We start from the raw sequence: 58,923 nt of genomic DNA on the forward strand, positions 1-58,923 counted from the left end.
GCTTCGGGTCTCATGACTTCCAACATTTGAAGGTTCGATTCTCTTCTAAGTTGTAGATGAACCTCCTTGTGGAGAGAACTGGAACAATGGAAGTACGTCATTAATATCAATCGCAGATAAGTGCGGGCGGCCTGAAGATGTTCCTGCACTCATTGGCGCCTGCAGGGTTTCAGTGTGAGGACCACCAGGCCCCCTAACCGGCTCCGGGCTGCGGGTACTCGGTGTTCCGGTGTCTGCTGTCGTCAGGGATATTTTCATTCCCATCAATTTTACAGCACTGGAAGTAAAACGTGCATGCGCGCGGCCGGGGCTGGGAGTCGGGAGCGCGCAACTGCAGCAGATCAGAGAGGAGGAGGAGGAGGGTGATGAAAGGGGGAGTGAGAGGCTCCGAGTCACTTAGCGCTGGTCTAATTTGTCAGGACGGAGGAGCGGAGGGAGGCGGTCGGACTGACGGAGGCGCTGCGGTACTAGACCTCAAAACAACCGACGACCCGCGAACGCACCTCGCCGTCGGCGGCTTCTCCTCCTCCAGGTGAGCGAGCGACGCGGACGACGAACCCGCCCGTTTATCCCGGAGATATCCCGGTGACATAACACGCAGTCCCGGTTCACTCGGCGGGGACTGCGGAGAACCAGCAGCTCCGCTCCGTGATTACGCGGCGGAGGAGGTCGCGGTGACGCCGGGGAGGAGTAGCCGAGAGGCGGCCACGCAGAGCAGCGAGAGCCGGGGACGGAGCCTCCGCCTCCGCCACCACAAATGGGTTAAAAAAATCGCGGTTTTGCTACCGAGCAGCAGCCGCCCAGACTCCCGCTCACACCTGCGCACCGACCCGCGGGTCGGTATGATGTAGGAGCCACCTGCCCCGCTTCTGTTCCGCCTCCGCATCCGTCCCCCCTCCACCCACCACCGCCGCAGCCCCCCAGACGCCCACCATGCCGGCGGGGATGAAACCGCTGGAGAAGTTCCTGAAGAAGCAGACCACGGCGCTGACCCGGGCCGGGGGCTTCGTCGGCGGGGTGGCGGACAAGGCCAGCGGCGGGAGCGGGGCGTCCCGGCGGAGGGCCAGCCTGTCCCGGGTCGTACCGTTCTTCAGGGAGACGTCGCCGGAGAGCGGCCAGGCTCGCGAGGTGTTCAGGTGAGACCAAGGTTGCAGTGCCGGTTAACCTGCAGGGGAGGCCCCCGGGCACTGAGGCCCCCGTGGACCCCAACACATTCACCCAGCTGAAGAGATTCATTGGAGGAGCTGGAGGTGAAATACTGAACATGTTTAAAGTAAATCTGATAACAAATGGAGGAGCCACTAAAATAAGAGATTACGTCATGTTCTTAAAATAGAAGTAAGACTGGAAATGGAACAAGGTTTGGATCCTCAATTATTAAGAACTAATAATCAGAACCATTCTCACAACTCAAAATGTTTTTCCCAAACTGATTTTTGTTGCTTTCTGTTTCTTAAATTTAATAATTTGCTTCCTTTCTTGGTCGATAAAAGACACAAGAATGTTTTTTTTATTTTGTTCATGTTTGCCAGACATAAACCTCTAATCAGCCTCTGCCTCAGGAGCTTTCGCCTCTCTTTTAGCCATTAAACTGAAACGAGAAATAATTTGCGGCCTTTTCAGTTGTGAAAATCATCTGTTTAAACCCCCAAATCAACCCTCAGATTAAGGAATTATATTTGCAAACTTTACTTTTAATGTAGACAAATCGCACTTCATTTTGTTTTCAGGCCAAAGTACATTTTTGTAATCTCCTTTTACTCACACAAGTTTTGCCTGGTAACAAACAGCTCAAAGTGAGCCTGATGGACGTGTCGCACTCGATGAAGCTGAGTTTGAGAAGACGACGGATCCGTCTGGTGATGGAGGCGCTCGGTTCTCTGTCAGACACGCTTCAATCTGTTGGTTTACGACGGCGCCTCGTCCGGATACGAGCTCTTAACTTTTAGCGTTCTTTTAATTTTGTAATTGTTTACTAGAATATTAAAGTATGATTCATTAAAACATCAGATGCCTCATTTAATTGACAGACTTTAATGTTTACATGGATGAAAAGAAAGAAGCATCGCTGAATGTGCTAATGTGTTAGCCACCAAAAGGCTAATTAATCGAGTAAAATAATCACCATCTTGATTGATAATGTCCTGGCGAGATAAATGACCCGACCTTTGACCCCCCCTTGCAGCCCCGACAGTGAAGACCCCCCCTCTTGGCCCTCAGCTGCTGGCACTGGTCTGGTTCCGGTGCCCAGCAGTGCCAACGGTTCTGGTTCTGGAGACGTTCGTAGTCCTTCTCTGTCCAGTGATGAGCAGAGCTCTGAGGCCAGCCTGATCACCGAGAGCAGTGGTGGCAGCGGCGGCGGCGGGACGCCTATCCACGCTGACACACCAGACAACCTGACCCTCATCATGCTGGACAGCGTGGCCGGCAAACGCTATGGACACTGCACAGGTGAGCTGCGTCACATGACCCCAGCAGCTGGCAGATGGTTTGTCAGTTGGTTAAAACAGTGAGGAGGATTTTCACTGAGCTTGGCAGAACCAGAACCAAAGTAGAACCTCTTACTGAGTTTGGCGAAGGTTCAAAACATCAGTTAACGGGAGTTGAAACCGCACTGCACCACGGTAGAGGAAGGACTGCTAAATGGTAGATGCCTCCGCAGCGTCTTTGTGATGGACGGCAGACGTTTGGAGACCTGGACGTTTTATGACTTTCTGACATTTAATAGAGGAAATCCAATCAGAGGCTCAGGAGCTGAACGTCAGTCCTGTGGCAGAATTCGTGCAGGCGAGTTAAAACCACAACGACTCACTTTTCATTTTGCCCTCTGTTTGACTTCCTGGTTCTGTGTTTCATCACCCCCTGATGTCACAAACCCTCCTGAACCGGGGCGTTAGTTCTGTAATGGTGGCTAGTAGCTAGTTAGCATGCAGAGGTAGCACAAGCGTGTGGTGATGTGTGTGGCCTGTTGGCGTGCCCTTGGGTGTTTGTGTGCAGGCAACATATGTCATGATGTCACGCCGGACAGGGTGAAGTTGGCGCCTCAACTCACGATGGCGTCATGTTGCCGTCATGGCGGATTTGAGCTGATAAATAATGTGACTCCTGCAGGTCATGTGACCAGAGAATGACCCGAAAGAAGATGAGTGTTAAAGATGTGTGTCATCGCTTCCGATTTCACTTTAACGGCGTGAAAGCTGTCGAAACTTCCTGAAGAAGAGCGGCGAGGGTCGTAGCGGCAGAGAAGACCGAAGGTGACGTGTCGTGATTCGTCCTCGCGTTTTCTCTCAGGAAACATCATCAGATTCAGAGGAGAAACGAGCCGAGACGCCGTCAGATTCCTGCAGCAGGATTTTCATTGTACAGACGGTTCACGCCGCCTGCCCGCGCACGTGTGTGTGAGTGTGTGTTTGTGTATTGTGAGAGTGTGTTAGTGTGTGTGTGGTTACATAATCACAGCCGTCCTTTCAGAAGGCTGCTTATTACAGCTGAAGTGGGTGTGTGTGTGCATGCATGCATGTACGTGTGTTTGTGCAGGAATGTTGTTCTGAATGCCTCTGTGTGTGTGTGTGTGGGGGGGGGTTGATGGCTATGATTTTTTCCCTCAAACCAAATGAGTTTTTTTTTCTTTAATTTCTGATCAAAAATGTGAGTATATTAAATGTTTACAGATGATGATGTCATCCCGGCGTTTTCGTGTCTGGAGAACATTCTGTTCATTTGCTCCAAAGTTGTCGGAGGATTTTAACGTCAGAGCTTCAGCTCGATCTCGCGCTGCCTTCTCACCTGCACTATCATGCAGTATGACACATTTCGTGACAGACAGTTTAAGGGCGGAGCCTTACCACAAGCAGTCATCACAGACTTTGAGGTCGTTTTTGTTTTCTTCTTCGTTTCACACTGAGCTCATGAACGAGGAAACAATTGATTGACGCTGATTGCTGGCGTGCAGCGTCTCGCCATCCAAGTCAGGTTCCACGGGCAAGATGGAGGTTCTTCCATTTGTTTGAAGGGGGCAGGGTTAGTTGGATCCTGTTGTCCCAGAGTGGCGGTGGGCCACGTTAGTTAGAAGTCAGGCCTGCTGTTTATCCACCAAGATCATGGCAGAGACACAGATGGCTGCCATGACGCCATTTCCCCTGCTGAACTCGCCGTGAAGGGAGGACGACAACAACAGGAATCTGTGTCTTGCTAAGAATTAGGAACTTCAGCCACATCTGGATTTTGGAGGCTACAGTTGACACGGTTCATAGCGTAGCGGCACGTCCAGGTCTGAATGCACCCTACCAGAGGATCATGTCACACCTGTCGGGCTTGTAACCGTCATGGTAGCTGTCATGGAAGCAGCGTGGAGGACGGTGACGTGTTTCTGACATATTTGTGGCTTCAACTGATTCATGTCGCAGCGCCGCTGCTTGAGCGCAGACGGTTGAGACGACCAATCAGGCGACAAGCTTCCACTCCTCCGATGGTTGACAGTGGAGCTGCTGCTGCCCGTCACGTGTGTGCGTGTCTATGTGTGTCTGAGACGTTCTGATCAACGCCGATCCAAGCCGTCTGATTAACGCCGGCGTCCCCTGCTTGGTCATGTGAACCGTGAGTGAGGAAATCTAAATGTGTTTGCAGGTTTTCCGGGGGCTCTCTCAGGTTTGCTTGCTCCTCCCTGAATCTGTTGCTCCGCCCTCAACAAGCGTCATCCAGTTTTCTGCTAGAAGACAAATCACACTGAGCTTATCAGCGGATTCTGACCAGAGCAAACAGTTGAGTGGTGCGAACGCGCCCTAAATACCAGAACCCTTTTAGCTGGTCTGCGTAGCGGACCGTTTACATATCCTTAATGATGGCGTCATCACCCTGTAGGCTGTTTCTGAGTGTGATGTCATAGATTGTAATCTGATGAACGTAGTTTTCCACTGAATGTCTCTTTCTCTAACACGTTGTTACTTCAGACTCAGTTGCAGAATCACTGAACGCAGCAGCTGTGACTCAATCAGACTAAGTCTGTTTGTTTGATCTGAGCACGCCGGCGTCCACGCCAGCGCGGCGCGCCGGTCCAAAGGTCTGAGATTAGCAGCTTCCGGGTTTCTGACTAACAAACAGCCTGTTTGTTCTGACAGCAGATTAGTTTTCTGTCAGCGAGGAAACAAACATCTTATTTCAAAGGTCGTTTCTCCTCTAGAAGGGAGACCAGCGGTGACTCTCGGTGACCCGCCGAGCGAGTCAGCGTCGTCCGAGGTGATGTCACTTCTGTCTCCAGATTTTGACCTTACGGGAGCATTTAAAGACAAGAACGCTGACCCAGCATCAGTCTTCTGACACGAGCGCTGCACGATCTGGTGAAGAAGAATATTGTGACATGATAAACTGCGTCATGAGTTGACTTGCTTGGTTTTTCAAGAAAAACACGTATTAATAACAACAATAATAACGATCATAATAATTATAAAAATAATGAAAAGTGCATTTCTCAACACAGACCAATTTCAGATAACATAAAAGTATGTATTTGTCCAGGGTAGTTTAAAATAACAGAATCGAACAGAATCAGTACTCAAATGTAGGCACACAAAAAATACGGTGGGCTGCTGGTTAGCTAACTTGCTAATTCAATATTTAACATATTATCTTTATTGTTGTTGAACAAGATGAGTGAAATTAGGATTCTGACTCAGGGCGCCGAGCCGCTGCTAGGATGCGCCGCCATCTTGGAACCTAGACGTGATCTCAGCTCGTCGCTTCGTTTGAAACAGCTTTGACGACCAATTGTGAGTAAGTGATATTTAAATGGAACATTGGGGTGCTGCGGAGGTGACGGTGGGATGGAAGTAAGGAAATTAGCATCCTTTAATATTTCAATTCACAGAAATGACAGTCAAAATCAGATACTCATTAAAATCATGCGGCCCTCCTCCACCATGTTGTAAAATGCTGATTTGTTTGTTTGCTCCTCACGCCATCACACCTGTGACACCTGGCATACATCAGCTAGCCAGCTAACGTTCGCTAGCTGTCTAAGACGCCCCACAAACTAGATAATGTGGGGTTTTTTTGGCTACAATTCTGGAGTCATGAGATTGTAGAATGGTTATTTCGCTGTAACTTTTCAGGGAATGTTTGTTCTGTAAAACATTTCAGTCCGGCATCTTTGTTCTAATCTCCCCAGACGCTCAGAGCGCCGAGACGTTTGAGTAACTGGCGTCACGTCGATGTTGCCTTCAAAGTGGTTCAACAGACAGAAAGCAGAAGTTCAGTCAGTTTGTAACTCCCTCAATGGTTTCTGAGGTATTTTTGGTGTCTCTAGAAGTGATGTTTCTGTCTCGGCGGCTTGAAAATGTCACTGCTTCACACTTAATTACCACACACACTCACACACACATACGCACTCACACACACTCTCTCAGTTGTCAGGTGTGTATCTGGTCTCCGTGATTGTGATTGTCACTTGTCAGGTTTCATCTTCTTGTGAGGAGCATCTCTCGCTCTCTCTCTCTCTCTCTCTCTCTCTCTCTCTCTCTCTCTCTCACACACACACACACACACACACACACCTTTGTAAAGGGTTAACGTGAGATGAGGTTTGCGTCTGCAGTGACGTTCTCTCACATCGGTGGGAGGAGTCAAACAGAGCGTGCTCTCCAGGCAGCGCACTGGAGACTTTCTCTGGCTACTTCCTGTTAGCCCTCTGCTAGCTTGTGGTGGAAGACGTAACTCCTCCAAACTCACTCACAACTGTTCATCACCCTTTCACAGCCACAACAGTTATGAGGGAGCAGGCGAGGGCGGAGCCTGTGACATCATCATCCGCTTCGTAGCATTAATTGATCAACCAATATGGAACGATGATGTGAGGAATTGATTAGTCAACTGCCAGAAAGTATAATAGAAAGAAGACCAGAACAAGCTGAAGAGTCTTAAATACACACACACACACACACACACACACACACACACACACACACACACACACACACACACACACATCCTGTTGGTTTTAAATCAAAACTGTTTTTTTCAAGACACTGATGATGTCATTGTTTTATTGCAGTTATGATATAAAAGTGTCATGATCCTTCATGTCCTCATTTTACAGGACTCCAAGAAGGTTATCACAAAAACACTGTCGTAATGAGTTTGACCTCCTTTTCAGTGCAGTTGGGTAGCACTCCTGGCTAGCTACTGGTTAGCATTCCTGGCCAGCTACTGGTTAGCATTCCTGGCCAGCTACTGGTTAGCATTCCTGGCCAGCTACTGGTTAGCATTCCTGGCCAGCTACTGGTTAGCATTCCTGGCCAGCTACTGGTTAGCATTCCTGGCCAGCTACTGGTTAGCATTCCTGGCCAGCTACTGGTTAGCATTCCTGGCCAGCTACTGGTTAGCATTCCTGGCCAGCTACTGGTTAGCATTCCTGGCCAGCTACTGGTTAGCATTCCTGGCTAGCTACTGGTTAGCATTCCTGGCCAGCTACTGGTTAGCATTCGTGGCCAGCTACTGGTTAGCATTCCTGGCTAGCTACTGGTTAGCATTCCTGGCTAGCTACTGGGTAGCAGCTCAGTATCAAAGTCACAACATTCAAATGAACAGTTTTCCGACTATTTAGAGAAGCCACTTGTCCTCCCTGACAACTCTAAATGTTTGATGTCATTTGAATATTCAGCATAAATATTTCCTCTTCACTCTGATGTGTGACTTTGGCTTCTGATCCTTCAGAGAAGTGTTCACACAGACGTGTTCAGTGATGTCGTCTCTTAAGAGGCGGGGCTCGCCATTGCTGAGGTCATTTTCCCCTGATTGTGACATGCCGCTGTCAAACTCTCATATTTGTTCTTCAGATAATATTAGTACACTGCTAAGCAACAACTGTGGCCCCCCAGCAAGAAGGTTGTGGGTGGAGCCCCGGCTGCAGCACGGGGTCTTTCTGGGTGAGTCTCCATGTTCTCCCTGTTCCTGCTGGGTTCTCTCTGGTACTCCAGCTTCCTCCACAGTCCAAAGACATCAAGAGGGACCAGGTTAATCCAGACTCTAAATTGACCGTAGGCGTGGCTGGGAGAGCCAATGGTTGTCTGTCTCTATGTGTTGGTCCTGCCATGGACTGGTGACCTGTCCAGGGGGAAGGCTGCTGGGATAGGCTCCACCCCCACCACCCTCAACAGGAGGAGAGGGAGAACATGGAGGGAGGAATGGAGGGATGTCAAGCAACAGGCTTTCAATAAAGCTTCTACAACACACAAACAACCAGTTGCTCCGGGCAACTGCTGCCTCCTACATCACCATGTGACTGTGTAAACAGCTGCCTGGCAGGTCTGATGGCTCGACTTACACAAAACACACACACACAGACGTGTTGAGGCTGGTGTTCAGGTGTGACGCTATCGAGCAGCTTTCTTCTTCCAGCATGGCTGCAAGGTGTGTGTGTGTGTGTGTGTGTGTGTGTGTGTGTGTGTGTGTGTGTGTGTGTGTGTGTGTGAGAGAAAGAGAGAATTTTTTCTGTTTATCAAGAAACATCAACTCATCCTTGTTGACATCATTTATATCTCTTGACTCGTCAAATGCAGCTCCAATGACGAGTGATGGCGGCGACGCACTGCTCGTCACGTGTCACCAATCCATCGCCATGATGCTGAAGCTTTCAGCAGATTTTTACTTTCTTTGATATGGGTGCCGTCACTCACTGCGGAAGGAAGAATCCTTCCCTGCAAAGCTGTGACACGCGGTCTCCTTGCAGCATCACGACAGTATGTTGGATTCACGTTGATGTGATTCTGCAGAAGAGGAAGCGAGCAAGGCGGCGATGGCGGCGGCATGTTGGGGCTGGTCGATGTGTGGGAGGATTATTGTGATTCTTCTCTTCAAGACAAAGATGAAGCTGCCCACTCACTCGCCCGCCTGCCCACTCACTCTCTCTCTCCTCAGGTTGATCTCGACCTCTCGTACTGCTTCCTGTTTTTGAGGATGCAGGAGTGTGTGTGTGTGTGTGTGTGTGTGTGTGTGTGTGTGTGCGCGCACATGTGGATACATAAGAGGCTCTTTAGCACCTGTTCGCATAGCAACCAGCCTTCAACGAGACATTTGTAGGGGAGGAGGGAGGATGAGCCGGAGATTTTAGGTCGCCGACGGAGACGAACAAACACAAGAAAACTTGACTCTTCTAGCGTCCTCAGAACGTGATGTCGCTGTTCTCTCATGATCGTTATTTCTCAGCACTGTTTGTTGCTAAGCATCTGGTCCCGCCCAGTACTGGTTTGGTTCTTTGTTAGCAGGTTACGTCAGGGATGTACGCCAGCGTATCGGCGATGTCAGCCTTTCACAGGTCGACTGGTGCGTATGTTCACTTGCATCGTAGGTTTTCACAGTCAGACTAGCATGACGACGATGCTGCTGGGAATCGAACCGGTCCTGCATCTTTACGCTTCTGTCGGCCCGAGCTGGCCTGGTGCTCTGAGCATGCTCTGTCAGTCCTGCTGTGCTGTTTCACCTGGAAGTTGAACAAAATGGTGTCGTCCGTTTTTCTGTCATAGTCTTTGAATTTAAGCCTGCTGCTCGATGTTCGACAGACAAACGTCAATAAGTGGATCCTTCCTGGTTCTTGTGTTCTAGGATGAGTCGTCCAATCAAACGACCTCGTGGAGCTGTAGCTATGGCAACGACAGCAGCTGGGCCCGGACAGGTCTGCAATAGGAGATGGCGTCAGTTGTGGGTTTGCAGTGGTTGTGGTCTAGTTTTCATGACTGAAGATGAAAATGACCTTCAGCTGCAGCGTTCACACAGGAACATGAATGTTTCATAACAAACGTGACGCAGCGTGATACTTCTTCAGTGCTTCTTCCTGCTGGATGGGCATAGTAGTTTTACACTTGGGCCTTCACAGGGAGCTGCAGCCACTTCCTGTCACATTGTTCACATCAATCTAAAGTGTTGCGTCTCCACGGAAACAACACCGTCCCGACGAGATCTCCACACGAGGCGTTAGGCTTCCTGCAGTCTGAATGTTGGTCATGTGACTGCTGCCTTTGTCATGATTCTCAAACGGTTTCCATGAGTTTAATCGAGTATCAATTTAGAATTTTTCCTGATGGAAGTGACTGTCACACGTGAATCGTTCGAGGACTGTTCTGGATTCAAGAGTCTCCTGGCTGCTTGATGGGCTCGTTTTCCTTTCACCTGCGTTCTGCTCGTTCTCCCTCACAGAAGATGAGCTGACGAAGGCCATCGCTGCAGCTCCTCATCTTCCTCTCTGGTCTACAGCAGAAGTCTAAAACCTCCTCGTCTCTCTGAGCTCGTGGGCGTTTTTTTTTTTTCCATCCCATTTGGATTCTGCTGGCTGCTCTCAGGCCGCCTCCCACGTTCACACTTCTTCACTCTCCTCTTCCTCCATCTTCCTCTCTCAGCCTCTCTGCTGTTCTTCCTCTGAAGATTCTGCTGCACATGTGACTGCATGAGAACGGTTCTGAAGCTGCAGTCCTGAGTTTAAATGACAAACCCGAAGAAAACCGCTCCGACGTTCCCGTTCAGCCTTCGCTCGCACGCTGATGTCACCGCTGAACTACAGCAGGAGCTGAATCCCTGATCAGCTTGTGTTTTATAATTCATGTGATAGAGCAGAGCTCCTCCTCCTCCTTCCTGTTCTGGACCATCAGCAGTGATGTCACTACCACTGACATATCTGATACCAAACGCCTGATCAGCATCGGTCAGCTGCTCCCATCATCAAACACCAAGTATATTTGAAGATTTAAGTTTCAGATGTCACGTCATTCACAGACTTGAATATTCTTAGCAACGCAGTATCAAGTATTACAATTAAGAGATGAGGAAGTATCACTGACTGACAGGTTTTTGTTTCATCACAGACCCTGCAGCGGCGGCGGCGCCTGTCCGACCAGCCAATTAGTGGTTCTGATTTGAGAACAGGGTAGAGCTCCTGAGGTTGGTTTTCTTGAGGAATGAAATCAATAAAATCTTGAAAAGTTAAAGAGAGGAAAAATGCTGAATGTGCAGTTTGAATGAATGAACACTGAGGATCGAAATGAACAGAAATGAGCAACGACAAACGTGCGAAGGAAGGAGTAGAAGAAGCTGCCGTCGCAGGATCAGGTCTTAACCAGGATCGGGTCTAAGCCAGGACCAGGTCTTAACCAGGGGAAAGAGCCAAACTCAGGATGCTAATGTAACAAGTAGCGTTGTTGTTAGCACGTCTGTGTGGACGCTTCGGTCAGGTGACAGGTGTCAGATATTTGTTGCAGGCCATCTTTGGTCAGGAGACCAGGATTGAACCGCGTGACCAAAGATCATCACCATGGTTGACCAAGTCGTGTGTCCTCAGCACAGTGGGGCAAACGTGGCGCAAGAAGAGCTGCGTCCTTCTTCTCTCGTCCCTCAGCACAGCACCACCAGCAGTCGCCCCCTGCTGGCCATTACACAACTTCACTTTTCAGACTCTGAGGCTCCGTCCACTTCTTTCTCACTGAGCTGGTAAATCAGTTTGAATTTTAGTGTCATGTCTGTCAAACAGCTTAAAACCGGTGTGATATTGGCAGTGGGACTGGTCAATAACGACGTGATCAATAGCCTGATCACCAGTACAGCACAGATTCATGTCTCACATCAGCATCTTCTCTCACATTTCCCTCTGCATCCTCTCACTGTCGGCAACGTGTTGTCTCTATGGCAACCGCCTGCAGAGAGGCGGGCTCTGGCAGGACACGCCCACTGCAGCATGTAACACATACACACACACACACACACATACACACACACACACACACAGAGCAGCAGTATATTTTAGTAAACGTGGTCTCAGTTCTTGTCTGAGTCGTTTCGTCTCAGCATCTTAAATCATGGCAGTCGTTCGTAGTTGCCTTTCTGCTCTCAGAAAAACGTTTGTCACGGCGGCTGTTTGAGCTCCGTGAACGATGCATTCTGGGAAAAAAGAAGCAGCAGTGTTGAGGAAACATCCTCCCTGTCCTCCTTCCACTCTCATCAACACATCAGCTCCTGTTTTACATATTTAAAAACAGCCACCTCTTCAAGGCTAAATGTGTCTGCATGGCCTACATTCTGAGTGTGTGTGTGTGTGTGTGTGTGTGTGTTTGTGTGTTAGATACTGCGAGTAAGATGGAGATAGAGAGAGACGGAAGGAGACCGTGTTTCAGGGTATCTGGAGATCTTAAGACTCGTAAATGTAGAATTCTTTCTTCCCTCAGTTTTCTCAACTCCAGTTTCACTGATTCACGTTACCCACTGTTGTAAGTATCGTCACATATGAATCATATAAACCGGGACAAACGTGATTAAATTATTCTCCTGTCTGGTCTTCCAATGTGAAGTCTGTTAAATTTAGTTTTGTTTGATATTAAAAAGTATTGAAGTTCTAAAGATGAGCTTGCATCAACCTTGTGCTAATATATTAGCGCTCTGACTTTTTGTATATGTATTTTTTTGCATATTGTACCTTGTTTGGTAGAAATATTCAGGAGCTTTTGAGGTCCTGGAAGACTAGTCTTGCAGTTTCATGCTGTCCTCAGCATTTATGCTAAGCTTGGCTAGCAGCTTCTCTGTCTTCATGTCTTCATGTTTAGCAAGGCTAACAGTCTGGCTCTGATTCTAGTCTGTTATACTAAGCTTAGCAAAGTGTTTGTGTCTTCCTCCAGTTGTTGCAGTTTCCCTGTGCTTCCTGTTATTGTGCTAAGCTAGGCTAGTAGTTTCTGTCTGCTTCCATTAATTATGCTAAGCTAGGCTAGTAGTTTCTGTCTGCTTCCACTCATCATGCTAAGCTAGGCTAGTATTTCCTTCTGCTTCCAGTTATTGCACTAAGCTAGGCTAGTCGTTTCTGTCTGCTTCCATTAATTATGCTAAGCTAGGCTAGGAGTTCTGTCTGCTTCCACTCATCATGCTAAGCTAGGCTAGTATTTCCTTCTGCTTCCAGTTATTGCACTAAGCTAGGCTAGTCGTTTTTGTCTGCTTCCACTCATCATGCTAAGCTAGGCTAGTATTTCCTTCTGCTTCCAGTTATTGCACTAAGCTAGGCTAGTCGTTTCTGTCTGCTTCCATTAATTATGCTAAGCTAGGCTAGGAGTTCTGTCTGCTCTTAGTCTGATTTTGAATCAGAGTTGAGTTGGTTTTGAAAATGAGCGTGTCGACTGTTTGAGTTCTCTTGGTTCAATCACGTGTGTGCAGGAGGTTTGTAGGCGTGTGTTCAGTGTGAATTCAAAGGGACGTGAATTCTTAATGATGTCAAAGACATCGTCATGTGACAGTCAAAATATTAGGAACAGCCTAAGTGAGACTCAGCTGACCCCAAACTGAGCCAGTGACCCAATAAGCAGCGGGTTTATTGCCCCTGGCAGTTCTTGCCGTGTTGCATTCATGTTCCGTCTGTGAATCTCAACTTTGTTTGTGTGTGTTCTCTTCAGAGACGCTGCTGGACGACTTCATGCTGACACATCCCATCTTCCTGGCGGCCGACAGGTTCCAGCAGGTTCTGCTGCAGCAGTATCCTTCACGTGTGTGCCGGGTCGTGTCGCTGCATGTGACTCTAGTGGACGCCTGAGCGTTCACATGAGTTTGTAGGAGCCGCTTTGATCAGGTGGTTTGAGGCGTTTTATTAACTTCTAATTGAATCTGCCAGGACGCTCGACTGGGTGTTTCAGTCTTGTAGCGGCGTGTTCTCGTTCCGCCTGCAGGCCGACTCCTCTGCACCGCCCTTCAATCTGTCCGACACTAATGAAGGAAAGGAGCCTTGCCGCTGATAAACATGGAGGTTTGAGATTCTCCTCATGTTTCTGGTGACACACCCATGATTCCGCCACCAGAACAGGTGGGGTTGGGCGGAGCACATGACCCCCTTCAGGTTCCTGTCAATCAGATCGCGGCGCTGGGTCACGCTAGAAGTTAAAGCTGCCGCTTTGCTTCTAATAGTTTGCTGAGCTGAGACTGAGTCTGATTTGTGCTGAAGCAGAACACGCCGCATGTGTCTGCTCGCCACTGAGCTGCTGCCACTGAGCTGCTGCCACTGAGCTGCTGCCACTGAGCTGCTGCCACTGAGCTGCTGCCACTGAGCTGCTGCCACTGGCTGCTGCCACTGAGCTGCTGCCACTGAGCTGCTGCCACTGAGCTGCTGCCACTGGCTGCTGCCACTGAGCTGCTGCCACTGAGCTGCTGCCACTGAGCTGCTGCCACTGGCTGCGCTACGTTCGCTTGATTAGATGGTTTTCCTCAAATATTTTAAAAGACAAATGTTTCCCAGTGATGCCGTTGCTATGACGACTTCAATTCATAATTGACATAAATTAACATTAACAACTGACATTAAAGGGGGGGAGGGGCTTGACTCAGACTCATTAGCATCAAGGACACAAGCTGCGAATGGAAGACACGACATGAGAGCGTATCAGCTGTCAGAGCCCGAGTGGCGCTGGTTAAACTCAGGTGATCATCACGCCGAGGTCATCTGCAGTACTTTCGTTCTCTGTAAATGCTACATCTGGACCGGAAGTACTACGGGTCTGCGGGTTCTGGAGTTGTCCAGTGTCCCCACAGGTCTGAGCGGATCTGGACACCTGCTGAGGTCACGTGGCGTTCAGGCCTCGACGGGACGGGACCGCCAGGATATTAGTCAGGTGATGTCACAGAGCAGCTGAAGAACTGATATGAAGTGAAAGCCTGTGTGTGTGTGTGTGTGTGCAGTAAAATGTAGGTCATCGTGGCGGTGCGTTCCAGGCCCTCCGTGACATCTGTCCCGCGTTCATCAGCATACATGAGGATATTCACATTTGTGAAAAACAAATCGTGAACTCAACTAAATCAACAGTTTCTTTGATCATGAATTAATTTTTCACCAAAGGTGGCGAGCAAACAGAAATGGTGATTTATTTATTTGTCTTGCGCGACTTTCCCTCCAGTTAAAGACGCCGTTCCTGCTGCTGCTGGTCAGTGGTCTGAAGGATCTCAGCGAGTATAAACTGAGGACATTGAAGCAGAAATGTAAGACTACAGTTTTTCAACGGCTGAATGCAGCGTTCCATCACGACAGAGGATGAAAAATGACTTTACTAAAAACACACAAATAAATAAATAGAAAAAATAGGTTAGTAACAGTTACGCTCTTACCATTGAGGACGGAGGCGGCCATCTTTGGCCAGTCAGACATTGACCGATTCAACCTGCCTAAACTCGCATCTCGTTTTGTCACTTCCGAGTTATCTTGAATGCAGCATGAGACTTGAATTCCACAGGTTAAAATCCGGAATCCTGCAGATGTCGCAACATGTTTTACGTGACAGACGTTATCGGAAGATCTCTGGCTCTCGTAAGCATCATTTATTTAAATGGTTTCATCTCAAAGAGAGACGTGTAGCGCCTGACAGGCCACACTCAGGGCATCACATTGTTTCGTCAACACTTGAGGCAAAACCACTAAGAAGAGATGAAAGCTCCTTCCTTCCTTGACTCAGACCTCCAGATTCTCCCTGGAGACGGAGGAGGGAGGGAGGGAGGGGGAGGCAGGGGGTGAGAGGAGAGAGGTGAGAGGAGGAGGAGGAGGTGATGGAGAGATGGACGGAGGGCTGGACGGAGTCGAGAGGAAGCAAGCGGTGCTGAATGTGGTGTTTCGATACCTGGACACCTACCGAGAGCTGCTGCAGGAGGAGGGCGAGCGCAGCAACAGCTTCCCCAAGGTAACACACACACACACACACACACACACAGGTGTGGATCAGCATCGATGTGGTGTGAAAACACAGCAGATGCACTGATATTATCAACATCATCAACAAACATGTTTGTTTAGGAAAGTTATGGTTTTCTTGAGTGAAGAAGATTCTGGGTCCCTGATCTGAGCGAGACGAAGCTCCAGAGCTCCTTTAAACAAAATCCACCTGAATACGAACTGCAGAATCTCCCACTTCACCTGGACTCCCACTAACAGAAGCAACATGGGCGTCTGATCTCGGTGTGTGTGGCCGTCTGCCTCGACCAGTTGAGGAGATAAGAAAGAGATAGAGGGATAAACGCAGTTTAGCCTGCGAGGAAGCAGTTCCGGTGCAGCTAATGATGTTGCCAAGCAACGGTAAACACTAGTGCTTAAAGCTAATGTTAGCTCATCCAAAATGCTATTGTTGACAGGTATCAAAACTAGAGGGTAAATCTCAACCCTGGTTCTAGCTGACGAACCCGCAGTGACAGCGAAGTGTTTACATCCGGACTTGCTGCAGCGTTACCGTAGCAACTCGTTGCTCCGCCTCGTTCTCTCTTTACATCTGCTTCTTAAAGAGAAGCGAGGAGGTGCTCCGTCTTTATCGGGTCCTGTCATGTGACCACGTTTCAGATGTGAAGGAGATTTTTGAAGGTTCAGACAGATTTATCAATCTGTTTGTGTGTGTGTGTGTGTGTGTGTGTGTGTGTGTGTGTGTGTGTGTGTGTGTGTGTGTGTGTGCAGGAGCTCTACTTGTGTGCGGTTCAAGAGTTGAGTCGTTATCCAGAGCTGGTGGAGGACGTCCTCAAACTACAGAGATGGACTGAGATCTTGCACTGCCCGTAAGACAGACACACACACACACACACACACACACACACACACACACACACACACTTACTTTAGTATCCTCCTCATGGGTCGACCAGATGATCTCAGACGTAGTCAGAAACACCTTCAGAACTTGGTTAGGTGTTCCAGCGAAGACTGAGAGTTTTGGTAAAACAGCACCGCCACAGCAAGGCAGCCATGTTTGATGTTTTATCCACAGAACAGGAAGCTTTTGTAACTGGACTGGTCAGATTTAGATGAGTCCTGCCGAAATCTACAAGCTGAATTTAATTGGTAGCACCACCTAGTGGCTAAAGACAGTAGAACTGATGAAACCTTGTGAAATAGGTTTTTTTTTTACTCGGTTTTATTGCCTCACCTCAGTGGAGGTAGGAGCCAGCTACAGCATCACCACATAGAAAATGTGTTGTGTTGTAATCACTCTTCCTTCTATCACTGCATCATGAATGTATTGTGTTATCATAACTATAACAATTAAAGTAGTGTTGCTGTAAGAACAAATCACTGACGTGTGATGACATCATTGGCTGTGTTTGTGTTCAGCTCTGAGGAGGAGAAGGAGAGCAGGAAGAAGCAGGTCCGTCCTCTCTTCAGACACTTCAGACGCATCGACGCCTGCCTGCAGCCTCGAGAGGCATTCAGGGGCTCCGACGAGAGTACGAGAGTCACACACCCACCAGCACGCATGAACAGAAATCTAGAAGCCAAAGCAGTGTGCCATCTGCAGATGGATCTGTGTCCCGTGCTTTGGTAGCTCTTTGTTGCTCACCAGTATTTTAAGTCAACATGCTAACATGCCTTTAGCCTAGCAGGGGGAAGTGCTAGCATGTTTCCAACATTAGAGGAGAAATCATTCTCTCTGTTGTTCCCTCATTCATACAAGGATCACCTCATACTGGATGGAGTTGGTTTGCAAGTTCATGGCTCAACCGGCTAGTAGTTTCTCCCTGCGAACATCTTTAGATACGATCGTGGTCGCTTTGAGTCGAGCTTTGAGCGCGAGAAGCAACATCAGTGAGGCAAATTGCAGCAAATGAGTCTAAACTTTGAATGAAGCAGCTCATATTACGATCAATGAAATAACCAAACTCCACTTTTTAATGCGCAGAAGCACAACCAGACACCAGAGGGAGCCCAAGTTTCTCTTGAACTGTCGAGACTTGTCTCGATGAACGTGTGTTCGGTCTTTGCTTCAGTCTTCTGCAGGGTCTACACTCCCGATCATTCCTACGTCACCATCAGGAGTCGCCTGTCCTGTCGGGTCGGAGAGATTCTGGCTCTGGTCAAAGAGAAGCTCCAGTACAGTGAAGACCAACCAGTTCTGCCGGGAAATCTCATACTGGTGGCTGTCACGTCAGCTGGAGGTCAGCAGACGCCCGTGTGTCATTCTTGCCGTTACATTGATCCAGTGAACGCTAAACAAGCCGCCCATTTTTATAATTCGGCTTTTGCCGACTCCAGATTTGTTTTGTGGTGACTGTAAATCCCTGAAGATGGATTCTACTGTAGCATCTGAAGGTCGCTGTGTTGTGTGTTCAGAAAAGGCAGTGTTTCGTCCCAGCGATGAGGCCGTCTTCACCACGCTGGGAGTCAACACTCACCTGTTCGCCTGTGAACCCTCCGAGCTGGACTCACTGGTGAGGATCTTTGCTAGATTCTTTAGTCTGAGAGGTCAGAGGTCAGCCTCGTTGATGAGGAGTCATTTTGATGGAAATAAAACACATTTTAAAGGGCAAAAGTAAATAGCTTGTTTCCACTGAGACGAGTCTGGTATCCAGACACCATGAGGAAGGACATTTCTTTACAGATGGATAGAAACACCACCTGATGGGTCGGGGGGAGACACAAACATCGCCAAGATGTGTGAGAAGTGTGAAACTTGCATTCCTTTGAATAGCCAGCAGGGGGTGACATCTATAAAAGAACTGAGTTATTACCTGGGGAGTTTATGGACGGTGGCTCGGTGGTACAGTGGTCAGCACTGTGGCCTCACAGCAAGAAGGTTCCGGGTTCGAGTCCCGGCTGCAGCACGGGATCTTTCTGTGTGAGTCTGCATGTTCTCCCTGTTCCTGCTGGGTTCTCTCTGGTACTCCAGCTTCCTCCCACCGTCCAAAGACATCAATTTGGGGACGAGGCTGATTGATTCTCTAAATTGACCGTAGGTGAGTGTGAATGGTTGTTCGTGTGATGGACTGGCGACCTGTCCAGGGTGAAGCCCGCCTCTCGCCCGTTGATGCTGGGATAGGCTCCACCCCCCCGCGACCCTTAATGTGTAGGAATAAGTGGAAGACAATGGATGGATGGAGTTTATGGACGGCGGCTCGGTGGTGCACTGGCACTGGCACTGTCGCCCCAGGTGTTAGCTAGTAACACTGTTGATATTTGACTCGAGAGAAGCTGTGATTCTCCACAACTGCTGTTCCTGAATCTGATGTGCAGCCCGTTGGATTTAGACGTGAGCTGCTAACACCAACAAAAACAACCCCACCAAAGCTTGACTCTCATGTCTAAAACCACTGGTATTCTGACACTAATAGAAACCCGTGTCTCCTCAGCTTCCTCTTCCTGAGGAGATCCACTGGACGCCAGGGGACAGTAAACTGCACGACATGTCAGCAGAGGAGGTGGCTAATCAGCTGGTGGTGTTTGACTGGGAGCTCTTCAGTTGTGTTCATGAGGTCCGTCAAACCTGCTGCATCAGTTGCTCAAATCTGTTATGACTCAAACTAATAAACGCGATCTGCAACATCGTCGTCAGGTCAAAATTTAACTTAGTTGTAAATACTTTAAGAGGCCTGCCAAGCTATTCCCATTAGCCTCAGCACTTCTTTGTTAGCGTCTAGCTTAGTTAGCCTGGTTTTCCACAGCGTAGAAATAGTTGGCCTCTAGTGGCCAGAGTTAGCATCGTTAGCTTAAGCATAGTTTGTAAGTTGAGTTACTTTAAAGATTATCTGTAGCTCCTTTAATCGTTAGCGTTCTCCTTTGTTCATAGTTAGCTTCTGCCTACCTTTAATTTGGTCTGACACACCTCAGCTCTGACGATGGACATCACCAGAGCCTGCACTTAGGTACAAAATTCATACTGAGATTACACAAACATAATGCTTTTTCTATCGATGGTACTAAAAGATCCAACTTTTAGCCTCCCTGAACTCAAAGATGTATTTTAGGTGATTTAGCTTAGCTTAAGCTACTATTCAAATTTGCTTGTAAGTTCAGTTTGCATAAAGTTGAACTGTAGTAGGCCTTAACTTGATGTTAGCTTCTAGCGTCAGCGATCTAATAGTCAGCCTCTAGTTCTCCTTGGGTTAGCATTAATTCATGGTACACTTCAGTGTAGGGTTAGCCTGTATGTCACACAGCTCAACTAGTCGCTCCGAGGTGTTTTAGCTTGTTAGCGTTCAGACAAACATTTGTTGTTCCTCCCTCAGTTTGCTAGCTCATGGAAACTGTTGGGTCCCACCGGCTCGACTGCCAGAGCCTCTCAAGACGCACGTTATATTACATGCTGTTGTCTGATGGCCGTGTTCTTCGCTGGTGTGTCCGTCAGGTGGAGTTTGTGTGCTATGTCTTTCACGGAGAACAGTCCCGCTGGCGCCCTCTCAACCTGGAGCTGGTACTGCAGCGCTGCAGCGAGGTGCAGCACTGGGTCGCCACGGAAATCCTGCAGTGTCAGTCGCTGCCCAAGAGGATCCAGCTGCTCCGCAAGTTCATCAAAATCGCAGCGCTGTGAGTTCCCATCACATTGGATCTTTGCTTCACCTGAAATTTGTCTAAAGACTTTAGTAGCATTAAAAACTGCCGAGGTGTTCATGGATAACTTGTTAGCTAACAGCTACATAGCCATTTGGAGTGATGTCATCGTTCATGTAGAGCAGATCCAACACACAAACACAAATGCTGTGGGTTGTGTTTCAGCTGTAAGCAGCAGCAGGACCTGCTGTCGTTCCTCGCAGTGGTTCTGGGTCTGGACAACCCAGCCGTCAGCAGACTACGACTGACCTGGGAGGTACGTCCCATCAGGCTCGGGTGAGCCCCTGTGATGGTTGTCATGGTTACAATAACCAAGTGGTAAAGGTCCATTTTTAAAAAATGGATCTGACTCTCACTGAGAAACAGGAAGGAATTTCCTGAGATTCAGATTTCCTCCGTCACGCTGCCATGATCCACCAGAGGGCGCCATCCCTCAGCAGTAGAGGCGGTCTTTCCTGCCTGATCCTGATGCTTTCTCAGGAGGATGAACTCCAACTGGAGGACTGGAAAAAAAATCCACATTTCATGAAGTTTTCCCAGTCGGCGAGAGACTTTCATGAGCAGGTCACGAGTCAGGGGTGTCATTGTTGCTCACACAGATTTGATGATTGCGCTTGAGTGATGTCATTGCTTAGTGTGTGTGTGTGTGTGTGTGTGTGTGTGTGTTTTCAGGGTCTCCCGGGGAAGTTCAGGAAGCAGTTTCAGCAGTTTGAGAGTGTTGCGGTGAGTTCAGGTTCTTTGGAGGTTGATTGATTTGTGATGTCACGCCTGTTGGGACAGACCTGGAGGTGAATTTGATTAATTGATTATTAGTATTGATTGTTTCTCTGTTGCAGGATCCATCCAGGAACCACAAATCCTACCGAGACCTGATCACCAGCCTGAGACCTCCCCTGATCCCCTTCACACCTCTGCTGCTCAAAGGTATATACACACACACACACACACACACACACACACTACATCCAATGTAGATTTGTCTTTGATTTAATTACAATAAACAGATCAAAATAATGCTGAACTAATGACTTCATGACGGCAATTCGTACAAAATATGACTTCATGATGTATCTGGTCTGTCGTTATGACAACAAGCCAACAACTTTTAAAACGCGGTTCTCCGAATGGAGTTCTAATCAGATTGGTTACAGTTCTCTCTGTTCCTCCTCTGTGTCCGACTGAATCTGTTGTTATGGTTGCTATGACGATCTGAGGAGGTGTAAACAACGCTAACGTGGAGGTGCTGTGGGAGGGGCTCGGTACCGTTTCACATCAAGTATCATCGACTCTCTTGGAGGAGGAAACCGACTCAATCAAACTTCTCTAGTGGATCATTCAGAAATAGTGATTAGCTAATTAGCAGTCCTGGCTAATTGAGACCCTGCGAACACTACTTCTTCTGTGTTCGTTTTTTTCTTTTTTTTCCCTTCGCACCAAGCCAAGCCAGCAGGCATTTACATAGGTGGTAAAATAGCTCCCTGTCGCCATGGTTACCCAGTCAGAGAACGATGGAGGAGCAGATGAAAGCGGTTGCAGTCGTAGAGAGATTGATGTTGCTGTGTGCTGGCGCCCCCCTGTGGAGCTGGAAATATTGCCACCATGGAGGGAGCGTCTTTTGATTAAGAGCATTTTTCTGATGTTTTTAACAGGTATTCGTTACTTTCTGGTCATTAAATATTAAGGTTCCTGCAGCTGTCAGACGCTACAACAAGCACTGCTCCCGGTGACCTCCCCCCGGACCCTGACAACCTCTGTGTGCAGTACTTAACACTGGACGGTGCACGAGCCAACATTTTTGCTGCTAGTATTTATTGTAGTTTATCATAGTGTTTTGTAGCTTTTAGTGTGGTTTATCATAGTTCCTGCTACTTTGTGTGCTGCTGTCACGGTGCCAGGTTCCCCTGAGGGGCGAGCAAAGGTTCATCTCATCTCTTATGTCTTCGCCCTTGAGGATCCAATGTGATTACATCCTTTCACTCTCCACCTGGAAATAGTCCAAGTTTTCACTGTCACAAACATCTTTGTGGGTGCAGGAGGTCGAGAGCAGAGGCGGCGTCATGTCAGTCAGATCTGTTATTTAGATGAAAACGCCGTTACGTCCGTGGTTGTGATGCGATGGCGGAGGAGGACTCAGGACTGAGGTGTGTCTCTGGTCCTGGGGGCTCCCTGACTCAATCACCTGATCAACCTTTGTGTCCCGTCAGACTTGACCTTCCTTCACGAGAGTTGCAAGACGTTTCACGGCGACCTCGTCAACTTCGAGAAGATGGTGAGTGGATTCACGTTTCCGTTGTTGGGGAGTTTAGCAAAGATCATATTTCTCACGTAGTCATGGCGCCTTCCTCCTGGTTACTTCTAAGTTACTCGCTTTTTCTTGTTTTTTTTGGTGTGTGCTTTATTGAGTCAGGCAGAATCGACAGTGATTACAAACGTTGAGACAGTTTATTGAGATCAGGCCAGTGGAGGTAAGACAGGAATCGATGACGCCTCTTTCCTCGGTGTCGCTCCATCACGGCCGTCATCTCACTCAGACTCACGTCCGTCTTCTTCTTCTGCAGCATAAAGTGGCAGAGATGGTGAGGATCATCAGACGATACAGGAGCAGCCAACTAGGTAACACACACACACACACACACACACACACACACACACACACCAAAGAAAGTATTCTGTCCTCTGCGATCTTAGAATTAAATGTATTTCTGATTAACCGTCCAATGGCGTCGCTGGCTTTATGGATTTAATGCTGAATTAAAAGAATCCTTTGAGTTAAGATTTGACTAATAATAAAGCACTAAATTCAGAACGTGTCACATGACGGCTGTGATGGAGACAGACCAGTGCCCCCCCCCACGGGTTCATTCGTTTAAATAATTGTTGTTCACTTCCTGCAAACACAGAAGCCTGTTTTGTTACCACGACAACAGTGAACCATCCATCTGGACTATTTTTGCACTGAGCTGTGATTTGATGACCCGTGCTTCTGCTTTTATTTTGACGATTATTCTGTAACTTGCGGGTCATGTGACTTATTTTAAATCATTACTTCTTGCTTTAATGAACAAACTGAAGAGAAATTTGCCAAAAGTTTAAATGAGCTTCAATATTTTAAAAATCAAATGACCTTTTATTTTTTTATCTGAATGCTCATTTCTAAAAGAAAATGTGACTGAAAGCTCACCAAACCAGTGAATCGGCGAAACCATGACGACCGTTTGAATGTTCCAGTAATAAAAAACAAACATGTCAGTAAATCAGGTGAATTTAGGATGAACTTTGTCTCCATCTGGTGGTGACAGTGTGTCATGGCATCCACTAAACACTGATGACCCTCTCTGTCTTCCTGTCTGTTGCCCGGTAGCCATGGATACAGAGACATCCCCCTCCCACCTCCAGACGAAGGCGTACGTCCGGCAGCTGCAGGTCATCGACAACCAGAACTTGCTGTTCGACATGTCCTGCAAACTGGAGCCCAAAGACACGTAGAGGCGGAGCAAGCGGGACGAAGAAGAAGGAAACGCGCGGAAGGAAACGAGATTCAGTCACTCCTCATTCTCGTTTTCGTCCACAAATACTCTCGTCCCTCCATCATCACGCCAGCGACCATCAGCGGGGCAACGTTTGGACCAAAAGTTCACCAAACAGTGAGACGTTCATCAGCCTGGCGGCGTCTTCTCTCTCCGTCTGTCGATGCGTCCCAACAACCTCAGCGTGACCTGACTGACATTCAGAGCGCTGGTATTAACCTGCAGCACCTAAACACCTCAAAGAAAAACGTTCCGTAACCAGGAAGCGTCTCCTGTGTGAACACCTGAACGCACGCCGAGTGACTCCTCCTCCAATCAGACCTGCTGACCTTTAACCCCCCAGCTTGGCCTCCCTCCCTCTTGTCTCCCCTGGTATTCCAGCGCCTCCCAATGAGGACGTTGTTTCATCCTTCGTCTGCCAGGTAATCTGAAATAGCGCGGACGACCTCGTCTGGATCAGGATCAGGACCCGGCACCTGGCCCCCCCCAGAGGCGGGGCCTGTCACGGTTCTGGTGCCAACTGGTCAGTTTCAACAACTTTCCAAGACGTAGCAAACGTCTGCGGATTTTTTTTGGCATCCGTTGAATGGATCCATCAAGAAAGTTTAATCAAATGCGAATCATTCAAAGATGTCATTGTTTACTTGAAATGATTCGTCATGAAAATATTCGCCGCTGACAGAATCCAGTCTTACTTTGCTCCGCCCACACGAGGAACATTAAATCTTTTACAATCCTGCAATAATGTGACGTTAACGTTTCCACTGCTGCTGCTCAGATCAGCTGATTGGCAGTCAATCACGGTCATCAGGTAGAGTCCTCGCCGACGGCGGGACGAGACACGTTCAAGTGACTGAAACATCCTTGATGACGCGCAGCACGCAGCCGGAGGACAGTGAGTCCAGCCATCAGCGCGTCAACACAAACGTTCAGATGTCAACATGGTGGCGCCGCTGCTCCACAGCTGGACTTCCTCTCTGAACTGCCACAGGGGGCGTGTCCCGGCGTTCTGACCCGTTGGCAGACCGGCGCCTCAGATGAGACTTGGCAGAAGTGAAGCGTCTGTGCATCAGGTGACAGGAAGCTGTCAGAGAAGCGCTGGCGTGCGGGAGGAAGAACTCTGATGTCACTCTGCGTCTCCGCCTGGGAACCGGACCTTCATGAGACTCAGTATATTTTTTCATTGATGATAAAATAATTTTACACAAACTAACAGACACAAAGACTAACAAGGTTGTGGTTGATGGTTTACATCCGAGACGGAGGCCTGACCTCTGACCTCGATGTCAAACTGAACTCCACAGGGATCGAAGAGTGATGACGCGTTCACTGACAGCACCTGTGACAGACACAGTGTTTGTGGGCGGGCCGTCAGGACGCCGGAAGTTCCTCGCTGCTGGTTTTCTACCGAACGTTTCAGTCGGAGACGTTCACCAACTCTTTCCTGATTTTGGTTTCCAGAAGTTTTTCGTCTCCTGAGTTTTCAGGATGAGACGAGCTCAGCCGCCAGGCATGTTTACGACAGCTCACACCCACAATGCATCACTGTCAGCTGGTTTCAGGTCGCAGTTCATGTTTGTCGCTTGGTTTCCACTGACTACAATGAAAACGCTGCATCCTGATTGGCTCACGCAGCCACTGTACTGCTTATTGTTCTAAAGGTTGAAGTAAAGCTAGCTTCCTGTTCGCCCTGCTAACTCTGATGTTGAACTTCTTCTTCATTGGTGCGTTTGAAGCAGGCTTGGAGGACCATTCAGACGCTGCTGTCTCTGCGTCCGTCGACTGAGGCTGTCCAACTGCCTCCAGAACAGTTCTGAGTGCAGCCTCCATGTGGCCTCTAACCGTGAGGCTGCCTGCCTAAACAAAGATGGCGGACGGAAATTTTCTTGACACTTAAAATTTTCTTTTGTCTTTTTTACTTTTTATTTTTGAAAATTGGAAATGAAATAAAACACCTTGTGACCTGTAACCAAAATAACAACAAACAAAAAAAGACCCAGTTAGCTAGCAGACATTCAGGTCATTCAAACTTAATGGGTTTAAATTAAGAGATGTCTGAATCGCTAATGAGGCGGCCGTCCAGGGTGAACCCCGCCTCTCGCCCAGTGTCAGCTGGGATAGGCTCCACCCCCGGCGTGACCCTTAAGGGATAAGCAGTATAGAAAATGGAGGGATGGATGGATGAGTTGCTAGTGAGGCAACAAGGAAGCATTCTAAAGCTCATTACATTCAGAACAGCGTTTGACATGAAAACATTTATTTCCCTCCACTGGGGGGCAGCAGAGTGACCTGCGGACATAAAACCAGATGTGACGGCGGCGAACGTGCTCGTGGTTACATTGACAGTGAAGTCCAATATTCACTCTTCTGTTTGCTTTGCCAACACCATGATTTCAGCTTTTAGAACAAAACCAACAAACAAACATGATCATAAAGTTTCATATTCCAGTCAGCGTTCGTTCATGACCGAAGCCGTCAGAAGATCCTCGACGCTCTGTTTGGAAACCAGCTGACAGTGACGTACCAGCTTGAGTTGGAATAAACCTGTTTGAAGAGGGATTTGGTATTTAAACAAACTCTCAGACGCTGATGAAACTGCTAATCACATGACAGCCAATCAGCTGTTTACAGGACGCCGCCACATCACAAACGTATGGAACAGTCGACAGGAGAGTTCTCAGCATTTGGGTCGGCTGGAAGGAAGCTTCTCTGCCGTTGGTCGAGTCGGTGGATCGGCAGGTCGAGGTCCGAGGCAATAATCGAGCGACAGGAAGTGACGCTGCTTGGTCAACTTATCGCATCATTGAAGCACTTTTGCCAAACCTCAGGGCTCCGAGACAGAGAGGTTTTGTTTACTCTTCTATTCTAGATTTTCAGTCGAGTTCAGTTCAGTTGTGTTGCGATCGATTGGTTCTGTGTTTGTGCAGCTGCTCACACTTTATATTCCTCTGATAATAGAAATCTACTGACGTGTTGTTCTATGCTGTGACCTCCACCAGGCCCGAGATCAACCTGTTCACACGGAAACACTTGGCTTTAGTTTTTGGCGATGAAAAACTCCATCGGAAGACATTTTGTCTGTTATTGGTCTGTTGAGAGAAAAGAGGGTTTTGTTAAGAGTCTTTGTGGGAAGTTCTCTTAACTTAATTTGACTTCCTAAAATGAGTTAAATACAGTCTGTCAAGGTTAGCGTAACGGCTGCTGCAGAGTAAACTCAGTTGATAAAACTGGTCAGCAGTAAGAATCGGACTGATTAGCGGCTTAGCTCGTTTGGTTGCCTGCTAACTTGTAGATGAAAAGCTAGTTAGCTTGAAAGGTGACTGCTAACTAGCACTAGTGTCAGTATCCCATCTGGCCTGGCTGCGTATGTGTAGTACACATGCAAACTGGCTGGTCGCTAACCGTTAGCATATGAATTGAATTCTAATCATGACATTACTGTAACTAAATGTTACTTACTATAACTGTTCATTGTTTTGGGTTTTTTTGCTTGTTGTAAAAGATGAATTGTGGGGTAAAATAGCAGATATTACTGTATCTGAAGTCAAATATTAAATACTAACCGTTAGCTGTTAGCCAGCACCCACAGGACAGCGGTTACTGTCTCTGACGAATGTGTGTGTGTGATAACGTTAGCTCATGTTAGCCGCCTAATAAAACAAACAAGGATTTGGATTTAAATTTCAAATGAATTCAGCGTTGACAGGGTTTTTGTTCTCATGACCCAAAAATGAATGAAGATGATGGAGGTTTTTCATCGCCGCACTGAGGAGTTTCACTCTACGCTCATTTAGAAAGTAAATGTAGACTTTCTATTGATGTGTTTTGTCTTATTTATGTTTTCTAACCTGCTGCTAGATGATTACCTCCCTTTTTACAAACAGGAATATGTGGCCATTATATTTACATGATTTGACAATTTGAAGTCAGATGAGTATTTCCTGAGGACGTGTGGTTGACAGCTCTCCTTCGCGTTGGGAGTGAAACTCTTCAGTCGCAGAAACTGGTGTGAACAGCGTGACTCCGGTCTGGCGGCTGCTGAGTCATTCTCCATCTGTACCATAACATCCCGTCTGCAGAAGCTCAGTGACGCCGGTCCTGTCCAGAATCAAAACCTGGTCCTGATTCGCCCCAAGTTTCACACCCAGAAACTTAACATTCAAGTCTGTTAAAAACTGGGTTTTATTTTGGTAGGTTTGCGGAGACGTACAAGTTTAGAAATCACATTAAACCACTAACATCCCCGGTAACCATCCCATTAGTGATGTCACACCCTACTGACATCACCCCAGCAAGATAGTTAACTTGGTCCACCATGAAGAAGCATTCAATTATATTCTGCTTTTATTTTGTATGACGATATTTAATTTATCAGCAAAACTCAGGACAGCAACAGTCTGGAGGGACCTTCGGTGCCTCTCCAGAAACCATTGAGGACATATTTTGATTCTGGACAGGACGCCACCTGCAGAGCCTCTCCAGTTTGACCAGACCTCAGTCCTGCTGCAGAACCGTTTTCCTTTTCTCTCAAATCAACTGAACAATCATGCAGAACAAGGAGAGTTCTGACCCCAAGCAGGGAGCACGCGGGAACCTGCCGACGAATCCAAGGCTTCGACGCCCCCAGTTGATCCAAACTTCTGGGACTTTCAGGATCGTGACATCAAAACCTGAAAAAACAAACCAACAAACAAAAGAAACGTGAATTTCACTTCCAAAAATAAGTCCTGGAAACTTCGCCAACGAGTTCAATCGGGTGGAGGTTCCGTGCTGGTGTCTGGTCTTGTCAAGGTGGAGATCTTTGCGGTTCTTTCGGGTACCCAGTTTGAGACCCAGTGAAGATGACATCACTAGTGTGCCAGTGGCTCTCTCAGGACCACTTCCTGGGTGTCGGGCACTTCACGTATGGATCCTGAAACAGTTCCAGGCAGAGCCCTGATTCTGGACCTGAACCAAGTCCTGGTCCTGAATCATCACTAGAAATTTTCCACTGTTAAAAACTCAGCATAACCACCTGAGGAGAACCCTCTGGGCCAATCACAGCATCTGCCTGTAACTCTGCCGGGGTCCATAACGCGGAGGGCGGACGGCCTCTTGGGGCGAGGGCGTCCGCCATGGCGCCTGCTGAAACACTGAAAATAAAACTGTGTACATAGGGCGAGTGTGTAAATACGCAAATACTAACGGAGACTCTATTTTACGTATGAGCCGATGTGACGATGCTAACTCAAGGACAAATGTTTGATTTGGTGTTTTTTATCTGTAAAGAGGACAGGAAGTGTACAGCCACGGCGGGAAGAACGGCGCTACGATGAGTTTTTGATTTTAAGAACGGTAAAGTTGAGTTCCTTCAGTTGATGTTTGGTTGTTTTCTATCTTAAACTTGGGCTTGTTTCTCTTTGGTTTTTGTACAGAAGTGGTTGTTTACATTATAAGCGTCCTCAATTCTGTCAGCGTCAGACGGACGACGCCATTGGAGCAGAGCCCTGGAGGAGGCGGAGCCTGCTGTTCTTGTATCACCTGGAGTTGAAGGGGAAAAAAACTGCTGTTGCAAGAAGATTAAATAGTTTGAAGAAACGAAATAGAAAGATGAGAATGAAAAGATGGATGGTTCATCTGTGGGAAGAAATCTGAACTCTGAAGTGCAAAAATTTTAAAAGAAATTTTACACCACATTTTTCCATTTTAACATTAGAAGTTGGGACCATAAATGAGGACTGATTTGAACCGGTTTTGTCTTCGAGCAGCAGCGTGGCCTCGTTTCCTGGTCAGTGGTAAATGTGACAATAATTAAAGATTGGTATTTATTTGCAAGAAACAAACATGAGACTTAAATCCTGAAACATTTCAGATTCTAACCCCGTTTCTTCTTCTCCATTTGATTTTCTTGTTGAAGTTTATTTTGAAAATCTCCAATAATTCTTGCGGTGGTGTTCACTGTTAAATGTCAATGTTGCCAGTTCTGGTGGGGGAAAGTGTGAAAATGTGATTTCTAAAAGGAAGGAAGCTGCTCGTGAGTGGCGACGATCGCTCAGCAGCAGCTGACGTGCTGAAGGTGAACTTGATTGATTGATCGATTGGAAAGTGAATGGTCACTTAGTCGGACGGTTTCCTCCAGACTTCTGCTCCCTCTGCTGTCACTCTACAGACACTGAAATAAAACCTGGACAATGACGACTCAGAGTCACTTCCTGTTTGTGTTTTTGTTTTCTTTACAGCGCTGAGGTGGCGTGATCAGATCTCCCAACCAGCTGAGGCCCGGCTCGTTCATTTGTCAGATACTCTGGGCAGTACAGCCCTGACCAATGAAAGAGCCAGTAGGCGGGGCTTCAGCTGAACGTGAGCTAATTTACTTTCCTTTGCGAGCCCAATGTCAGTGCTTCCTCGTGAGTGCTTTCAGCCTCCCATAAAAATGGCCTCCAGTGTCTCATCTTGCTGCTACCAGATGTGGCGGGGGGGGGGGGGGGGGGTGGCGAAGAAAGTTTGTGCATGTTGGCAAACTCATCAGTCACAAATCAATTGAGTGGAATTTAAGATGTCAAATGTAAAGTTGCTGCAGCACATTCCACAGTTTATAAAAATAAAAACGCTGATGGTGGCCACCATCTTTACTCTGATGGCCACCATCTTTACTCTTTTTTTAATGTTTTTATTTCACAACACATATAATACACAGCACATCACACACTATTTACAGTAAGTAATTTATAAAGAAAGAAATATTCAGGATATCTCTGATAAGTTCCTTACATAAATCATTTAATTCCCAAGGCTTCACATATTTGCATAGTTTTGATTGCTTTTTGGTTCTTCTTGAGTCCTGTCAATGTCCCAATATAATGTCTGACACCATCTTTACTTTGATGGCCGCCATCTCTACTGTCATGGCCGCCATCTTTACTCCGATGGCCACCATCTCTACTGTCATGGCCGCCATCTTTACTCCGATGGCCACCATCTCTACTGTCATGGCCGCCATCTTTACTCCGATGGCCACCATCTCTACTGTCATGGCTGCCATCTTTCAGGGGTGTGATTTTTTGAACTGAAACTGATGCTCTCATGAATCACTGAATCATGCAAAGTTGACTTTTTTGGGGGGGGGGGGGGTGCACGGCTGGGTATGTGAAACAAACTCGTGGATATTGACTTCATGTAGCCGCCCGTCGTTTGCACAGGACGTGATCCATCTGGACGTTGTGATACGTTTGAACCCCAAACTAAATCATCCATAGGCCAGCCTCATTGGGCAGGTACAGACAGGTGTGTTTGTCAATTCATGTCTCTACAAGAACGCTAGTCGATGAAAGCAGAGCTCCAACTCATCACAAAATGTATTTAAGTGATGTCCCTGTGTGTGTGTATGTGTGTGTGTGTGTGTGTGTGAGGGGGGTGGGGGTTGCCTCATGTCATGGTAGGTGCACCGTATATTTTCCCACTGTTTCGTCCTTTGCTAATCACACCTATGATCCTTGCTCTGATGGCCACCATCTTTACTGTCATGGCCACCATCTTTACTGTCATGGCCACCATCTTTACACTGATGGCCACCATCTTTACTGTCATGGCCACCATCTTTACTGTCATGGCCACCGTCTTTACGCTGATGGCCACCATCTTTACTGTCATGGCCACCATCTTTACTGTCATGGCCACCATTTCCACTATGATGGCCACCATCTGTACTATCATGGCCACCATCTTTACTGTCATGGCCACCATCTTTACGCTGATGGCCACCATCTTTACTGTCATGGCCACCATTTCCACTATGATGGCCACCATCCTTACTATCATGGCCACCATCTTTACTGTCATGGCCACCATCTTTACACTGATGGCCACCATCTTTGCTCTAATGCGTTGTAGCAAGCGTACAGCTGGGTAAAGACAATGTTGGTTCTATTGGGTTCTGCTGGACCATGACATGACAGGAGTGGACAGATGTTCTGGGTGGTTCTGCCCTTGTCCACCTCAGTTCTCCAGACAGATTCATCAGGAAGTCGTGCAGGACAAACGTGTAATGCTGCTCAATGAAGTTTACCAGCTCGGAACATAGAACGTTAAGGAACGTCTTTTCATGGCCTTGAGTTCTTATGTGTTTCCGTCTCATCACGCCAGCGTTTATTCACGTTTCTCCACTGAAGCGCCAGTTCTTCCTCCAACCTGAGAACCAATCAGGGGACAACAGACTGAGCAGACATTTTTGACTGAATAGAAAATTAAAATGCAAGGAAGTTTCTTAACCAGTATCTCAAAAAGAAGTATAACTCATGTCTTGTTTAAAATATATCTCTTCCGTGTGTCAGTAAGTTTAATAAGTTATAAACATGAAAATGTGACAACTGAAGCCACTCATCTGTATTTAACCTAGAAAGTCTCACGTTTCCATAACAACAGTTATTAGGTCATTGGCAGGTGGTTGTTGATGGTACTGATGCGTCGGTGAGTCGTGACGCCGCCGGCTGCTGCCACTTTGCCTGCACGGCGTCTTGTTTTCTCTCTGTGATGCAGCAGAAAGACGATCTCTGCTCTCTGATGTTGCTTTAATCTCTGTGATCGAAAACGCAAAAGTCAAACCAAGTGGAAAACCAAGTCGGGCGCTCTGCAGCATCGCCAGGTCCAAGTTTGAGATCAGTGAAAGTGGAGAGTGTGCGTGTGTTTATTTCAGCCGCTGGGGGGGCAGGAGTCACTGGGGGTGTTTCCAGCCTTGATTAGGAGACGGTTTATATTTAGGGGAAGGACATGAAAGAGTTTGGAGTGTTTAGCGTGTGTTTGCATGCTTCTGGGAGTGTGTGTTTAGGGTCGAATTTCAGCTGTGAAATAACAGCTGCAGGACAGCATGCAGGACCGGCGCTGTATAAATACACACATATGACAGTACATGTATATATGCATGTATATATATACATGTGTATATATATACATGCATATATATACACATGTATATAGTTTAGGATGTATAACTGCTGGGGTTTGATCCTCCCAGAATCATCGTCTCTTTCTCTTTCTGTCTCGCTTCAGGATGGTCAAACGCTGCAACGCTCACGCACTCATGAATCCTCCTGATGAGTCTCAGGGGTCACAAGTCATCAGTGCTGCCTGGCGTGCTACCACTGTTTCCAGGTGTGTTTACGGTGGTTTCACCTGTAGGGGCGTGTCCTCGCTGTGGGGAGAGTTCACACCCCCCTGTCCGGATCCGTTCAAAAAAACTGCAGATTTACCGCGGCCGAGTCCAATGGGCCTCGACCGAGCTCCTGGAAGTGGGTGGAGCCTCTGCATGACGAATGAGAGAAGCGATGTGCAGTAGGTCCCGCTGATCTGAGTGCAGGCTTTGAGTCTGACTTGAGGGGACCTGACCCGACCGCAGGGCCACAGAGGGCGTGTCACAACACGGTTCTGGACGGGAACGTTAATTTGCTGCTTGATTGACAGCTCTGCAGTCACCCAATCACAGACAGCGCGGCCTGACACTCGTCTCTGAGGAAATGCAACCACGTGTCCCATCAACAAGTTTCCGCCTCTGTCATGCAGATGGACGACTTTGAGTTGGCGAGCTCCCGGTCACGTGACCCGTCAGGTTATTGTCATTAATTACATGGTGACTGCTACGCGCAGCCCTCTGCTGGTCCCTGCAGGTACTACAGTTGTGACTGACATGTAGTTAAGTTTGAAACACCTGTGGAACGATTAAACGCAGATCCGATCACGTTTGCATGTTCCACGGACAAGCAGCCAACACGCCGGTGGGCTGTGCCGCCAACGGCTCACGTACCCATTTGCCGCTCCGGTTATTGGCTCAAACTGTACCAGGAGATGCGTCACCTCTGAGTCAAGCGTCCGATCCCTGAGAGGAGCTCAAACAGGAAAATGACATCAGAGACGAAATTTGCAACGAAACACTTGTGATTTCAAGTTTTTACTTCGATTAAAACGATTCAGAGTGTCAGCACGTGTTCTGATGTTCCCGCGCTGCTGTTGCTATGGGCAACGGGAGCCCAGTCACATGGCTGCAGTGATTTTTCAGGACCTGAGTGGGACTAAACCCAGTCTGCAGGTACCGCCTTACACTGCAGCAGCGATGACAGTTTGATGGCGGCCCTGCTGACGTGTCAGCAGCATGACGGCGAGCCAGAGCTGAAGCACATGTGCTGCTTAGGCTTAAACTGAACCTGCCAGGCTGGCGGACTCATCTGCTGCTTCACTCTCTTGCATGTGGATCGGGTGTCGCATGTTCGAGTCCAGCTGTCGGCTTCTGCTCCGAACCTCATGACTGATACTCGTTCTTCTGTTCTCCTGAGTCAAACGTCCCGGCGCCAACAGTTTCCATCAGCACGAGCGTTTCCTCCATGACAGCCGCTAGCGAGGAACATCTCAGTGAGTGATTCAAACACAAGGAGGACGGGGTTACTGATGACGTGGGATGACATCATCGCAGGTGTCTGCCTGTCAGCAGAATCCCACTAAACCTTCAGGCTGATTTCCACCAGACCTGGTGGATCCTGGACCAGGAAGACCACTAGGACCTGGTTGCTTCTTCTCTGGGTTCCTCATTTAGATGAAGCTACTCAGCAGTTCAGGGTCGCGACCTGACACAAAACTGAGGATCCACTTGTCATCAGGCCAGTGGGGGGGTCAGGAGGTCCTGCGGTCCACCAGACCAGCTGGAGGTTCCCGGGAGGAGCGGCTGCAGGATCCGGCCCACAGCTGAAGAGGAAGGAGACCAACAGTCAGAGGAAAACATCAAATCATGGAATGTTTCCATGAAACGTCTCCAAGTGTCCAGTTGGGACAGGAAGCACGACAATCACTGCCGCCATGTTTGACCGTCTCCGCCCAGATGACTACAGGATAGTTATCACTGTATAAAAAACTTTCATATTTACATTTTATATTTCATATATTTTAAATATTCCTATAATTTCAAGAATATGTGTGCAAAAAAAGGAAGTAACCTGCGGCCGATAAGAGCAGGAACAAGTCACATGATTTCTCTGCTTATGTGAAATTGTTTTTGTTAAACCGTTTTTTTTGGAAACATTAAGAAGCCAAATATTTACAGAAGTTTTAGGAAACGATTTGGAAACATTTTCTATTTATTTATTTAGGACTCCTGACAAGATTTTTCATGACAAGGTTTTTTAAGTTCAGGGACATCCTGTCTTCGCCTGTCAATGAGGACCCTCCCAGCTGGTCCTTGCAGAGACAGATGCCACTCTGGACACGCCCACTGCCCCCCCCGGCCCCCCGAGACGCCTTTAAATAGAGCTGCGCTCAGGCCACTCGTCCTCGGTGATCGCTCCCCCGCTGCCAGCTCATCAAACTTCACCAGCTCTCAACTCCCTAACACCAAGGTAGCTATCACACACACACACACACACACACACACACACACACACACACACACACACACACATACACACACACACACACACAGAAGCATCTCTCTCTCTCTCGCTCTCTCTCTCTCTCACACACACACAGAAGTGTCTCTCTCTCTCTCTTTCACACACAGAAGCATCTCTCTCTCTCTCTCTCTCACACACACAAAAGCATCTCTCTCTCTCACACACACACAGAAGTGTCTCTCTCTCTCTCTCACACACACAGAAGTGTCTCTCTCTCTCTCTCTAACACACACAAGTGTCTCTCTCTCACACACACACACAGAAGTGTCTCTCTCTCACTCTCTCTCTCTCTCTCTCACACACACACACACACACAGAAGTGTCTCTCTCTCTCTCTCACACACACACAGAAGCATCTCTCTCTCTCTCTCTCACATACACACACACACACACAGAAGTGTCTCTCTCACACACACAAAAGCATCTCTCTCTCTCACACGCACACACAGAAGTGTCTCTCTCTCTCTCTCACACACACAGAAGTGTCTCTCTCTCTCTCTCTCACACACACACAAAAGTGTCTCTCTCTCTCTCTCACACACACAGAAGTGTCTCTCTCTCTCTCTCTCACACACACACAGAAGTCTCTCTCTCTCTCACTCTCTCTCTCTCTCTCTCTCTCACACACACACACACACACACACACACACACACACACACACAACTCCTGTCTGCTGCTGTAGTTCCGGTCTGACAGGTTTAATGTCTCTGGATGAGTGGCGACAGCTGAGGGGTCGCCTGGCGTCACGCCGCTCCTCCACACGAACCTCCAAAGTCTGCAAAAGTTAAAAAAAACTTCACGTTTGTGAAAGAAAGATTCTTAGTGGTTTGACATTTAGAGCAGAAACCATCACCGTCACCATGGAAACGATTTTGCATCATTGGCGTTTTCACGTTTGTTGTAATCATTGAAAGTGATAAATGATTGAGTCCAGAAGCGTGAAGAACATCATGAGTCTCCTGAATGCCATGTGCTCTCCACCAGCTGCCCCCCCATGCCCCACCCCCTCACCCCTTCTGATTGGCTCCTGCTCGTCTGTCACTGGCGTTTTTATGTGAACAAACAAGCAACTGAATCAACTTCCTCACTGCGGGGAACTTCATTGGGTCAAGGAATTCTTTGTTTTTGTGAAAAGCCTCACGTTAATGAGCCGTAATTAACAGGTTACAAGGTGTTCATTGAGCGCTAATAATGACATCATTAACACGTTAATTAATTGAAAAGACAAATTAATAAAAATATTGTTAAAAGCAAAGTGAGGTGTGAACAAATGCTTAATGAATCGTTTGAAACTCAATCAACCGACGAAAATCTGTTTTAAAAATAACTATAGATTCATGTATGTTTGTATATGTATGTGTATATTTATATTCCTATAAAATACACATACATATATGTATACATGTGTACTTATATGTATGTGTATTTATACTCCAGCTTTTTTCCATTAGAGGTGTGAAGTCAATGTGGTGGGGAATCTTTGAAAGGAGGTTTTTGGAGATTCACTTTTATTGTCTGGAAAAACGAGGCCATTTGCATGTAAAAATGTTTGGGATGCGCTTGTCCTGATGGTGGCGCTGTGAGGGGAGTTGAGGCATGGCCATGTTAGCGCAGGTCCATCGTTTGTCTGTAGGCCAACGGCTGTGAGCTCGGCGTTGACGTCCGATGACAGTTTGATCAGCAGAGCTAAACCTCGAGGTCCGGCCCGGATCCTGATTATAATTAAAGGCTCGTTAGGGGCTCCCAGAGACGACGTGTTACTGGCCGCTCGGCGGTTTTTCCTTCACATGAGCCGCGAGCAGCTGGCAGTAAAATTAGAACGCCAAGGCTTTGTCCAAGTGTATGCGGCGGTGTCAGGTGTCGCTGGACGCGTTCCATGCTGAGACGGAAGGAAAGAAAACTCGGAGCGTTTAGATTTCACATCATGAGACGGTTAATTAGGAGTTTTATCTTTAGACCAGGAACGGACGAGAGGACGGCAACGGATCAACACCCACCAACATCTCAGTGACCTGCAGTGACTTTGTCACCTCCAGTCAGATGGAACCAGGGCATCTGGGTGGACACGCCCCTTTTATCACGTGACTCTTTGACTCACTCAGAAATTTTTCTCCTGCAACTTTTCTGTAGAACCTGTGATGGACATGGAACGTACCTTCATTGCTGTGAAGCCCGATGGCGTCCAGAGAGGCCTGTGCGGCGAGATCATCAAGCGCTTTGAGCACAGAGGATTCAGACTGGTGGCTGCCAAATTCATGCAGGTAACCATGACAACGCTTGTGATTGGGGGAGGGAACGGTGGTGCTGCTGAAGCGAAGGGGAGATGATTTCACAAGCTAGCAGCTGATGCTGAGCTAGCAACAAACAGCTGATGCTAAGCTAACTGCTAACCATGGACAGTGAGGACATTCACAGCTGCCACACTGACAGTGATGCTAAGCTAGTTGCTATCTCCACAGTGAGAACATCCACATTCAGTGGACGTTTGAACAGAAACACTGAGGACAGAGCAGCAGAAGCAGGAGAGGGACTGGAGATCAGCTGATCCACACAGAAACTTTGTTGTGACCAATCAAACGAGACTTTGAGTGAATCTGTCTTGTAGGATGAATTTCATACGTATGTTTGTGTGTTAGGCCTCTGAGGACCACATGAAGAACCACTACCTGGACCTGAAGGACATGCCCTTCTACTCTGGTCTCTGCAAATACATGTCCTCTGGACCCATCCTCGCCATGGTAACTGTCCCTCTGCAGACGCACCGACAGCAGCTTCTGACGTAGATCTGACTGTGACCTGATTGTGATAAAGTGATTGAAACGATGCTGAAATGACGACATCATGATGGTGATTTGGACAAAGGGGGAATTCATGATTTGTCAGGCCTGCTGCCGTGACAACAAGCAGGCAACTTTTAAAAAGCTTGTTTTCTGAATGGAGTTCTGACTGGCTGTCTCACTGATTACTCATTCAAAATGGTCGTTGGTGAATATCAGTGATTTGCTTCACTCCAGTCAAATGTAGGTCTTCAGACACCTGAGGACGGGTGGACATGTCGGACCCGTGATGATGATGCACACACGCACGTGCGCACTCATCCTTGTACTTACATCTTTGCGAGGACTTTCTTTGACGTAATACATTCCCCAGCCCCTCCCCCTAAACCTCACCATCTCAACTGACTGACCCTGATCCTAACCTTGACCTTAAACCTAACCAGAACCTGATCCTAACCTTGACCTTAAACCTAACCAGAACCTGATTCTAACCTTGACCCTAAAAACCAAGTCTTGACCTTCAAACTGCCCTTTGGAGAAATGAGGACCGGCTAAAATGTCCTCACTCTGTTGGTTAAATACGTGTTCTCGTCCTCACTATGTAGCAAGTACAAGAACACACACACACACACACACACACACACACACACACACACACACACACACACACACACACACACACTCTTATCTCTGTCCACTTCCTCTGGTTGTCTCTGCTCACTCATCCCGCTATCATCATTATCACTTCATACCCTCGCCATTCTCAAGGTCCACCTCCTTTTATGGAGGAACAACCTCTAGCAGGGAGGTCATGTGACCAAACACCCCATTAGAGAGGGTCTATATTTAGGAGAACAGCAGCTTCCAGCAGTTCTTGTCAGGATTGTTGTCACATTTCATCAGGACACTCAAAATCTCACCTGGTGAAATTCTCCCGTGACTGGGGGCGTGGCCAGGCGGCCCTACAGCGCCACTGTTGGAAGGAAGTTTTGTTCACATTGGTGTGATTGTTGCTCTCATCTTAAAGAACAGAGTTCACATTCTTTGAAGAGATTCTGCCCAACAGGAAGTCGGCCATCTTAGCTCTTCAGACGTGTCACACCACCTTCCTGTTCATGTTAAATCTTCTCTCCGTTTTCGTGCGGTGAAAAACGCCTTTGGCTGCTTCCGACTGATACGGGGCCAAACGGCTAAAAGGACCTTTGGAAACCTGCGATGATGACATCATAGGTGACCACTTTGATGTTGTGTTCCAGGTGTGGGAGGGTCAGAGCATCGTGAAGCTGGCCAGGATGATGCTGGGAGAGACCAACCCCGCCGACTCCAAGCCCGGCAGCATCCGTGGAGACCTGTGCATCAACATCGGCAGGTGAGGGCCATGAAGGCGGCGGTCGCCGTCTGAGCAGGAGGCTACGCTGACGGACAGAAGTGCGGTTAAACCAGAAGCTTTTATTGTGAAGCACGACTTCCTCAGCGGGAGCGTCACCCAGACGACCTAGAAAATCCTCAGCTACGTAACTGATGACAACATTGATCGATGTCATTTAGCAGGAAGAGAAAATGTTAATTATCAGAACGGAAAATCAAGACGAGACGAACGTCCGCATGGATGGAAGCTCTCGACCAAACCTTTTCAGTTTAAGACAAACAAACTGTCTTTGTTCCTCTGAAAGTGGATCAGAGTCTCTGATAAATTGTCGGTTTTATCAGTGGAAGTGAAGCTAAATGAACGCTTCAATGCTTGTCAGTCGAGCTCACGCGTTCTCCCGTTCCAACAGGAACATCATCCACGGCAGCGACACCCTGGACAACGCCAAGAGAGAGATCGGTCTGTGGTTCAAGGCCGAGGAGTTCGTGTCCTACACTCCCTGCGGCCAGCCCTGGCTCTATGAGTAACCGTCCCTCCTCCTGGCCCCGCCCCCTTTCCCACAGTCCATCCGCAGACGTGGATGAACACCGGGACAATAAAGTCTCAAGTTGACAACAAAGGACTCAGTGTGAGTTTTTCCTCAGACGGCACGAAGGCCCAGGGCCCCCAGACAGGAGCGACCGGTCACTCGTTCCCACGATTCGATTTAAAACAGAGATAAAAGACGACGATTCCTCCGCCGTGGCACCGCCATCACTCACTGGAAACAAGAAGGCACCAAAGACATAAACATCATCATTTAAGATCTTTTTATTGCATAAAAATGTAAAGTGAGTCATTTATTTTACACATAAATGTTGGTTCTTCACAATCATGCTGCTAAAAATTGCACAATTAATTTATGAAAAAGCATCATGAAGGTTAGAGAACCGCGAGTCACGGAAAAACACCTGTCAATAGAACCTCCACGAATGGGGACACGGACCCAGATAAAAGGTCGGAACAGACAGTGACTGGTTCCATGTCTCCCTTCTGCTGGGAGGCCATTTTGGATCCAGCAGTTTTTTTCTGGTCCAGGTTCTGATTGATCAAGTATATTGGACCTGATCCAGCTCTGGTTCCAAAAGTGTTTCAGGGCGAACATCCTGGACCTGATCAGAGCCGCTCATCATGACTCATCTTAAGTGAAGTGAAAATCTGGTACCAGGTCTGATCTTGAACCAAGTCTGAACCTTTATACTAATCCATCCTGGACCACATTTTGAATTCTGTACCAGATCATGATGGAACACGGGTCCAGTCTCAAATCCCAGTTCTCCACCTTCACTTCCCCAAATATTGGTGCCGGTTCTAAATTGGGTCCAAAACCTTGTAGCAGCCAGGTTGGCTGTAATCTAGACCAGGTCGGTCCACCGAGCCTCAACAATCCAACAGCTGAGGCAGCCGTCAGTCCTCCAGTCCAGGATCCGGATCCTCTGGATCTAACAAATGGAGTTCTGCTCAGACTCGACTGTGAGATTAACTTGGACTCGACAGCCTTGGATCAATCGAGTCAATCGTTTCCAGACATCAAACCATCGCCAAGACCCCCCCCCCCCCCAACTCATTTAGGTCTTCAGGTCCAAAAACAAAACAGGACAAACACTCAATGTTGCCTGTGTCTGTGCCACTGCTGAGAGACACACACACACACACACACACACACACACACGATTCAGGTGTTTTTTTCCTTCAGACCAAAAGCGCGTTTCAAGCTGAGTTCTCCGGCTGCATCTCCTGGTCCAGCCTGGACAGAGCACTGATGCTGGACAACTACAAGAAACCCTCTGCTGCTACAACCGACCGCTCGGGGAGGTTCTTGATGGACCGGCTCTCGATGGACCAGCTCTCGATGGATCGGCTCTCGATGGATCGGCTCACATTTGTTCCAGATTCAAGACTGAACCATTAGGACAAAGATCTGATCCAAGACTTCGTTTAACTTTCACCAAAACCTTACAAACAGCCCAGATACCGGGCTCATGAACCCGGTCTAGAAATACGGGGTCCAAACACACAGTCCGACTCGCTGGAGCCTCAGAGGGTCTTGACTCCACCTACAATTCCTCCAGATTCTGGTCCCAGCGACGGACCTGGTGAGAGTTGTTGTCAAATACAAGCCGATACCTCCCACCCTCAAACATGAAACTCCGAAACGTTCCAAGCTGCTCCGGGAGAAACAAGGTCGATGATGTCATCATATCAGGATATTTTGGACTGCGAACCTCCAGGACTCAAACGTCTAACTGACCGATGTTGGTTGTCGTCGCAGCAACAAGAATCTTTAAACTGTTGAGTTCGTTTCTGAAAACACAACCACCGCTGTCGGTCTAAGAAACATCCGCTGCGTCCCGATGAAAGTAAAAGTTACACACAGACAGTTTGTCAGTTTGTTCTATCAAATGTGTGCATATGTGTGTGTGTGTGTGTGTGTATAAATATATATACACATATATATTTATATATGTATAGATAGATAGATAAAATCTACAAATAGCACCATAATACCAAGAAGACATTATTGATTTACAGACAGAAAGACAATAAACACAAACAAGTGACAATAACAAGTTCGTGTGTCAGCGTTAAGACTGACGCATGCACAAAGACACACACACACACACCGTTCTTTGTTTGCACATTTGTGAGCCCTCCAACACTGGATTCCTGTCATCGTCATCAACAAGTTTACATTCGTATGGAAGCTCAGTGCTGCCAGGAGAAGTAAATAAGTCCATAAGATATTTAAAGTGACAAAACAAAAATATTTAATATTTTCCTGTTTTGACAGGATCCGTCAAAATGATGAGAGACCAGGTGAAAATGATGAAATAAAATCAGGACCTATGGAGGCAGAATTGTGATGCTTTAACATTTCAATACATCTGAAATATGTGTTTATATTTGTCACCAAATATCACGTAGATTTATTCGCTAATATTTTAGCTATTAAACATCAAATCAACATGACAAATTCATGTCATAAATCTATTTTGTTATACTTTGTTTAATGTGCTTTTTTTTAAAAACCGATATTCATTTGAATTGTTTAAATTAAATACTCTCTTCATGAAGTAATCTCTGTTATACTATTTTGTTTCCATTTTGACTTTCAGCATTTTCCATTTGATTTAAACAGTTTGAGGTATTATTTGTTAGTGAGAGAATAAGAACTTTACTCTTGTTAGTTATTGAAGGACGTTTTCAACAACACTTCACATTCATACTGACCGCGTTAAAATTCAGATAAAAAACCTTCAGCGAAACTCACATTTTACTGGTAAAACAGACAAAAAAGAAAATATTATTTTAAGATTTGAACACAACTTGTTATTGTAATATTAATTATTTGTATGTTTTATATTGCTGCTTATTATTGTTGTCTTGTATTGTAAATAGTTTTTCTAACTTTGGTCGGTTCAAGCGGTGTTCAAATGTGTATCAGAAATAAACCTGACTTAGTCCAAGTTCTCATTAAACATCCGCTGTCCAATTACAAAAAAAAAAACCCAAAACAAACAAACCAAGTTCCTACAGTTAATAAACAAACACAAATCATGTGCTTGATTATTTCTAGTATGCAGAACACACACACACACGCACACACACACACACACACACACACTAGTTTTAAATGACTGCTAATCTCAACGTGACATTACACAGCATCGAGTACATCAACATTATTAATACGTCGAGAGTTTTGACTCTCAAACACACAAATACGTACAAACAACAAAGATCTTGGCACGATTAAAAATCGTCTTAGAAAAGTTTTCTTCTTTTTTTTTGCATTGATTCTCAGATGAGTTTTTCTTCAAATGCACGTCGTTCTGAACGCCCTGCGTGCTCCTCCTCCCGTCTTCTTAACCTAGTTTTCTGTCAGACGCTGTTCAGATTTTAATGGAACTACGCCCTGAAAACTGTTTTTTTTTGGGGGGGGGGTAAACAAAACAGAAAATGAATGAAATGAAGATGGAAGGCCCGGTTGGACAACCCTGCCATGTCAGACAGGAAATTACACTTCAAAGTGTCTTGAATATTAACTTGTCAGGTTAAAGTCAGCTAGCTAGCAAATTAGCAATTAGCTGGCTAACTAGAACATGACAAGCACATCAGAGGCTGAGCGCCTCAATAAACTCTTCATTTAATTTGATTGTGGATAGGGCTGGGGAGATAATTCAAAATTAACACAGATTATCCTCATGGGTTAAGGTTAGTCAGTGTAACCGGCAGCCGGTGCCAAGTTTCACCAATGTTAGCTTGTTTTGCTGTCTGAGAAGACCAAAAAGAGACAGGGCTTTTAGAGGCTGATCCAATAAGCACAGCAACTAAAGAAGAAGAACCAAAAAGGTTTTAAGTGAAGCTACAATCTCCAGCCAGCTGAAGTTTATGACCCTGAAGCTTGTGGTCATTTTCCACCAAACCCTAAAACTCTGAATGGAAGTAAGAAAACGATTTCTGTGAAGAGAGAAAAGAAAGCTTATGAGTCCTGGCTGGTGAAACATTCTCCAGAAGATCCGTTTGTTTCGGTTTCAGTCCGTTCAGAGGTCTCCGAACCTTCCACCTTCTCTTCTTTTATCTGAAAACCTACAAACACAAACACACTGATGCATCATCAACCTTTACCGGCTAATGCTACATGTCTCTTCATCGTGGGATTCCTCAGGGTTCAACTCTTGGCCCACTACAGTTACGGTGTGATCAAAGCTGCTTTACTGCCCAGCTGTTTGTATTCTGGTGACTTTTACTGTTTTGTAATTTGTTCTTTTCTACAGCAAACTGAAGGTCCAGGTGTCCTCATAAGGATAGAAAGGTGAGTGTACCTGCCCCTCCCTCGGTGGTCGGGCTCTCCGGGTCAACAGACGGGGGCTGGGCTGCCGAGGCGGGAGTAGGGGGTGATGGGTAATTGGGTGGAGACTCGTCATCTCCTGACAGGCTCCTGGGAAGGCCTGTTACCACGGCGCCGGTCAGACTGATGGGTCGCTTGACGATGGGCAACTTCCTCTCTGAGTGAGCAGGTGAAGAAGGTCCAACATTTTTCAATCAATTGCTCCCAATCAAGTGTCATTAACATTATTTTAAGTTAACAATTAGAGTAAAACATGGGATAAAAGGTGTTAGATCGTCGTGGTCGCTACGCTGTGACTGTTGATACTTGTGTGCTCGCGTGTCTTAGCTGCTGCCGGAGTCCTACTTACTCTTCTTCTGTCCTCTGTACTGCTGCGATTTCTTCCTCTGTTTTGATGCTGCTGACTGAAGATCTCTGGAGCCTGACACACACACACACACACACACACACACACACACACACACACACACACACACACACACACACGGTACTCAAAACTACCTTTGCTGTCAGAATATTTCTAAATCCAATCAGTGTGTGTGTGTGTGTGTGTTGTACCAGTGTTGACAGCTGGAGGCTGTAGCTGGTACCCTGTCAGCTGACACCAGCCGACTGGATACAGATCAGGTGACTCGCAGTCCACCCATTGGTCGTATTCGTCCTCCCAGCCATCGAAATGTATCCGCAGCAGCCGGTGTACGATGCGGGTCACCGTGGCAACACAGACCAGCCTGGGCTCCATGAGGTCCACAGCCTCCAGCTTCATACCAGGGCGGAAGCCGTGGTTGGGGACGTCCTGACGAGGCGAGATTTACACGTTTGACTCTCACATCACATCACTTCCTGCTTCACACCAATACTGCAGGAGAACCTGAAAATATTTGACTGAATCAGATTTTTCTAAATTGGTCGCCACAGCAGCCTGCGATGTTTCCCAGACATGGTCTCCTTCATTTATCTACTTCCTGTTCCTGCCTCCAGGACCCAATGACCCTGATCATGTGTTGCGACTGTTTGCCGTCACCTTGGTGAAGAGTTGGACAGGAGCCGCCACCGACTTGCTCTCTTTCAGGTACTCGAACCATCTGAAGGGGAGGTTGGTGTAACCTGACACAGGAAGAAACGGTTAACTCAGATTTACTGCTCGCCATTCACCAGGACAAGATCAGGCATTTGAGGTTGTAGGAGGTTTTAGGAGGTTGTGGCAGCGGCGGCACCTCTGGGGGGCGTCAGCTCAATGCTGTTGATCTCACAGAAGCCAGCTGGGAAGATGGACGGAGAGGTGGAATGATAACAGAACCAGTCAGAACCATCAGCAGCCTCCGAGCCATCGATGCCGATCATCAGATACCCATCTGCCAGGACCTGGGGGGCGGAGCTGATATTAGCAGAGCTCAGCGAGTGGTTGGAGCAGCTAGACCTCAGGTGAGTCACCATGTTCTTCATCTCATGAAGCCCGACCTCTCCTGGTAGGTTCCGTGGACCCGTCAGAATTCCGTTACAGTAGAAAAGGCGCTATGGCGTGTTAGCTAAACATAATCATGGTCGGGGGGAACCGTGACTTCTCATGCTTGGTAAATGAAATGCTTTCCTTCAGCTGCAGGCAAACATACGTGCTACCAGCTAGCAAGCTTGGACGTTGTTGTGGCTTCACAACTTCAAAAACAACAGCACACAGGAAGCAGAAGGGGCGGAGAATGCTGACTGGAATATTGGCCCAATGGCGAGCTGACACCCGCAGCAGTAAACTCGACTATCACCTTCCTGACTGTGGCCACACAGATGGCAGACAGGTTGAGCGGGTCGATGGCCTCCAGCTTCATTCCATCCTCAAACCAGGAGCCGCTCTGATCCACCTCCTTCACCTGAAGCAGAACCATTCAATACTGGACGTTAATGTCATTAGGAAAGACTCCGTAAACATTCACCGCTATGCAGATGATACCCAGTTATACTCAACAATGATGAGGCTAACCAGCTAACTAAGTCGTTGAACTCAACAGGAAACAACCAGCAGCTGCAAAACCTCCAACAAAACTTTACTGACACATTACTGCAGTTTTCTTATTCTGTGGAGATGTGGAACATTAAGTTTAGTGTTCATCAACAAACGTTAGTTAGCATGCCAATGCTAAAACTAGCAGGTCGCGACGAAACTGTTCATCATCAAGATCAGGTCAAAACCTTCCCACCTTTGCAAACAGCTGCCCAGGTGCGTCCACCTGACCGTCCAGCTTCTTTGAAACATCTGTACACACACACACACACACACACACGGATGAAACTCATTTACATGGAACATTGGCTTGACTCTGTTGTGTTTGCTGTAAAATTGGTCAAAACAATCAGTTATCAAACACCAATTTTGCTTTGATTTTTTTTATACTTGAAATGTTTGTCTTGATCTATCATTTTCTAAAAATATTACTATCATTTATGGCTACTGAGGCAAAACATGGACTCTGGTGGCCCCTACGAGTGTAAGAAGCAGCAGGAAACGGTGGATGTGTTTTCTGAGCATCACAACTCCTCCTGAGTTTAACGCTCATCAACAAAGAGCAGCTGACGGAGCGCAGCGGACCCACCGGACCGTTTGAAGCGGTGCCCGATGGAGCGGGACCAGCCGATGCTGTGGATCAGAGGACTGTACATGTGACACCAGAAGTCGTCCGTCCCGTCGTCACACTCTTCATACACCAGCCGCAGACGTCCACCAATCACCTGCAGGGACAGACATTTAAACTGGACCAACAGAGACATCTGGACCCGAACCCAGGGATGGTTCCGGACCAGAACCATCCCTGGTTTCTGGACCCAACCGTCTGTGAATTGAAATTTTTTTCTTCAAAATCTTTTGAGCCTGCTTGAGCGTCAGGCTGGCACGCACCTGTTCAACGAGAGCGACCCGGGTCCGACACAGGTGAGTCTTGTCCACCACCTCCACCCTCATCTGCCTCTTGAAGGGGAACTGCATGCTCTCCTGCACCTGAAGAGTTCACAACCGTCAGTCCACGTGACATCACGGCTGCTGGTGGAACCACCCGAAGCGCAATAAATGAAACTTAAATCCAAAAACAAAAAATTACATATTTATTAAAAAGAAAACTACATTTGTAATTAATAATCTTCCACATTTAGAGGTCCAATCAGTCATTCTGCCAGATTTCATTTAAATGGCTGTGGTGCAGTGAAACATCTGGTCCACATTTAGGTGAGAACCACCTGAAGGACCCTCAGTGACCCATGACGTGACCCCTGACCCCATTTTGAGACCCCCAGGATGAGGTGAGGGTGAAGTGATGGATGCATTATGTCACAAGAGTAGAAAAACAAACAGAAGTTTGTGTGTAATGATGCTTTTCTGGCGCTTCAGATGTGGTTTCAAGGTTCAGGTTCCGGCTGGAACTGGATTTGTGATGCGTGACGTCACTGTCAACACGTGAGACCTTGGAGGTGAAGTTTGGTGGCAGCGTTTTTGATCCTGTCAGCCGTTTGATCAGGAAACTCTTCCAGTTAGTGAACCTGTGCAGGATGGCTGAGAACACACACACACACACACACACACACACACACACACACACACACACTAATTAGCTAATGTCAGTCACGTTCTTTGGGCAGGTAGGATAAAGTTCTACATGCTTCGTTACGACCTGCTAACAGTAATGAAGCAGTATTTGTCTCGTTAGCCGTTAGCATGCTAATGTGCTAATGCTGGCCTCGTCTCTCTTACACTGGGGCGGCACCAGCGGTTTCCCTCCCGCGGCACACCATCCCACGGGGTGGATGTCCGGCACACACAGGTTCAACCAGAAGTCTCGCGTGGAGTCGCTGTCGAAGCCCTCGTACCGAAGCAGCGCCTTAAAACCTGCACAAACACGCTGGTTTTACTGCATCTGCGGGGACCCTCATCACAACCAGAAACCTGAAACTGTTCAGCCTCGTTGAGTCCAACCAAACCAGCACGTCTGATGTTGCTGTGTGTTGTGATTGAGGTCTCTGACATCTCTACGGTTGTTGGGGAGGACCCGGGTCCTCCAGGTGTTCAGCTGCGATGGTTGAGGTTACAGTGAAACCAGGTCTCTGAATGGTGTGTGTTTGTACCAGCCAGTTTGACGATGCCAGCGATCCAGTACACCTTCATGGGCAGACTGCTGTCAGTGTTGGGAACCTCGACCCGGACGCCTTCGCTGATGTCGCCCCAGGATTTCCCCATCGGGACCTGAAAGACCAGAACCACCAGTCAGCGACATTATCTGTTGGTCTGAATGTGGCGGATGGTTGCGGCGTGCGTGTGAGATGTCAACCTACATGTTTGAAGCAGCTGACCGGGGCTCCCGCCACATCTCCGTCTCCTAGGTAACGGCCCCAGTCGAACATCTCAACAGGAACTGCAGGAAATAACATCGACCAAACTGACAAAGCAGACAAGACGCCGCTTTTCTACACTTCACACGTCATGTGACCTGTGATCAGAGAGGGGAGGCGTTTCCATTTGATTTTACGACATTTGTCTCCAGCGCCGTTAAAGCAAAGTTAAAGTGGCGTCTGCCACTTGCTAACCACACCTCCAAACCTGGCACCTGGAGTGGAGTCTTGCAGTCTGACCTGCTAGATTCCACTGCAGGGCTGAGCTTTTTTGACTTCTGGATTCAAGTTTTTGATTTGAATGTGCTGGCAGCTCACCGCTCTTTCTCACGCCGCCCTGCTGGTTGGTTTGCGTGAAGGCGGCGAGTTTAGTGACCAGAGGCTGTTTCTGCAGGACCTTGGCCTTCTTGGTGGGAGGCTTCCCCTTGATGAGAAAAACAGACCAACACAACTTCCTCTTACAGAGAGAAGGCGAAGGCGTGTTCAGAGCCGGCGGCGGACGGGAACGTTTATATTCTCTATGATGAAATGACAGAAACTAGAATCATATCAGGTCATTTGAATGGCGATGAAGTCCCGCCGTGCGAGAGAGAGTGGCACCTGCAGTCTGGCGAGGATGCTGGCCTTCTTGGAGTTGGACGAGTAACTTCGGGAGCAGGAGACGCTGCAGAAGCGTTTGGTTTTACTGTAGAAGGCGTCGCGGACCCCCACCATGCCGCACATCTCGCAGGTCGCTGACAACACACAAACACACAGAGATGACGCGAACTCTGCCACGGTCACACGGGTACGTCATCAGGATGATGTCATCACAGACGATTCTGACCACCGATGCGGGTCGTTTTTCAAGAACGGACTCTGAACACTCTGATTCCATCACGTGATGATCAGGACGCTGTCGAGGAGAGAAACTGGTCCACATTTTCAGCCGAGCAGCTGAACAACCGATCAAGGACCCAATGAACGGCTTCGTCAATCAGTGCGGCCGATGACGTCGTGTTGTGCCTTTCAGGGCAGGAACTGAAAAAACAAGATGGCTGATTTCAAGTGAAAGGTGTAGGTGCGGTGGCGGACTGACCCATGCCCGCCTTGCCGTCAGGGTACGTGTACAGCTGGCCGTTGGTCTTGATGAGCGTCAGGGAGGAGGAGGGGGCGAGCTGAGGCACGCCACCCCCTCCTCCCCCCAGCTCGTCGTCCTCGCTGTCCTCTGGGCTGGAGGCGCCAGTCCCCCCGCTGGACTCGCTGCTGCAGCTGCTGCGGTCCTCCTCCACGCCGTCCAGCATCCCAAAGGAGTCACGGCGCTTCCTGGATGGACGCTCCGCCTGAGGACAGAGGACAGAGGGTCGGTCTCACCAGCAGCTACCGGCTCGGCCTTGTTAGAGGAAATGACTCTCGTGTCGCTCTGACTGAGTACTGACTCGTCTCTGATTGGTCGGCTGTCACAGGTAATTAACATTAATAGATAAAACTTTGTACTGTTTCAGTTCAGTTTGAAATCAAAATGAAATATTTACAATCCAAGCCTTCAGATCTGGTATAGCTGGACAGTTGAGTCATTGCGCCACCTGGTGGCAACAGGAAGTGACACGTGTGTTTACACACTGATGTCCTCCTGGGGGACCAGATCCTCTCAGATGGGTTCAGAACCTCCTTCAGAACCTGCTGAGGGGTCACCAGGGAGACTGAGAGGTTACTGTGGCGTGACCATAGAGCGGGGAGCTGTAGTAACTAGAGTCCCATGATTCAGATCTTTGATGAGAGTCCTGAAGAGTCTACGAGCTGACTTTAGCTCATAGCGACACGTGGTAGTGACAGGAAGTGATGTTTGTGCCAAAAAAACAGCATTTGAGGGATCTCCACCTGTCAGGTTGAGTCATTGAGAAACGCGCCTCCGCCGCTGAACGGCTGAGAAACGCAGCAGAAACCAGATGAGCTTCTGAATCTTCTACAGTTTTAACTCTTAACTCTTGAAAATTATGATTGAAATGCTTTACACACACACACACACACACACACACACACACACCCTAACCATCTCAACTGACTGCCTGACCCTAACCTTGACCCTAAACCTAACCTGAACCTGATTCTAACCTTGACCCTAAAACCAAGTCTTGACCTTCAAACTGCTCTTTGAAGAAGTGACGAGCGGATAAAATGTCCTCACTCTGTCGGTTAGATACGTGTTCTAGTCCTCACTATGTAGCAAGTACAAGAACACACACACACACACACAATTTGCCGTCCTGAAATGAACTTTGCATCACTGCAGTGCGGTGAGGGACACACACACACACACACACACACACACACACACACACACACACACACACAAGACGACCTCTATTATTTTGACCATTTGCAGGTTCTGGTCGTGGAGGTGCGGGTCTGTGACTCTGCCTTCATCCGCAGCATCAGCAACCGTCTCCTGATGCAATGACGCGTTATTGAGGCTACAAACGTCCGCCTCGCTGCTCGCCGCCGCATGCAGGAGCGGGATTCGAACACGCAAAAGCGAGGAAGAAACCAGAGACAGAAACCAGGCGAAAACAGACGTCTGAGCCGACGACTGAATTAGAAGCTGCTGAGCGCCGTGAATACGCCGATTTAACGGTCGCGCTCCGTTACTAAGGAACCGTTTCAGAGTGCGGTTGGATGTCTTGTAGGTCCCAGCTGACGAGCCTGTTCACTTCTCAAACGGGAGATTTCTCAGCGGGGTTCTGCCCGGACTGGCTGTCAGCGGCGGCTCGGAGGCAGCTTTATACGCCCGCACAGCCACAACAAAGGCTGGAAATGCGGGTTCCCGCCAGCGGGACGAACCGCACAACTCACCAGATCTCTGGGGTTTTCCATCAGCCGGGACTGGGGGGGGACACGCTACCGACGAGCTAAAACCCCTAGAAATAATCATTAAAATCCAGCGGCGGACATATCAACAAAATTAGCATGTTTCCACTGCGCATGCGCAGGGACCGCAGCCTCTCATTGGCTGCTGCTGCTGCTTCGTGTGTGGTGGGGAGATGAAACAGCGAGGCTGTGACTGCCCCCTGCTGGGCATGACGCAAGAGCACAACACACACACACACACACACACACACACACACTCCATAAATCATCACACGCGTGGACTTAATGAGTAAATGTATCACATATTTAGTTTTTCTCCGCGTTTATACGGCAGTGATCAAAGATTCCAGAGAAATATTTTAAAAACTAAAAATGTCTGAAGACGTTTGATCACAAACAACAATGACCTTCAGTAGTTTGACAATCACTAAAATACTAAGGCCTGACTTGGAATAAAAAATTGATATGCAGGTGTCTGTTCATTCTTATTACTGTCAATCATTCACGGACACACCCCTCCAGCTGCTGTCAATCAAACACAGTCTCCTCCCCTTGATACGAGAAAAAGGAGCATTTCTTCGGTCGCTGTCCCGTCACGCCGGTGATGACGATGAGTCCGCGACATCCCCGTTGACCTCCGAGGATTCAGAACACAAAGAGCGTCTGTCGGCGTGCTGGTGCTTCTCTATCTGAGCTGCTGTCATTCCACCTGCGGGCATCAGAACTTGGCGATCCAGAACATCTGGCACACAAGTAAAAACTTGACGGAGTTAGTGACTGATTGAGTGGTGATGATGATGATAATGCGAGCTTTTTTCTGCTGCAGAGGATGAGGGCAGGGCTGCCGTCCTGCTCCAACCTGCTCGAGGTATCCTGATGTAAAGCTTCAACTGGATTAAAGCCATGAGCTCCATCAAGTCCTGACACACCTGCGACAAACGCCAGCCGAGATCAGAGCGCCGAGGACGAGAGCAGAGATGTTTGGAGCTGCAGGACAAGAGACCGCGCCTGTGATTTAGAGAGAAGCAGCAGGAGATGGCGCCTTGGCAGGTTCTTCTTCTGGGCAAAATCTCCCGGGCCGACCCAAAGTACCGAGCTCATCATGGACCCAGGGTCTCAGTCCATTATAGCTCAGTGGCAGCAGCTCCGGACGACGCCAGCGGCAGCAGCTTCGGTGTGTCAGGCCAGAAAGAAGCCCTGCAGCAGCTGAACAGGAGGCTGGAGTCGTACCTGCAGCAGGTAGGAGACGATGAGCCAGACCTCCACGGACAGCTTCAGCTCTTCCTCGTCTTTTTAGCTCAATAATCAAAGAGACTCTCCTCACATTTGGCACCAACTTTCCCACGTTTGCATTCTAGTTTGATGAGTGAGAAACAGTTCCTCGCTGGGGTTGAAGGCCTTCATGATTTGTGCTGTCTCCGCGACCTTTGACCAACGAAATGTTTTCAGTTCAGATTTGAAAATTAAAAAAACAAACAAACAGAAACGATCAGATTGCCAGACACATGAAAGAAATGGTCAACAAACAACAGGAAGTGTCCTCTGATTGGTGGATGCAGGCTCAGCACCTGGAGGCAGCCAATCAGCGTCTGGAGCGTCTGATCCAGGAGGAGCTGCAGAGGAAGTCTCCCAAAGAGCTGCAGCGGGTGGACAGACACCTGAGGACGGCGGCGCAGCTGCACGAGCAGGTGATGGACAGTAATAGAGAAAATCAAGTCAGATAAAAGGGAAACATTTCGGTGAATAAATGAACTTGCTTTGGTCTTCCCGGTGTGATGAGTCAGAACCTAGAGAGGAAGCAAGGAATGAGTCAAAGTTACATGAACGTGACCTGCAACAGCAGCAGAACAGCTGGATGCAAGTGCGACCATCTGTCTCGTTGCCTTCACAGTCCTTCCACTAAAAGAAAAATGAACCACCACCCCAGACCCCGCGTTGAGAACCCCTCGCTGCCTCCGGTTCAGAAACGCACGAACCGAGCTTCTGTCCAACGTCATTGACAACAGTCTTTTGTGCTGAGGTCGTGGGGACGCTGCTGACATCAGAGCTCAGCAGCTGCTGAGTAAACTCAACTCCCTCTCGCGTCTCGGCCGGTTCGGACTCGTCAGGAAGTTCTGCTTCTGTTTAAAGGTCAGACAGGCTGAGACGAGTCTGCAAAAATCTCCAGAACAACAAACGGAGGAATTCAGAAAGTCTCTCCAAACTTTCCCCACAAAAGCTGGAAAGCGGTTTTGTGGATTCAGCATTTTAAATTTGATGATGTAATGAATCGTGTAACTTGAGATGAAAACACCGCATCACTGGAGATGAGAACGAAGTTTGTAAATAACCGTGAAGACGCCAGCGGTGGGAACAGCTGGCCGGGACCTGCTTTGCCAGACTTGATTCCATCCAGCGATTCACACATTTCCTCTTTTTAGAGGCCAAAACCAAGTGAACATCAAAATGTTTGCATGATTGAAATGACCACAAATGCAACGGTGGCAACTCCAAGCGTCTCAGTTGACACGGAGCCGTTTGGAGCTCTGAAGGCTTAACAAACCAGCAGTTGTGGTTCTGACCAATCGGTGTCTGAGGAGATGTGGGTGTGGTCAAATACAAGAGTGGCCATTCAAACAGAACTGGCGCCTGGTGAAGATGTTAGCATAGATGCTGCCATAAAATCCTCTATGCAGAGCTGGCGGGTATCTCTTCTCTGGGTGAAGGTCACTCACTGCAGAGTTCTATTCACCGGCCGCTGTTAGCTCATCTAGAACATTCTCTTTGGAGAACCTCAGCTGCAGAACCACTTTAACTTTCACCACAAATGTTGTTGTGACTAAAGACACATCCAAATGATTCCTGCAGATAAACCAGCGCCTCTCGGCTCAGGCGCAGCTGAAACTGCAGCTGCTGGCTTTGGAACTACACAGCCTCGACCTGAACATCAGGTATACACACACACACACACACACACACACACACACACACACACACTCATCATCGTCTTCATCATCATCCCCTGCTGTATGCTGGACAGGTGTGAAAAAGAGCTGGAGCGTCGTCGTCAACTAGAGGCGGAGCTTAGTGACCTGAGGCTGCTGGGGGAGGAGCTACACCAGCACAAACTGCTGGAGCTCCAGGATCTGGTAAAAGCTCAAACTCAGCAGCTGGCAGAGCTTCAGAGTCGACACCAGCAGGTGAGACAGCGGCAGAACTCCCCTGGATGAGTGACCACTTCCTGCCATGTCTCCTCACCATTTCCTGTCCATCTCCTCAGGATGTGCAGGGTCTCCTGGCCCAGGTGTCAGGGGGCATCGCTGTAGAGATGCAACCTGTCTGTTCACCAGAACTGAAGCAGCAGCTGCACGAGCAGCGACGGACGAGTGCAGCAAAGCTCCGTGAGAACCAGAACTGGTTCAACACCCAGGTGCGCCAACACCAGGTGCTCTTACGCTGAAAAACGAGAAACAGCTGGGAAATAATTAGCTAGTTTTATTTTGAAGTTTTTTTTTGTTGTTGCTCTAAGTAAACATAATTCTAGCAGCTCTACTGTGTTCAGGGGTTCATGTTGCCCCCCGACCCTGCAGTGGGGTCAGAGGTCATCCAGGCTGAGCTGGAGGAGCTGTGGGGAGCAGCAGAGAGTCTGGAGGAGGAGCTGGCACACCTGCATGGACAGGTGAGATCAAATGGCTGAACCTGGGCGACAGAACGGTTTGATATGACTGTGGCTGCTGCTGCACTTCATGTTGAAGCAGAAGTTTTTACTCTTATTAGGGATTTTGGCTGCCGCAGGTGGATATTTTCAGAGTAAAAGCTCCAAAAGTGTCTGATATTACCTGCTTAGCACCCTACACGCACACACACACACACACACACACACACACACACACACACACACACACACACACACACACATTCACTCAAACACATACACATAGACACACACACACACACACATTTAGTGACTAAAAAAACATTAGAGCAGTGCAGGATTTTGTCCTAAAAACTTGGACTACAAACACACCGCATCCCTGACATGATCACCTCCCTTTACAAAATAAAAGCATATGATTATAATATAAACAAAGGGAGAAAATCAAGCAGCACTGCAAGATTAACACGCTGCAATGTAAAGATTTCACACATTTCCTTTTACATTTTTTTGAAGAACTTGATCTGTCGGTCATGTCTGTCTGTGTAGAACGAGCTACTGGAGGTGTCTGGTTGCGAGCAGGCGGATGCCATCATCCTGCAGCTGCTGGACCTGCAGAAGAGAGCAGACAGTCTGTGCAGCGACCTGGACGTGGTGCTGCAGGAGGCCGCCGAGCAGGACGCCAACCACCAGGCCCTGCTGGACACCAAAAACCGTCTGGAAGCTGAGATAGACACCTACAGGAGGCTGCTGGACGAGCTCTGCTGCCAACAGTACGAGCTAGAACAGTTGCACTTATAATATCGCTGCTCACTTCGAATCACTCTGCTGTGTTCCAGAAACGTTTTGTCATTGTGACTTATAATTTTAGCTTTGTTGACAAATATTTTTGTATTTTTCAATTTCCTTCTGATGCTTATCATTGCTGGTGTGAGGAGACAAAGAGAAACTAAAGGCGTTATTATTTTTAACTCAAATTTAAGTTTCAAGACAGGTAAAACTGCCTAAACTGCACCCCCTTGTGGTGCATTTTACCCAGCCTGGATGGATTTTTTTTTACCCATCTAACGTCCCAAGAACTGCAAATAGTCTCTTGTAGTTGTAACCTTGTGATTCAATGATTTTAACACTGTAACACACTCTTTCTGAAGGTACTCAGTGTGTAGAAAATTGATGGTGAAAAAAATGTGATGAAAAATATTCATGTTTCTATAACAGCTGCTTGGTTTGCAAAAACAATATTATTGGAAGTGATTGACGTACTAATTAGTTCCTTGATTTTGATGAGTGTTCTTATGGGCTGAACATTTGTCTGGACAAACAAGCAAACGAACACAAACGTTTCGTCCATCTTTAATTCGTATGTTCCGTGTCCACAGGATCTTTCCAGCAGGAAGGTCCGGTCCTGCCATCATCAGGAGAAAGGTCATACGGGATAAACCAGTCAATGCTGAGGGAAGAAATAGCAGGATGTGGGTGGTTCAAACCATCGCTGGTGGCCCGGACCGCCAAAAACCTGTAATCACCCCAGTCTCGGCCATGGACCGCTGCAGACATCTGCAGATGTCCCTGACATCATTGATTCACACTTCAAACCTGGAGGAAGGTCCTGTTGTCACGTCCTCTAAAACAGAAATGAACAGCACATTGAAGGTGGCACCTAAAAAGTCTACAAGTCTGAGTGATTCTGATGTGGTCTTGAGTTTGCCAGATCCTGAAGAGCCTATGAGCCCAGTGGAGATGGAGGGGTTCATGAGCATGGCCGATCTTGTCTTCTGTCCAGCTGATCCTGAACACCACATAAGCCCCGACTCCCTTCTGAGTCTAAACGACCCAAAAATGTGTTTAAGCCCAAATGAGTTGGAAGCACTGAGCCAAGTCGAGGCCAAGCGGTGTCTCAGTCCAAATCATGAAAAAGACGAGGATGCAAGCCTGAAACTGATGGAGGCGAATGAGTGCGTGAGACCAGTAGAGAAGTACATTCTGACAACCAGAGAGGAGAGCCAGTCGTTGTTTAGTGCAGGTCATGCATCTCCAGACATGGATAGAACAAGAAATGACACCGTTTCTCTGAAAGATGAGGACAGTTTGTGCTTTGGATCATTTGGAGTTAGCGAAGGGGGCGGAGATAACACAGAATCTAGGCCAACCAACGGTGGGAGTGGCAATCAGCGGGGAAGCAGCCCAGGAAATATCAGCTTTGGAGGTCCTGATTGTCACAGTATCATAGCAGACAGAGAGGATCAGCTCGGGTTCGGTGGTCTGTACAGGAAAAGGGAAAGACTGGCAGGTAAAACTTGGTGTGTCCCTGCTCCTGGTGCACCCAGCTTCAGTAACACAGGAGACAACATGGGTGGTCTTGATCAAAGCAGAGGGAGCATGGTTGCTAACAGCAACAGCATGTTAAGCGATATTGGAGCTAGCGTTGATAGCACCACAGCTAATCTCACTGCTACAGGTGACGTTGACACAGAATCTGCCGTTACTTCCCAGGTACAGGGTCGATTCAGACGTGGCAGTGGGGAGTGGAAGGTTTATGGTGGCAGTGTTGGACGTACAAGCTTAACCGACGATGGGAGTGAAGACAGAACCTCTGAGGTCCCTGCAACAAGCCCACCAGGAACAGGGAGGTTTGGGAGTGGAGGGAGAGGCGAGTGGATGGTTTATGGTGGCAGTGCTGGACGTAAAAGCAGCCTGGAAGGCAGTGTTATCTTAACTGGTGCAGGAAGTGAAGCAAGCCCTTTGGTGAGTGAACACCTTGCTACAAGCCCACTGGGAAAAAGGAGGTTTAGTGGAGGAGGGAGTGGGGAGTGGATAGTTTCTGGCAGAAGTCCTGGTCGCACTTTTATGAGCTTACCTGATGCACGACGTGAAGAAAGTCTATCAGTGGCAGGGGAGGTGGCAACAAGCCCACCAGAAAGAGGGAGGTTTGGCAGCGGGGGGAGTGGGGAGTGGAAAGTTTATGGTGGTAGTCTTAAACGCACCACAAGCTTGCTCGGCAGTGATCAGTTACCCGGTGAAGAAAGCAAAGAATGTCTGGCAAGGGTCTTGCCCTTGGCCACAAGCCCACCAGACACAGGGAGGGTTGGCAGTGGTGGAAGTGGGGAGTGGCCAGTCTACGGCAGGAGTCCTGGTTCTACAGTTATGGGCTTACTCGATGCAGGAGGCGGAGAAAGTCCATCAGTGGTAAAGGAGCTGGCAACAAGTCCACCAGGAAGGGGGAGGTTTGGCAGTTGGGGGAGTGGGGAGTGGAAGGTTTATGGCGGGAGCACTGAACGTAAGAGCAGCATTGAGAGCACCAGTGCAAGCACTGGCGCTACAGTCAGTCCACCTGGTAGTCATATGAGAAGTGGACCAAGACTCAGTACAGCAGGAAGTGGTGGCGGGGCTAGCCCCATCTCAGGTGGTGTTGTCAGGCATAGTAGCAGTACAGGTAGTGGCGGTAGGTTAAGTAGCACAGGAAGTGGCGGCCCACTCAGTGGCTCATCTGGGAGTAACCGGATTAGCAGCTCTGGGAGATTTACAAACACTGGGAGCGGTGAATGGAAGCCACTTTACAGCTCATCAAGTGGACGCCGCAGCAGCACCGGAAGTGGGGGTTGGCCAGGCCAGGGCCACAGAGCCTCCAGCCCTGGGGGCCAGATCCGTACCAGCAGCAGCAGCACAGGGTCTGGTAGCGGTGAGACAACCAAAACTGGAGGAAAGGTCAGCAGTTCTTCCAGGTCAGGGAGAACCAGCGGCACAGGGGGCAGGGTCATCACCTGCAGTGATCGGCCAGTCAGGAGCCCCGGCAGTGGGACTGGAGCCA

At 48.0% G+C, this 58,923-nt stretch overlaps 3 protein-coding genes and 1 long non-coding RNA gene across 5 annotated transcripts; 2 read left to right on the top strand and 2 right to left on the bottom strand.

Moving 5' to 3' along the window:
- Window positions 1-352: 352 nt before the first annotated feature.
- Window positions 353-30,018, top strand: rapgefl1 (Rap guanine nucleotide exchange factor (GEF)-like 1). Its single transcript, XM_086185351.1, has 16 exons — window positions 353-1,136; window positions 2,186-2,451; window positions 13,410-13,488; window positions 15,458-15,671; window positions 16,433-16,530; window positions 17,084-17,196; window positions 17,737-17,904; window positions 18,080-18,177; window positions 19,096-19,218; window positions 20,091-20,269; window positions 20,459-20,549; window positions 20,966-21,016; window positions 21,130-21,217; window positions 22,498-22,562; window positions 22,852-22,906; window positions 23,655-30,018. Exons 1-16 carry the CDS (start codon window positions 934-936, stop codon window positions 23,777-23,779), a joined length of 2,016 nt encoding a protein of 671 aa, XP_086041477.1. The 5' UTR covers window positions 353-933; the 3' UTR covers window positions 23,780-30,018.
- On the bottom strand, window positions 15,529-16,197 carry LOC147244597 (uncharacterized). The gene is made up of 3 exons (XR_015110097.1): window positions 16,168-16,197; window positions 15,873-15,960; window positions 15,529-15,661 (listed from the first exon to the last, which is right to left on the bottom strand). It is a non-coding gene; the product is annotated as an uncharacterized LOC147244597 (long non-coding RNA).
- A 5,094-nt stretch (window positions 30,019-35,112) lies between the features above and the next one.
- Window positions 35,113-40,007, top strand: LOC147244598 (nucleoside diphosphate kinase B-like). The gene is made up of 5 exons (XM_086185373.1): window positions 35,113-35,174; window positions 37,360-37,490; window positions 37,866-37,967; window positions 39,263-39,375; window positions 39,785-40,007. Exons 2-5 carry the CDS (start codon window positions 37,368-37,370, stop codon window positions 39,900-39,902), a joined length of 456 nt encoding a protein of 151 aa, XP_086041499.1. The 5' UTR covers window positions 35,113-35,174; window positions 37,360-37,367; the 3' UTR covers window positions 39,903-40,007.
- A 177-nt stretch (window positions 40,008-40,184) lies between these two features.
- Window positions 40,185-51,603, bottom strand: LOC147244599 (MBT domain-containing protein 1-like). Of its 2 annotated transcripts, none has more exons than XM_086185349.1 (18): window positions 51,467-51,603; window positions 49,713-49,956; window positions 49,235-49,368; window positions 48,953-49,058; window positions 48,578-48,657; window positions 48,371-48,488; window positions 48,000-48,134; window positions 47,713-47,801; window positions 47,154-47,252; window positions 46,852-46,987; window positions 46,459-46,514; window positions 46,027-46,131; window positions 45,484-45,631; window positions 45,291-45,373; window positions 44,825-45,062; window positions 44,616-44,687; window positions 44,241-44,423; window positions 40,185-44,004 (listed from the first exon to the last, which is right to left on the bottom strand). In XM_086185349.1, the coding sequence occupies exons 1-18, from the start codon at window positions 51,485-51,487 to the stop codon at window positions 43,898-43,900; spliced, it is 2,154 nt and encodes a 717-aa protein (XP_086041475.1). In that variant the 5' UTR covers window positions 51,488-51,603; the 3' UTR covers window positions 40,185-43,897. The 2 variants fall into 2 exon arrangements, with proteins under 2 accessions (XP_086041475.1, XP_086041476.1); XM_086185350.1 differs by lacking the exon at window positions 51,467-51,603 and adding an exon at window positions 50,976-51,325.
- Window positions 51,604-58,923: the final 7,320 nt, after the last annotated feature.

Source organism: Aulostomus chinensis, chromosome 18 (assembly GCF_037954235.1).
Source record: "Aulostomus chinensis isolate RoL2024-O1b breed Wild chromosome 18, RoL_Achi_v1.0, whole genome shotgun sequence".
NCBI classification, from domain to species: Eukaryota; Metazoa; Chordata; class Actinopteri; order Syngnathiformes; family Aulostomidae; genus Aulostomus; species Aulostomus chinensis.

Excerpts from the sequence above, each read along its gene's own strand:
- LOC147244599 (XM_086185349.1), bottom strand. The coding sequence starts at position 51,487 with ATGGAAAACCCCAGAGATCTG. Across the intron at positions 49,059-49,234 it reads GCATCCTCGCCAGACTGCAG|GGGAAGCCTCCCACCAAGAA; the intron begins GTGCCACTCTCT and ends TTTCTCATCAAG. Across the intron at positions 45,632-46,026 it reads GTGTGGCCACAGTCAGGAAG|GTCCTGGCAGATGGGTATCT; the intron begins GTGATAGTCGAG and ends TCCGCCCCCCAG.
- LOC147244598 (XM_086185373.1), top strand. The coding sequence starts at position 37,368 with ATGGACATGGAACGTACCTTCATTGCTGTGAAGCCCGATGGCGTCCAG. Across the intron at positions 37,491-37,865 it reads TGGCTGCCAAATTCATGCAG|GCCTCTGAGGACCACATGAA; the intron begins GTAACCATGACA and ends TTTGTGTGTTAG. Across the intron at positions 37,968-39,262 it reads CTGGACCCATCCTCGCCATG|GTGTGGGAGGGTCAGAGCAT; the intron begins GTAACTGTCCCT and ends GTTGTGTTCCAG.
- rapgefl1 (XM_086185351.1), top strand. The coding sequence starts at position 934 with ATGCCGGCGGGGATGAAACCGCTGGAGAAGTTCCTGAAGAAGCAGACC. Across the intron at positions 1,137-2,185 it reads CAGGCTCGCGAGGTGTTCAG|CCCCGACAGTGAAGACCCCC; the intron begins GTGAGACCAAGG and ends CCCCCCTTGCAG. Across the intron at positions 17,905-18,079 it reads GGCTGTCACGTCAGCTGGAG|AAAAGGCAGTGTTTCGTCCC; the intron begins GTCAGCAGACGC and ends TTGTGTGTTCAG.